The sequence below is a fragment of the Lytechinus variegatus genome, chromosome 7 (assembly GCF_018143015.1).
Source record: "Lytechinus variegatus isolate NC3 chromosome 7, Lvar_3.0, whole genome shotgun sequence".
In the NCBI taxonomy this organism is placed as follows: Eukaryota; Metazoa; Echinodermata; class Echinoidea; order Temnopleuroida; family Toxopneustidae; genus Lytechinus; species Lytechinus variegatus.
Window position 1 is genome coordinate 26,842,295 of NC_054746.1, and position 70,901 is coordinate 26,913,195.

Genomic DNA, 70,901 nt, shown 5'->3' on the forward strand with positions numbered 1-70,901 from the left:
CGATATATATTTCAACGATCAAATAATGCGAAGCGCAAGCTGAAATTTTTGACATTTCGCCTTAAGAACTGGACTTTCTAAACACTTTTTGTAACCATGAACGTGATAAGTATATAATTATACAATTGATGCGAAGCGCAAGCGAAAAGAAAATTGAGATTTCAGACCTAAAAACGGGACATTCTAAGCACTTTTCTAATCATGAACAGGATAGGTATCTATACAATTATTGATGCGAGCGCGAAGCGTTAGCGAAAAGAAAATTTCAGACCTAAAAATGAAACATTCTTTTCATGTTTTGTAAAACGGGAAAAGGATGGGCACTTGGGTATCTTCCTTATAATGTGTGCGCGAAGCGTGAGCATATTTTTTGTTTATATTTTGATCTGAAACTTAAAGCACGTTTCAAAGGAGTATTCCGACTGGAGTTATTATTTGAAATAAATTAATCAGACGAACAAAACAATGAAGGAATAACACAGTTATTGCATGTTAAAAATTTGCATTATTCCGGTGAATTATTTATAAGCATGTCTTTGTGAAAGATTGAATGAGCAAACCGATGATGTCCTATCCCCACTTGTTCTTTTGCATCTTATAAAATGACGCTGGGTTTATTCAATTGTCCCTTCAAGAACCAAAACAATTGAACTGACAACTGATTTAATGCATTAGATACCCATTGCTGCCACTTATTTCATTACAAGGGAGATGTAACATTTACACTTGAATGAAAAAAATGGAACAATTTTGATTCAATGTAGATTTAGATGTAGATTAGATTTTGATTTATTTATTTCCGTTCAACAAAATTTTCGAAATATAAACAAAGTAACAAAACATATTCAATAATAAAAAATTGAATGTAATAACATTAAAAATAAAGGGATAGTGGGGATGGGACAACATCAACTCACCAATTAGATATTCATGACGACGTATACATATCACTGTTCTTACAAAATATAGCTTAACATTAAATTTAAATAACTTCACTATTTGTATCAATTTTTGATAAAATTTTCAGCATTTTGCTCTGTGAATTTACTCTATTTATGTAGGTATAAATATTTTAGCCCTAAAAATTGAACAATTTTACAAAATCTCCAATATCCGGCCAAAAGGTAAAATAGAATTCTGAAGAAAGACCGTCATTCAAGTGATGAGTTATCTTCCAATTCTTTTTAGGATTTCAAGATATTCTTTACAACAAATTAGATTTTTTTAATTTGTTATTAAGTTATTTTTTTGATGGATGACATGCAATTATCATGGGGGGGTTAGGGGGTCTAACTAAACGATCGAGCGCAAAACTGAAATTTGTAATATACTGGCCAGCAAAAAAAGACCTTTTAAACATTGTTCGCAGTGCATGATCCATAAAAGAATACATTTCTCCCAAATTAAAAAAAAAACTTTTTCTTTCTTTCTTTCTTTCTTTCGGACCTGCGAAAACAATAATTGATGCGAGCTGCCAAAATTATGTTTTACTAAAAAATGGTATTTCATTTTGAGAAAGAACACATTTCATTTTGAAAAAAGGGCATTTTCCATGTTGCCAAAGGGATTTTTTGGGGGCACTCCCCCCCCCCCCCCACCCGTTCGGTCGCCCTTGAACCCATCTGGTCCCGGGCCTGATCCCCCAATGATTTCATTCTAAATTTACTTTATTCGCTTTGCCAAATTTGCTTGTGAGAATTTTATAATCCACGTTCAGGAGGGATGTAAGTATAATTTTTCAATAAAGAGTCATACATAATGTTTCCCATAGCGATTAACGTAAAATCGTAGCTTAGATGCTTTTTTGCGACGATGTTATAGCTTAGTTTAACTCCCGATCCCCGGACTAATAATTTAAGACATCTTTAACAAAATCTCCAATATCCGGCCAAAAGATAATTTCGAAGAAAAACCGTCATTCAAGTGATTTGTTATCTTCCAATAGATTTCTAGACATTATTTATTACGTATTAAATCTTGTTTTGATGGATGCCGCGCGCTGCCAGTAACTGTTGACGTTAGACTAGACCAAAAGCTTCAGTCCCTGTAATTTGTTGTTCCGCTGAACCAAAACTGCGATGTCTCCACTCACTATTGTAAAATATCAGAAATTTTTAAATAAACCCCCAACAACCCCAGAAAAGACCGTTATTCCCGTCTAATATATACAAGATAATATAGAACTACTAGTATACTCTACAACTAAAAACTTAAAGGGCTCCAAAGATACCGTCCAAGTTCACATCACACAGCCACGGCCACAGGTTTACTACTGATATCATCAGACAGATCGACTTGAGAAGTTTTGACGAGCATTAATATAGCTGCATCAGGACTAGGCCTACCGGTACACTTAAGTTTAGGTAAGCAAAAGTGAATTTAATCAATCCATGATATGTACCGGTACTGTATCAATATTTTGTCATTAATGTAACCTTACCTTGGTGCAAAATTGTGATTAACGCAACGTTAAAATCATTAAATTAGTAACACACGGTACAGTAGCGTACCGGTACTGCGGTATGCCTAGTAGACCGTTTGTATTTTCGGCGTGTGCTATTTCTAATGCATGCAAGTGAATGGGGGAAACCACTTTTCCGTGAAACGTCTGTTGGAATATTACGTGAGCCAAATCTCAGGAACAGCACATTGGTTGTGCAATAATATGTTACAAGGGTGACAAGGTGTGAATGGCTGAACCGAGGCCGAGCATTACAGCTGGTGTTGATGATCTACGTGCAATTTTCCTATATACCAACCCCCAGCCCAGGGATTGGGAAAATCGTGATTTCAAGTTCGGTGTTGGTGTTTGTGTTGATGAATTGTAGTTTCAACTTCACGAACAAGAGGCAAACACCATGAAACGCCCCCGTAGTTAAGATGAGCGCAAATCATTAGATTAGAGTTTTACATTGTGGCCCAGTGGATTAGTCTCCGGACTTTGAAACAGAAGGTCGTGGGTTCGAATCCCAACCATGGCGTAATTTCCTTCAGCAAGAAATTGATCCACAATGTGCTGCACTCAACCCAGGTGAGTTGTGGCCCAGTGGATTAGTCTCCGGACTTTGAAACAGAAGGTCGTGGGTTCGAATCCTAACCATGGCGTAATTTCCTTCAGCAAGAAATTGATCCACAATGTGCTGCACTCAACCCAGTTGAGTTGTGGATTAGTCTCCGGACTTTGAAACAGAAGGTCGTGGGTTCGAATCCCAACCATGGCGTAATTTCCTTCAGCAAGAAATTGATCCACAATGTGCTGCACTCAACCCAGGTGAGGTAAATGGGTACCTGGCAGGAATTCCTTGAAACGCAGCGCGCGTAACAGCTGCACTGCTAAAGCCAGGGTTATTATGCTGCATATACTGTAGAGCGCTTAGAGACTTCTCACAAAGTATTAAGCGCTATATAAGCAAGTATAATTATTACACATTTTAATGAAATATAATATGCTTTCTGATTATTGCAGCAATTTTAACCTGTGCATTCTGTACGATAGGATTTTACTGCAATTTCTTCCAGATTTCACTTTCTTCGTCGATAATTTCTCGCGTAAAGTTGAGATGATCAGCAGTGCAGCGCAGTTGCATGACGTCATAGAATATCAATAACGTGATCAGTATCGCTCCTCGGGGCAATTCCACATGGGAGAGGGTAAAAACAGTAAAATTCAAAATTAATAATATGCATCTGAATGTGAATGTCCTTTGTACACAAAACCTTATATTTTAAGGAACTGAAAACCTTTTTCAAATATCTGTTACGGTTTTTGCTGAGCGATCTTTTGAATTTGATGACCATTTTCAATTAGAGAACATGTATTTTACATTATTTTGGATAAATTTGATAACTAAAAAAGTGTTTTACAATTTTGGTTCAAAATCATCTAATGTTGTGTGTGAAGGTGTCATAACTACCAGTAGTAAATGTCTTTATCATGGGTATTTTCAAATTTCTCAGAGAAAACTTTGCAATCTACTACAAAAACGGATGTAATTCCGTTACCATGAAACTGAAAAGTTTTCCCTATGAACTAAATACTTACTTAAATTTTATATAATTCTGAATTCTCTGATTTCATGTGACTTACTAAAGACTTAGGAACATTTTTTTGAAATATCATTTCTAATCCTGCTGTAACTGTGGTAACGGAATTACATGGTAACGGAATTACCATTATCATATCTTTAAAGGGGTGTGCGTTAGCCCATTTTGTTCCATTGACATGTTGATATCTTAGCTGAAGATCATAGTTATAAACATTAAAAGCCTTATGATTACTAATTACACTCCAAATCAGGATGAAATTATACAATTACTTGACAGCAAGTCCCATTCAGTATGGCCTGAGTATAATATTCAGAAAAAGGCAAGATAATGAACATTAGCAATAATAAAGTATATTGATGGAGCATACAATGTAGGTGAATGCCTTACAAAGGATTAATGGGCAATCACTTCTTGGGGAGGAGTAGAAGAATGATTATGCAGGATGAGCTTAACAAAATTTTTATCCAGATTGATTTTGAAAAAAATGTCATTGCCAATTACCAGTTCTAATGAGATCCAAAATACTAGACGCACAATCACGAAGTGACCATTTTCACTGTGTGTGCCTTGGAAAAGAATGGCATTCATTTTTTTGGTAATTGCCTTTGATCAACTCATCCTCAACAGTCTGTAGTGAACTTTTCAGTAAAAAAATTCGGGGATAGCTGGGAGTAGTTCTATGCTTCAAAGAAGTGGTTATATTTTTCAGAAGGTACTGCCTATAAATTTAAGCAATATCTTCTGTGTAACTCTCCTTACATCAGAAGATTGGAAATTCTTTGCAACAAGCCATGGTGAGGGACCAGACTCTGGCATTGGCAAACAGTGTAGTGAGCAGTAAAAAGTAATGAGTGGAAAAGGTTGAAGTGAGATCCATAATTTGCAGATGTTGCAAGAGTCACATGTCAAAAAAATCATACTAAATCTTGATACAGATGACGTTTCCAAAAGTATGGTGGATTTGACAAAGATATTCAAGATGTCTTAAATTAATTAGCTAGCACCAAACCAATACTGTTCTCCACCCCTATGCAATGGATGCTCAGAAACATGCAAAGTCAGCATCATCCAATAATCACTGCTTCAGGGATAAAGTGAGTAACAACGATGACCCTTCAAGTGAGGATGATACACAAAATGAACACTCCTCTACGGAGAGGATGGTGATAATGTTGAGACCAACTGTCATCAATAACAAAACATCTGAGAACAGCAACATAACTCAGTTGGAAATGGGTAGAAATGTACAGCATTCTGCTGTGAGAGAAATGCAAAGAGACAGTGGTAGTATTGTCAGATACATTCTGATATAAAATGAAATATTTTATCTCTATTAAAAGTAGTGATATAAAATCATCTAAAATTCTTTCCGAAATGTTATTCTAATAACAATTTTGTATTCGTTTTATCTCTGTGACATGTACCTATTTATGAAGCAATTTCCAATGAAAAAGGCAGTTTTTTATAGCACTCATCTCATTCAACCAATGAAAAGCCTTTCTGCCATGAGTTTCGGCAAATGAGTGAGATTGCATCAAATCAAATTCTGTGCTTACAGGGATTTAATTGAAAAAAAATGAACATTACTTTATTTTAGAAGTCAATATTACACCATTTCCTACCCTCATTTCATTTCATAGACAATATTGGTCAACAAAATTATTTGAAATATTTCTTTAATCTGCAAGAAAAATATTAGAGTAGTACTCTCATGATTAAGTAATTCATTTTTTCCCTTTATTTTCATTTCAAAATTTTGAGCGAATTGACCCCTGAAATTGAAAATGGATAGAGAGAATAGCCTCCACCCAATTTGAGGTTCTTTTTTTTTTCTTCAGAGGAATATTGGTGCAGGCACATCATCTGTGATGCAATGGTTGGATACGTGATGATCATGTCTATATCCTAGGCACTGCTTTGTCACATATCTTTAGATATGGAAGATAAAAATTCATCCCGGATAAATTTTCATATTTTGTATGAAAGATGAAAATTTTTAATAGAAATACAATAAAAAATCATGGCCTAAGAAAACCAACTCAGGTCATGAATATGACATATGACCATCAAATCACTGCAGTTTCTTAGGGTCACATTTGGGAAATACATCTGTCAGGAAGATGTCTGATATTGACTTAATACTCAGATCTGCTAATTGCAGTCCTCAGTGAGCCACATACATGTATTGACAGAAAATGAATCCTTACCTTTTTAAAGAGAATTAGATTATTTGGTGCACTAATTAAGAACCAATTTATTGCTTAGTTGTCTACAACATTCCTTTCAAAATGTAAATGTCAACACTATTTTCATTTGGTTTCAGCATTGATTCTCATTTTCAGTACATTTATAGAACAACCGAATAGAAAGATTTCAGTTTAACTGTTTTAAGATGCCAATTTTATATGAAACTATGTTTCTTTTGAGTATTCACTGACTTTAGAATATCTTAAATTATCATCTACACAAATTTTTGACTAAATATGCAGATCTGATCAAATGCTGTCCTCAGTTTTTGTAAAATTCCTGATATGTATACGGATGGCTGTAGTCCATGTAATTCCGTTACCATGAGTATTAGTGATGATTTTTGGCCTTTGCATAATTCTTTTTATCAGTACAGGAGGCAAAAAGTGACTAGTAAGTCCCAATACCCCTGAAGTTGAAAATGAACTAAAATTTGATTACCAATGATCCCTAATATTTTGTAAAATTATGTTTATTCATGGTGGAGCCACTTATCACATACTATATACTTGTATTTTATTTGATATTATAGACGTGAAGTACTTAGTTTGTGTTAAGTATTAGAGAAAAATATATGAACAAGCTTTATTGAGGCATTTCTTCAGTCATAAATGCCTAAAAATACTAATTTCCTTCACAAAAGTCAGAGGCGTAATTCCGTTACCATTATGTGTAATTCCGTTACCATGTACTTCCCCTAAAGAACGACCAATCATGAAAATTTGTTGATGATATTTGTGAATAAATTACTTTCAAAATAAAGTTGACATTATAATGAATTGAATCAGACATTCACTTGGAGCTAGTGTGTTGTAGATTTCAGAGAAACTTTTACTAAACTTTGTGTTAAAAAGTTACTCATTTCTCTGGTAATTCCGTTACCATAGCACATATCCATCATTCACATCTGAATGTGTGAGGGGTTTTCTAAAAATCTTGGTTCAGAATATAGCACAAGTGGCTATGCATGGTATTAAGTTCAGAAAATTTGAAAATACTGAGATATCTGGATGCTGTGAGCAAAAATAACAGCCAAATTTCTCTGATTTGTAATTCCGTTACCATGGAATTGCCCCTCTGAACTCAGCTCGGTGTTGGGGCCCGGTTCAGCAGCCTTTTCACGCTCTCAATACCAACACTGAACACCGTACTTGAAATCACCCATTGTGTGGATCTGTATGTGTATGCATGGTATACGATGCAGGGCCCTCCTGGGCACAAATGCATCAGGTGACTTGACATGAATTATAGCAGGGTGAATACCCTACTCTTTGACAAATGCTGTGGCAATTTGGTTTTAACAACATGCCACACAACCTTCTCACCTAGTTCACTCTGACGCCTGGTGGCGCGCCCTCACAATCACATGTATTGCTAGGTTAGTAGGCCTACGCCAGGGGTTCTCAAACTTTTTTCTTGAAGGGCCAGATCCGGGGGCCAGATGAGACTCCAAGAAAACCTGAAAGGGCCAGGGTGAAGTGGATACTTAGAAAAAAATGTGTGCAAAGCGCAAAGACCCTTGTGGTCGGGGTCCTAGATGCTCTCTTGTGCAATTTGGCGCTTATTTTGGGAGCATTTAATCCAACATTAATAAACTTTATAACTTTTTCATATGGAACGCAGGCAAAATAAGAAAAGATTTTAGAAATACAGTGAGAGTCAATATTAATGATAACAAAATTGTAGTACTTTGTTAAAAGGAATCTAGATTGTACCTATAGGCTACACACCTGGTATTGGGGAGACAGATAATGTCTTGATGTATCAATATTTTTTTGTAGTCAAAGTAGAATGAGTAATAGAGCATGTATGTTGTAGACTCTAACAAGGATGTCAGTCTCCTAGTCACTTTCAATATGGAAAACATGACAGTCTATTAGCAACAAGTTGCTTGAACCTTGGCACAAAAGGTGTAATTGCCAAATGTTCACCGGTCAAGCAGGCCTCCCCCCACTTTTTTTTCCAAAACCATGTACAAAAACATAAAAATGATTGTGATTTTTTTTTTGCATGGCCAGCCCCCCCCCCCACTTTGAAAACCGTTCCAAGGCCCATGTCAAGGTACTTTGGTATGAGTTACAAATGTAGTTCTTTAAAATGTTCATTGTGGAAAATGCACTGTCGCACCTGTGTGCAGATCCAAACAAGGTGAGAACAGCACTGGTCATCTAATAAGGAAGTAGATTGAACAGACAGAAAAGACTCCACTAAACTTTGTTTAAAAGTCAAATTAATTTGACTGCCATTACTTTTATTACGGTTAGGTCTACATGGATACACATTGTAATCACATTCAGCTATGTTTCATATTGTGACTTAAAAGTGATTTTAAAAAAGAAACCCAGCAGTCTTGCCCGAATGAGAAGCTCCATGGGTCGGATCCGGCCCGAAGGCCGTAGTTTGAGAACCGCAGGCCTACGCTATTCAAACCTTGCACCATGTACGTGTTTACAGTATGGATTTTAGAGTTGTCAGTTAACATCGATTCATAATGCGAATAATGTTGGCCGAAACTCGTTCCGCTACTTACCAGAGCTTTTTCTGGTGAAAAGCGTTCCATTTTCAATTTTAAAAATAAAAGAGCAAAATTGCTTACCTTAACCTTCTCTTCGACGGTAATAAAAGGATCTTCGTTGGTGGCGCTAATACAATACGATTCACAACCTTAATCCAGCTTGTTTGTATTTTTTTAACAAGATTTTTTATTCATTGCAGCGTCGGAATTACACGGGGGCGACTGGCGATTTTGCCCCCATGACAGCCCAAATCGCTCCTAGAAATTCTCAAAACCCAATGCTTTGGGGCAACTATTTATTTTAGAATCGCCCCAATAAAATACCATCAACAATGTAAATAATAACTTCACGTAATTACGCTCTCCGGCGGCTGAGCAAGCGCATCTTTTATATTGTCCTTGCCAGCTTTAAGTGAACGGTCGATGCAATATCCGAGCCTTCCGTATTAAACATTGGAAGCTTTGCGATTGTAAATAAACGCGCAATGCAATATGGGATGTGGAGTATGCATAGTCTTTAGCACAGGTTTTTAGAATTGTTAACGCACTTGCCGCATGGTTTATGTACATGTACGCATGCACGATTAGACTGTACAGCTGGTAACGGGACCACATGCATCGTACAAAACATCTAGAAATACAAGAAATAATGTCCTGAGCTTTTAGGCGTTACAGTGAGTCTCGGAATGTCAAAAGGTAATTGCTGATATGTGATAAAAAAAAGTAGCCGCATGAATTAGAAAATAGCCCTTTTACATTCAGTGGTATCTTCAATGTAAAAAAAAAGTAGCCCCTAAAAATATAATTAATTCTTACCCTGAATTTCATTGTACACGCAATTCCAATGATTGTTTGATAAAATAGAGACACCAATAAATGCAATAACTTAAAGAACATTTAATATTATTTTTGCTAACGATAATACTTTTTGGGAAATATTCAAAGCGATCACAAATTAAACAAAAAATATTGAAAATTACATACCTTGAACGAAGTCTGTAAGTGCTACCGTTCATTTGTCAATTAATGTTCCACCAAAGTCTTAACAGTAAAAAGATTGGACACTTTGCTGACTTCGCGAGGGGAGGGTTCGGGAGAGTGGTGTCCCCCCTCCTGCATGAAGGGCGGTAGCTATTGAAAATATCAACGAGCTTAGATTGCTGCTAAATGCACCACAGTTTATGTCTATGTAATGCTTCTCCGGCCACACAGCCGTAACTGTTACACGAATTGGGATTGAAGCAGAAAGGCAATTACTGATGACTTTAATTTCAAAAAGGTCAAAGGAAAGGACGATCTCATTTATTACTTACAGTTTATAGATTTATTCACATCAATGACATCGGGAAATATACTCCATACTTTCCAATGTCTAGATCATTACATCTTTAGAAAGTGCTATTAATTTTGTGAATGCGTGTTACTTTTTATGTCAATGACTGAGTACATCTACGGGCCGCATGCGTCGTCCTTTGAGCTTGATGCTATGTGCAAATTGTATTTGCAAGTGGTGTCATTTGCAAATTACAAATGTAGGTCAGGATTGAACGTCCCATACCAAAATTTTGAGGATGTTTTTAAAGTTATTTCTCAGAATACAATACATATTTGCATGATGCATCTCTGGGAAGTTTTAGTTTGATTATTAAAATGTTATACCACAAAAGTTTTTAAAAAATTTACTTTTTAAGTAAAAGTTACTGAAAAAATTGTTATGTCCGGGACAACATGTTATGTATGGGACATTTACACACAATGTCAATGGGGAGCTTTGTATATAAAGTGAATAAAGAAAAACAAATTTCAAGAGTGCTCTTAATAGTATTTTATTTACGTTTTCTTTAGTTTCAGAGACTGATTTGTTATAAATATTGATTTATGAAAGATTCAAGTAAAATGATTGTGAGAATGGAAAATATGAAAAAATAAAAACAATAGAAATATGTAAGAAATTCATAAAACCATGGAAAACAAGAAAAAAAAATGTTGAAATGGCTAATTTCCCTCTCAGTCAGATCAAATATATCTCAATAGAACATTTTAAAAGAAAACAATCTTTTTATTTCCATACTTGAAATTATTCTAATTTTCAAAATTATGGGAAACATTGTGTACGTTCGCTATTGGGACAAAATGTCCCATGTGTAACATGTCATTAATTTGTTTAATTAGAGTCTGTAATTAGAAGATTTGGTTTAGGCCTACATGTACATGTATGTCATGAAACTTGCCTTAGATGTATACTAGAGTGTTGTGACGTTTATCACACTAAGTTGCAAGTTGTCAAATGAACTTCTTTCAGAGAATTTTCAACTTGAAAAAAATATTTGAAAATTGTCATCTTTCTGCATTCCATAGGTAACGGCACATCTTTTCTCTAGAAAAGGTCAAGGTCATATGTCACTATTCTTTGCATGATTAGTCATCTCCTACATATCCACGATGATGAAGGTATTTGATCTATTGGAGTGTGTTTTTCGATATTGTCCAGATTTCTTATCGCTGTCGAAACTTGAGTTGAAGAAGATTTGATGTGTGGCCATAAAAAGTCAGCACAGGGCAGCACTTCAGGCATATTGTAGTCACAGATATAGGCATGCACAATCGGCCTATAACAATTTGTGTTTAACCATGTACGTATCCAATGTTTGTTTTGTTTTCCAAATCTCTATTAAAATGATCTGAGGATGAATCAAAACTTAAAACAAAAGAGCTTCCAGAATAAGTTTTCTTTGCTTTTCATAGTAGTGTTGCTCGTCAATATTGAATAATTAAGTCTGCTGAATCAAATTCATTTTCCAGTAGAGCTGGTAAAAAAAGTTAATATTCAAATTGTATAATATATGTTTTGAAATTCATAAAAACTTATATTGTATTGTGTGCAAAAATCAATATTATGCTTTTTAAACTGGGAACTAGAAAACAAATATATCAGGCTTTGAGAAAGTATAGTGGAATTATTCAACCGAGGTTGGTCTGGCAATTACTATTTTAGTAGTAGTTTTGCCAGTGCAACCAAGAATTAATAATTTCCACTATGCTTTCGAATGAAATGCCTGATACATTTGTTTTATATCCTACTTTTAATAATTTATAACCAAAATATATGCGCTGAGCTTGCAAAGTCTGGTTACTTGCCTTGAATCACCTACTTTTCTCTGAGTCACTGCGCTCAGCGGAACGCAGATGAGTGCCTGCGGTGACGCATTGTGGAACTTGTCCGGGAGAGAGGGCTTGCTGGCTGGTGCGCCCGAGAGTTTAGCTAAATATCCAGTTTTCTGAAATAAAGACGTCAGAATATTGGTATAGCAAAAAATTTATCAAGGTCTGACGTCACGTAAGATTGTAGTTGAAATATATTCGGTCACATGATGCTATCTGAACTAGGCCCGTTTTGAAAGTCCATTTTTGATGCACGTGTACACGCCGTGTTTTTCGGTCGTGTACACGTTGTAAACACTGAGAGCGAGTTATGTTTTCATGTCGACATGGAACCGCATCAACATGTCATAAAAAGGGGTCTATATAGCCCAAGTCACGGTTTTAAAGCTTACCTGAGAAGTTTGAAGTATCAATCCACATAAATTGGCGCAAATTAAAAGTTTATCGCTGTCGCAATTGGTGATTCTCAAATTGGCTCTGAGTGTGATTGAGCAACACTTTCGAGCTTTCGAGACCGGAGCAGACCCATGTCGTGATACAAAAACTTGAGTCTCCAGAATGAATGTGGATTAAATCTGCGATTTTGGAAGTGAACTCACTCTAGATTAAGTGAAATTTATTGACATATTAGTAATTAAGAGTTTTTGTGCTACTATTATAGGCTGAATGGCTAAGTAACTTTTCTTGCAGAGTCTGTATCTCACAAATACAACATGGCTATTAAAGAATTTTGCCCTAACTAAGACAGTTTTGAGTTGGAGTAATTGATGCTTTAAAGATTTGATCTTAACTGTTCACAGATAGCATGTCGGAGTCAGTGGGCAAACCTGCAAAATGTTGAATTAATCAAGAACCAGGAACAACACATACATGTAGTGGTCTTCTAGCTGCCGAGATTACTCTCTGATCCACCATGCATGATGCTTATGAGGCACGTCCTATCTTGGAGAAGCTTCCTCTACCTATAGAATCAATAGCCTGCCATGGTAAGTCTATGTTTTGCACAAGTTTTGCAGACAACAAGTTAGAGTAGGTCTGCATCCTAGTATTTATTTCCCATCATTCATTTTTTAATGGGTCGAGGTTAATGACCTGATGCCTCTGATCACCTCTGGTGAATAATAAGGAATTTTTTCATGCAGAACTAAATGGGCTATTCCACGGTTACGTTACATTTGGAGACACCTTGACTCATACTTGGAGCTTTAACTCCATTATTATTGATAGGAACCAAACATCTCCTTATCACAACAAAGTACACAGTCTGACTATCCTTTGTATAGAAACAAAACTTGGGAAATTCTATTATGCTCCTGGCAAATCTTTGGAATGTGTCGGTTACTCACGTTACATGATTTGGACATGCATAAAATGAAAAGTCGAGATAAGTGAAAAGTCTCCTCATACAAGGCTTTTATGAAAGTTGATTATATCCATTTCCAAGAATTATATTAGGGAGACAAATTTTGTATATAATTAAAAAAATAAAGAACACATTGTTTTTACTTGGGGTGCAGATAATATGGTTACTCACGTTACGGTTACTCACGTTACATTTTGTCCATGTATGGTTAACAACACACATGTCATTAAAAATTCAATAATGTGTGTAAAATTCATTGCTAGGAACATCAAAAAGAGATTTTATACCAAAAATTTGGACAATTGGAGCTTTATTAGGGAGTAGGAGGGAAAAGTATGATTTCGCTTACTAATTATGCATAAATTAGCATAATCGCTTAATACCAATTTGCATGAAATAAATTACTGTATAATATTCTAGATTATGTCCAAGACAACCTGCATGCAAATTTTCGGCGTGATCTTGCGGCCAATGGCCGAGATCTCAAGGGGGGCCTGGGAGCGTACAGGTAAGAGCATTCAATGTGTTGTTCCAACACTTTTTAAAGTTTGGTTAATCAAAACCAAGTCTTACTAATGCACTCTCGCATTGTGAATACTATATTCAATTTTGTGTGTGATTGTATGACCACTGATATTTTGATGAACAAAGAGTCGCATCAAAGAGATGTACCCTCATTTTGCTTTTAATTAATCAAAAATAACTTCTCAACACACCATGACACTTAAAACTTGACTCCCACAGAAAATGTTACCGAACTGAATAATTTTTACTGGTTACTCACATTACATGATGGTTACTCACGTTACAAAGTTACTCACGTTACAGTTTTTCTTCATCATTCTTATAAAAAAATTGTACTTTTTAATGATTTTGATAGTCATCACTGTGTCAAAGATTGTTTGAAGGAAGAGAATTTAAAATCCCACCAATTAACTGTGAAGAATTTTTCTCTCAGAAAACAAAGTCAGTTTTTTCGGTTACTCACTTTACATCACCTGAGCAGGTTGCAATATTCATTTTTGAATGAGTACTACAAATTTACTTGAAAAGCGGTTGTGTATTTTAAGTAATTTGACTCTTCTAAACTTCAGAAATATATAAAGTGGTATGTTGTTGCAATAACAAAATGGTAATAAGGCATATTTCATTTTTCACTATTTTTCTTATATTTTGGTACACAATGGAAGACACAACTTTTGACCATTTTTTTCCAAAGTATACATATGAAAATAAACTTTTTATTTCTAGTTCCTGAAACTATCATGTATGAAGGACTTAAAGTATTAAAAAATTCAAGAAAATATTGAATTTGAATTTTTAAGCTCATGTCCACCAACCTGTGGAATTGCCCAAATGCCCTTTATGATGAGGTTTTTGTCAAGGGTGTGTGAATCGAAACAGTAGTTTCATCATGGGCTAAGGACATATTTGCAATTTTTCGTGAGCTCCAAAATTCTAAGATAAAACTACTGTTCCGATCAATGTATTTGATGCGTTCTATGATTCAAAGTGTAAAAACTACCTAATGAGCACTACAAACCTCTCTCCAAAGGCTTGGTCCCAGCAGCCGTACTTTCAAGTGCGTGCTAACTTCTTGCAAAAATGTGGGCAAATTTTGGGGATCTGTTCATGGTGAGTACTGCCTCCATATGTATCATGGAGCACACACACACACGACGTAGCACTTTTACTGCATGAAGAACTTTTGCGGTCTGCTTGTGGGCTATGGATTCACCCCCACTACAGTTGATACTCGTGCCCTCTACTGTTCATATCACTTCCATGCACTTACAACTTGTGAGTAAGCAAGGACACTGTATGTTAGTAGCAAGTATAAGTACATCCTCCAAACAAAAATGTGGCAGTTGCACAGAGATCTTACGTTGTAAGCATGTTGCAAGCGCATCCAACTCACCACATGCATAATGTACAATGCACGAAACTGCTCATAGATGTGCGAGTGACGTACTGGTATGCTGACATATTCCCTCCCTACTTTTACCACTATCTCCTCACTTTTTTCAGAAAAATGTGGCAGCCGTTGCCTTAAAAAAAACGGACTAAAACATTTTCACCCAGTGAGCCAAATAAAGAGGTATTCCTTTGACCTTGTAGTAATTAATATTAAAGTTATTTACATGTACTTGCAATCCAGTGTGCATTGAATATTTCAACATGATTTGAAAATCAGCTGAAAAAAAATTACAACTTTCAGATATCAAGATTTACATGTAGCAGTAAAATTATCAGCATTTGGTTTTGATTTATGATTATCTTTCATTTGCAGGAGATCAATTGCTTGTGGGAACAAAACCAGGACACCTGCTGGTATACAGCATCACGGGAGGACAACGTAAGTAGTCCATCATTAGACTTTGTGAATAATATTGTATATTATCAATACATTTTGGAACAATTGCATTTTGCCTTTTTTCTGAAAAAGTGAATAAAAGGTATATTTTTATTTAAGGTACATAACTGCAATATAATTTTGGATGATTGTAGGCCTGTATTTTGGAGTAAAGGCCGAATTGGTTCAAAATATTAGCCAGTCGTATAAACTTTGCTATGACGTATTTCTAATATTAGGGATGGTAGCATATTTTAAACAGCAAGATGTTCCGTGTGTTAATATTCGGATCAAGCTTTACTTTGTTTATTCCAAAGTTGGGTTCCAGACCAACCGCAAGGTGTGTGACGGCCATTAAAAAAAAAGAAATCAGAAATGTGGTGGTTGTTTTTATTAAGATAAGACATTGGTCTTATTCAGTATTTAACTCCTTTTCCTTTTTAATGACCTCAATATTTCCTCTTGAATGTAGCTGAATTATTTATTCAAACTGGTTTTGTGGTTTTTTTCGTGGCTTGGAAATAACTAACAAAAACTAAAGGCCTGATCACACCGCCCGAGCATCATTGGAGCGGTAGGGAGAGAGGGTCAAATTTCGCTCACAAAATTGCGGGTAAAAAATCGAAAACAGAAAAAAAAACAATCGAAATCAAAAATGGTGAACGGTAGCGAGCAGTGATGATTTTTTCTCTCCGCTCCACGACTGCTCCAACAACGCTCGGGCGGTGTGACCAGGCCTTAAAATCACCAGAAATACACTTTGTTACAGCTAGGGTACATCTTATGCAGGGCAATACCTTGATAAGATGTTTAATATGTTTTATTTTTAATTTGTTTAATTAATTTGTTATACATGTACATCTTTTCCTTTCATTCTTTTGATTGCTAAATCAAATCATTACTTGCATCATTTGCATAATTTTATACTTTTGTTAGGTCATTCAAAATAATTTTATGGGTCATCTATCTATAGTAATGTTTTTTTCAAAATTTGACAAGTTTAAACATAGGTTAATGTACTGAAAGTCACATGGTTGTACTGTAAGTTTATCCCAATTGAAATACTTGTAGAAATTATGTTCCGTATGTGTGTGCTATCACAAATTATATTGCACTTGTTTGTATCAAGAGTATTTATGGTCTAGAGCAGACATGTACATGATATAGTCCTCACGTTGTGTGTTGTTCAGAGTATGACACTTCGTAGGCAGTGAAAGTAATCTCCCCAGTGTTCGATGTAAGTCATATTCATGTGACTGATTCAGGATTTAGGTGTCAGCTGTGCAGCTACCCAGCTGACTACATGTAGGTACATGTGTATGTGTTCACACTAGGCCTAGTTTCGAAAAAAGTAAGGGACATGTGCAGGCAGTCTTTAAGGTGATATTCACTGTGTTTACACATGTATTAGCTTTCGGTTCAGAACTAAAAGCCGATGCAGAATCGCTTTTGGTTTATCTTGCACCGCGTTACACGCTTCACAGCTCGCAGTGCGAGCTTTGACAGCATGACAGCGAGCTTTCGCGTACGCAAAAACTTGAAATGATCCGTGTACCAACAATATACGTCATGATAAAGACAACGCTGGATCCATGCGCTCATACAAGTACGTCATAATGGTAAAGTACATGTAAGTGAAATGCGCGCCATTGCTTATGCAGAATTGGCTTTCTGTTTACATGTAGAAAAAAAGCAGATTCTGCATCGACCCGCTGTTCTGAACCTACCTGTACTACTTTGGTGGTGCAAAATTGCTGATTCTGCACCGAGAGCCAATGCGAGTTAATTGTGTTTACACGCAACAAAAAAAATTAGATTCTGCATCGGCTCGCTGTTCTGAACTGCTAGCCGATGCAGCGTGGAAATATGGTAATTATTGGATACCTGTGTCTGGGAAGCTATGATAGCTTATAAATTGTGCAGGTGCTTCCGCATAATTCACTTTATGAAACAGATATGATTTTAATGATATTTAACATTTGTAAGTAATGCGGCATTATCCATCATAAATAGACGATGTGATAAAGCATACTGTAGGCCTACAGTAGAAGTGGCGTTACATGTACATTATATTTCGAAACACAAGTTTCTAAGTGCGTGAGGCAGGCTTAATTGTAGACATTGTTCACTATTATTGTTTGCAATGAAGCCTGCCTTAACACTACAATTTGCTGCAATCCAATTTTGGCAATAAACTGAAAAATTGGTGAGAGTTTTAAACCATGAACCTCATCTACCCGATTTTGATTTTGGGGGGTAAAAATATGGATATAAACTACATGGTATATGAATTTGTTGCAAGGTTAGTCACATATTTGAAGATAAGGGCTAATCGGGGTCCTGTAACATAACGATTAGCGATCAATCATACACATGATTTTTATGATTGATTGCACATTGTAAATGCAATCGATTGTAAAAAAATGTTCTGTGATGATTGCTATTAAAGCTTTGTGACACAGGCCCTTGTCTCACAACTGATATGTTCTGAAGAAATTTGTAAATAAATTATTCTTTTTCTGAAGCAAAAAAGGCTCTTGTCTCAAAATTATGATCAGTTACCTTCTATCATGGACCTATTACGGATGGACATTCAACGAATCGCCTCCTTTGGGCCAAAGACCGTCACAACTAATCCTTTGATAAACATAGCGCTGGCAGCTGACGCCCATCAAGCCGGTCGTAAAACACGCTATCACTGATGGACAGCAGAAATCAATTGTGCGCTGCTCCTACCCATTGTGATGTTGTTTGTTCACATTATCAAAAGCAATGCACAGCAGCGAACGTTAGCGCTATGAAAATGATTGCAGAAACAAGAAAACAGGCGTGCATAAACATATTTTTTACGTACATCGCAAATAACCGCACATAGAATGCATTGACATCACCTTGCAGATCAGTATATTTACGGCAAAGATGCAGTTGAAATTTGACAGAGAAATGTGCGAAATTTTTTTTTAAATGCATCTATTTTGGACAATATCGATGTCGATAGTAGCGCTTACCTTCGGTCAGAAGTTGACTTTCATTTGGGCGTAAAATTCCACAGGATTGATGAAATTTAGTGGGATTTTTTTTGATGGTCAGACGACAATCGCACATTATAGACAGTCTAAAATCATGCACTGAAAAACCAAATATGAATTGCGCATTGCATTTTAGGTAATGTAGGGACTTTCCGTTTTGGCAATCCGTTTGGTAATAGGTCCATGCTTCTATGTATGGCATGTAGTCAGGGTGAGGAAAGTCTATTTTCTGAATAAGGGGGTTGGTCTTTGTCGTACTTCTCTTCATGAAAAATTACACTTTGTCCTGGACCAAATAATTTTGGCTAAGGACTATTCAGCAATTTGGAGGCAATTTGCCCCCCCCCCCCCCCATTTAATTATTGGATACCTGTGTCTGGGAAGCTATGATAGCTTATAAATTGTGCAGGTGCTTCCGCATAATTCACTTTATGAAACAGATATGATTTTAATGATATTTAACATTTGTAAGTAATGCGGCATTATCCATCATAAATAGACGATGTGATAAAGCATACTGTAGGCCTACAGTAGAAGTGGCGTTACATGTACATTATATTTCGAAACACAAGTTTCTAAGTGCGTGAGGCAGGCTTAATTGTAGACATTGTTCACTATTATTGTTTGCAATGAAGCCTGCCTTAACACTACAATTTGCTGCAATCCAATTTTGGCAATAAACTGAAAAATTGGTGAGAGTTTTAAACCATGAACCTCATCTACCCGATTTTGATTTTGGGGGGTAAAAATATGGATATAAACTACATGGTATATGAATTTGTTGCAAGGTTAGTCACATATTTGAAGATAAGGGCTAATCGGGGTCCTGTAACATAACGATTAGCGATCAATCATACACATGATTTTTATGATTGATTGCACATTGTAAATGCAATCGATTGTAAAAAAATGTTCTGTGATGATTGCTATTAAAGCTTTGTGACACAGGCCCTTGTCTCACAACTGATATGTTCTGAAGAAATTTGTAAATAAATTATTCTTTTTCTGAAGCAAAAAAGGCTCTTGTCTCAAAATTATGATCAGTTACCTTCTATCATGGACCTATTACGGATGGACATTCAACGAATCGCCTCCTTTGGGCCAAAGACCGTCACAACTAATCCTTTGATAAACATAGCGCTGGCAGCTGACGCCCATCAAGCCGGTCGTAAAACACGCTATCACTGATGGACAGCAGAAATCAATTGTGCGCTGCTCCTACCCATTGTGATGTTGTTTGTTCACATTATCAAAAGCAATGCACAGCAGCGAACGTTAGCGCTATGAAAATGATTGCAGAAACAAGAAAACAGGCGTGCATAAACATATTTTTTACGTACATCGCAAATAACCGCACATAGAATGCATTGACATCACCTTGCAGATCAGTATATTTACGGCAAAGATGCAGTTGAAATTTGACAGAGAAATGTGCGAAATTTTTTTTTAAATGCATCTATTTTGGACAATATCGATGTCGATAGTAGCGCTTACCTTCGGTCAGAAGTTGACTTTCATTTGGGCGTAAAATTCCACAGGATTGATGAAATTTAGTGGGATTTTTTTTGATGGTCAGACGACAATCGCACATTATAGACAGTCTAAAATCATGCACTGAAAAACCAAATATGAATTGCGCATTGCATTTTAGGTAATGTAGGGACTTTCCGTTTTGGCAATCCGTTTGGTAATAGGTCCATGCTTCTATGTATGGCATGTAGTCAGGGTGAGGAAAGTCTATTTTCTGAATAAGGGGGTTGGTCTTTGTCGTACTTCTCTTCATGAAAAATTACACTTTGTCCTGGACCAAATAATTTTGGCTAAGGACTATTCAGCAATTTGGAGGCAATTTGCCCCCCCCCCCCCATTTTATTATTTTTTTTTGCCCAATGATGGTGATCTTTTGCAACATACTATGTACATGTATCATGTGTAGTAATACGCAGGTTGTACATGTACATGTAAGTAAAGCTGACAGATGATTTTCTGACAATGGACTTTAAACTGAACGTTGTAGCTGAATCTATTTCAACAGTTTTTCTCTCATAGCTTTTACACATGTTTTTTCTTTTTATTATAATTTCTAATTGTTTGTCAGTGGGTACATTTAAAGTGGATCTCCTCAAGTCTTTCAAGTCATTTTCTAAGAAGCCAATTCAACAACTAGAATGCATTCCGGAGATGCAGATTGTCATTAGTCTTTCAGGTAAGAAAATCACATTAATAAATTTGCTCAATCCATTCACTGTGTTGATGACAACACATACAAAATCAATAGTTAGGCCTATATTTATATACATGTGTGTTGTCACTGTTTTCATAAAAAAAGGGTAGCAGCATTTATTGTATTGTCAGAATTGTTATAGAAAGTTTTACTTTTTTAGATTATGTTTTTGTCATCTTTTAAATCATTTGAAAGAAATGGTGCTGCTAGCCTTAAAGGGAAAATGAATAGCAATATAAATGAACTCTACATCTTCAGTAGACAATTCGTATCTAAAATGTAAAATTTGATTTGAAACTTACATGAATTTTGACTCAGCGATTGACTCGTTTAACCCCAGGTTCAATGTAGTGATCTCGTTGGTGCTCTCGTGCCAGTACTAAAGTGAATGCATGCATGCCTTTATTCAACACTGGCCGATGTGGCTCAACCGCATATGCCGTTTACTGGGGTTTAGGAGAGAAATTTACCCGCATATTTCTCTGCAAAATTTAGACCGTTTTTGGTGAATTTTTGCCGTATGTTTTTCATTTTTGAAGCACTAGCACAGTGCGCTGCCTGAGCATGGAGTAGACCCCAAAGTTAGAAATTTGGCCTGTTCGCTGCAACCGATAGATGGCGCGCCATATTGTGAATCAACCAAATTGGGTGAACTTCAAAGCTCAATAGCAAAAAATTGATCACATGAACTCTAGTTATTTTTTGCGTATGGGGATTCGACATATTCAGGTGCAAAAGAAGCTGCAAAATGTGATGAAAATGACATGGATTTCATTTGAACTATGGAACGTCGTTAATTCATTTTGGCTTTATTGAAAATCTAAATGAAACCGTTAATTCATGTCAATAGCTCTTTATGCATCTAGAGGACTTTAGAGAGTGGATTCTGCACATTACAAGTCACTTACAGTATTATATTTTATTTTTGAGGTCTTTAATAAGGTATGTGATTTTGATTTTATCAAAACATTGTTTATAGTACAATATCTAGGGATATACATGTAAGTGAGACCATCAGAGATTGAATTGTTGTGAAATTGTACGCTCTCAGCCTATATGTAGTCTAGTTTAAGTATGAAAACTTTAAGTTTAAAAAATGTCTTTTTATTGATTTTTTCCCTGAAAATGTTGATGATAAACTGTTTATTTTGCATGGGGTATAGTGTTGCTAAAAACATGAAGGCAAGATACACTTATGAACACTTATCACAAGGTTTGTAAACTAACCTTTAACTAACCTCTCACTTTACTGGCATTTTTTTTTACATTCTAGCTGAGCTTTGATGATTCATCTTTATTCATAGTTTAGTAATAAACTGTGTCTGTGTGTGAAACATACATGTACAAGTTATAGTAAGATTTTTTTTAAGTAGCATGACTAATACTGTATCTACAATTTGGAGATTCCTTGGTTGTAAATTACAAGCCAAATTGTTGAACCCTTTGCAGAGCTTGTTTGACACAACCTGGAACATGTAATATTAAGCTTATACATACATGTAGTTCAATTAATGATCGATCACACATAATGATCAATGGATCATCCAATCATGTATATCAGTCCAATGATCAATCCAGAAAGTTTGTGTAACTGGTCCCTTGTCACAGGCTTCTTGAAAGTATAGGTCTATGTTATGATTCATATAACTTTGGTGTGTTGGGTCGTATTCAGGTGAATTCAATCAAAACATTTGATTAGGGAGGCAAGCTGTCCTGATTAAAGCCACATTTTATCAAATAATCTCATCATGATCATCGGCGGATCCAGGGGGGGTGCGCAGGGTGCGCGCGCCCCCCCTAATATTTGAGCGGCGCCTTTGGCGCCGCTCAAAATAAAAAAATAAAAAAAAGTAAAAGAAAGAAAAGGCGCCGCTTGAAAAATTAAAAATAAAGGAAAGAAAGGGAAAAGGCGCTGCTTAAAAAAAAATATACACTGATATAACATTAGCAACAGTAAAGGAAAGACTATCCCCAGCAAAGCGTAATCATATCATCTTCCTTATTTTTTCTTTTAACTACCCTTTTCCCAACAACTTCGCCGGTAGCAGTGCGCTGCCTGCATATAACTGGCGCCAATCAAGAATAATCAGCGCCACCTTAATCTAAATCGGCGCCGGACAAGAATATTCGGCGCTATTTAGTTATAAATCGGCGCCAGTCAAGAAAAATCGGCACTGCCAGAGTCTTAACCGGCGCCGATCAAGGATAATTAGCGCCACCTAAATCTAAATCGACGCTGGACAAGAACAATCGGCGTCATCTGGTTATAAATCGGCGCCGGTAAAGAAAAATTGGCGCTGCCTGAGTTTAACCGGCGCCGATCAAGGATAATCAGCGTCACCTATATCTAAATCATGGCTGGTCAAGAATAATCAGCACCACCTGGTTAAAAAATCGGCGCCAGTCAAAAATAATCGGCGCCTCCTGGTTCTAGATCGGCGCCAGTCGATTATGGATTGCCGCTGCCTGAATCTTACGTAACGTCGGTAAAAATAATCAGTACTACTTGTTTAAATCGGCGCTGGTCAAGCCAAATCGGCGCTGCCTTTGTCTTAACCGGCGCCACCTAAATTTAAATCGGCGTCGGTCAAGAATGATCAGCGTCCCCTGATTTCAATAAATAAGCGCCGGTAGAATAATGAAGAAGGGCCTATTGCTAACCAAATCTAGATCGGCGCCGCGGTCAAGAATGATCGTTTTGCCCTCCCCAATAATTCCGCATGTGCAAAAACAATAAGATGGTAATGTTACACAGAAATCAGCAAACGAGATTGAGCTACACAACTCGTTCTTTATCAAAAATCGTGCTCAAATTATCCGCTTTTCAGATTGGAACATAAAAATTTTCAGCTCGCGCTTCGCGCTCGCATCATTTCTGTAGCAAAACCCCATACTTTTCATGATTAAATAGGTGAATAGAATGTCCCGTTTTTAGTTCTGAACCTCAAAAGAACTCCCGCTTCGATTTGCAATAATCTTTTGTTGGATATAATCTTGTTCTTTATTAAAACGTACATTAAACTGTAATGTTTTCAGATCGAAATATCAAAATTTTAAGCTCGCGCTTCGCGCTCGCGCTTCGCGCTCGCATTTTTTTTAGTTACCCATCTTAATCATTGGTACCAAGAATGCTTAGAATATCAAGCTTTCTGGTCAGAATATAAGTAAATTTCAGCTCGCCCTCGGCACTCGCATTATCTGTGTAGTGAGATATGTATCCTCCTCATGAGTTACTACAAACAGTCCTAAACAGGCACCTTTTTCCTGTTTTCAGGTCAGTATACTTTAAAAATTTCAGCTCGCGCTTCGTGCTCGCATTTATTTGTCGGTGAAATATGTGTCTCTATCTCATGAGTCATATATATATATATATATATATATATATATATATGCATGTGTGTGTGTGTGCGTGTTTTGACAGGGTCAGGCATTACCCCTTTTTCTTTTTCAACATTTTCTTTTATGGCGCCGGTGAAGTGCAAAAATATGTGCGCCGCTCGGCAGTGCGCCCCCCCTTTCGCCAAAAGCTGGATCCGCCTATGATGATACCTTTCAATAGCAATTTACCATATCTATGAAAAGTGTCATTTTAAAATGCTCATTGTGTTAATCTGCTCTGCCTTTTTATTCATTGTAAAATAAAGTTATTTGTTGGGAACCCCAATGTGTTGCCAGTCATGGTAACCTGAAAACCATACAATATTCCACATGAGCTACATGTATATGATATAGGTTATAATATAAACACATTATTACACAAGTCATGATTGATATTTGTGTTTCGGTCAAAATTAACTTTTAAATGTAATCTCCGAATGTAGAAACTTCACAAACTCTCTGTCTCTCCATAGTCAAATAAAATGATTATGTGATGTGAATGTACCAATACTAGTGTTATTCTAGATAATTTAAGCAACAGACTCGGGGCTGTCTGTATACATGTAGATTTTGACATTAATACTGACAGAATACTACTCTGATGAGTGGTATGAGTCATTCAATTCTCCAGTTCAAGTGGATAATCCCAGTGGTCTCTCACATGACTTTTTTTCAACTGGTTGTAGTTTTGATACGCTGTGTTTTTACTTGGTAAATTTAACGCCATTGATGAAAGTTCTCCAAGGTCTTGTTTTGCTATCACCTGGGATAATACTCCCCCCCCCCTTCACAATATCATTGTTTCCTGCAGAAAGCTGTATCTCTGTGAAATTCTAGCAATCATACTTCCTATAAAGTGAGTTTATCAGTGATTGTTGCCTACGACAGATATCCACACATATTATTTTCAAATTCTTCCTATTCAAATCACACTCTGACTATTCTTACTTTTGTCATGTTGACACTGAAGTGTAATAGTTCATTGACAATTTTGGTTGTCATTTTACTTACATCTATTCTTTGAAAAATATGTTATTACCGAGGGCTATTTATGTAGTTGTGATTTTGCCAAAAATGTTAGCATAATTACCATTGATATAGAAACCATTTACTGGACTATACATGTACATGTAGCTTGAACATCTTGAAAGGAATAGAACATACAAGCATTATGAATTTGATATGGATATCATTATGTCTCTATAGATGCTGTTATTAACGTGCATGAGCTGAATCATTTCACATCAATCACAAGCATTGCCAAAACCAAGGGAGCTACCCTATTCTCTACATACATGCAGGTAAGATTAATGATGTAGTCATTAGAAAACAGAATTCAGAGAATATGTTAATCTTATGACTGATCAATTGGCTGTCTTTATATTACAGAATATCAATCAAGGTTTGACATTGATACAGTGTAGGAAATAATTTTTCAGGGGCTATCTTTTTTCCACACTGGGGTAATTGCGGAATTTGGGGGGCTATTTCTATCATTTTAAGGGATCCTTTTTGGGGATAACAAGCAATTATGCAGTGAAAGCAAATATCATTCTGCTATAGTTAGAATTTTTTATTTTCTAAATAGTCTCAGAGCTCTGTTGCAAGTTTAATTTTGAGTCAGCATCATAACTATATTATATTTCATTCATTCAAGATTTCAATTATGGTAAACAAAATGATAATGCACAGATATACGTGTAAATGTAAAGTGAATGTAAGTAACCGGTACTTTGTACTGCTATCACAGGATGTGGTCCGTTCACGTACTGGCTGTAGCCAGGGTAATAACAGAGATGCCAACCCTCCCGATTTCATCGGGAGGCTCCCGAAAATTCATCCCAACTCCCGCCCTTACGATTACCATCCTTATCCTCCCAAAATTACGATTTTTTTGCATTGATCAAATTGGATTGGAAGGACATGTAACGTCTGCTAACTTTAGCATGTAGTAACTCCATTACATTCGCTGCTACTAAATTCTGTGTGAAAAGTAGACAAATAAGGAGCAGCGAAAAGCTGGTGCATGTGATGTGCCAGATGGGAATCCACTGTGCACCAGGCCGGTAGGCCCGGCTAGCTTCGCGAGGCGTGTGCGCTCGCGGCCACTGGATTTGTCGAGTCGTGCGGTGGAATATCGGTGTGTGATTTCGGCGTATTGATGGGTTGATATTGACACGAAATGGCGGAAAATCAACAAAAGAAGACCAAGAAATGGTCTCAGAGGTATAAGACTGAATACATTCTCCAGTACATGTGTGTTCGGAAGTCGGAAAGAGGAATTTACCATGCATTTTGCGCAATTTGCAGCGTGGACATTTCAGTTTAGCAGGGAGGTCGTGATGATAAATTCGGAAGCACTTTTGTTCGGGAGCAAACGGCATAGGCCTACGGACATTGCGATGACAAGATCTTCGAGCTCCACTAGTACCCTGTTGTCTTTATTTCACCAAGCAAGGGACCAGCGCTGAGCTTTTCTTTACTGGATTTATAGTGGAACATAACCTGCCTATAGCCGATAGTGAATATTGTTGTTGAACAGGTACTTCTTTTGTCCCCTCATTTTTTATTTACAATGTGAAAATGCATATGATATTTTTAATGTTAAAAAAGTGAGAACAATGTTTATTTCAAAACATGTGAAATGCCCCAAAATAAGGGTCAGATTGCACCAGAGAGCATCTAGAAACCCCGGCCGCAAGGGTCGAGCGCTATGCGCTCGAGATGTGCGCTACGCGCACATAATTTGGTGGCGGTTGCAAATCCTCCCTAATTCTGATTTCCAAAAGTTGGCATCTCCGTAATAATGACAATTAATACCTGAGAACTCGGCAGAATGGGTATTATTATTTTGTCATTTTTTATCAACAGAAAGTGAATAGTGGAGGAGGTGTCCAGTTTACTCTGAAGCTATGTGTAGCTGTCAAAAGAAAACTTCAACTATTCATCTGGAAAAATAGAACATTTGAAGAACTCAAGGTAAGGGGTTATGTTCCATTATTTCAGTCAAATGACAATGTTCTTCTCTCCTCTTGCATAGAAGTATTTCAACAGATTTGATTTCTCTTTTCAATACTCTTTGAAATTTCAGAGATGTTCATTGAAAGAAAGACATCATGTTCACTAAATTCATAGATTTGAGATTAATTTTAAAATTATAACTGTTCAATATAGATTACTCACAACATGAATCATCTTTTATTGGTGCACAAAGTGGAAGCTGAATATAGTTGTGTGTTTTATTATTTATGAGAATAACCAGTGGTTACTTGTATCATACTTCAAAGTTCAAATATTTTAAAGCCACTCTGGAGAAGTTCACAGTTGGCAATAATTTTGAGAGTCTTTATAATTTAAGTCTTTATAACAAGGTGGATTTTTTGTCATTAGAGATAGTTATGAGCAATATCCTAGAAAATAATGAAGATTCATCTATTAAAATACCTTGGAGAATGTAGAGAAATAAGCAAAGAAATGTGAAATGATTATTAGTAGCGCAATCCAGGGCCCTGTCTTACAAAGAGTTGCGATTGATCTGATCAGTGACAACTATGGACGGCCAGTGACGTCAACATCTATAATGCAAATTTTCTTCAAAATATTTTCTAGATATGATGTCTTGCATTCATCATTCTCTTGAAGATTCAGTGTGATTTTCTTTGATTTACTATTAAAAAGGATAATGTGTCAATTTCCTGTAGAAGAAATTATGGTATGGATGGATTTCCATACAGTTGTGATTGATTGGATCAATCATATCTCTTTGTAAAATGGAGCTTGTAATATTGAATGTGGGAAAGCACAGGTGGGCATACATTGCATATGTATGGATTTGTAAAATCTTGGAAATAGACCGGAATAATAAAATAATAACGTGCTTATTTTCTTCCAGAATCATTGACAAGTACATTTCGTTGGTATAAGTACTTCAACTCATTCTGAAATTGTATTAAACTACCAATGAAATTTATATTTTGTATGTTGTTTCATGATCATTTCCTGTTTGAAAATGATTTCAGCCTGATCTAGGAGTTCCTGATGTTCCAAAAGCTATGTCATGGTGTGAAAACTCCCTCTGTGTTGGCTTCAAAAGAGACTACTTTCTCATCAATGTAAGCAGTTTTCTTCTTTTAATATTGTAAAAAAATTTTAGGGTCTTGTGAATTTGATGAAGTAGAATGTAGTATATCAAAGTTTCCATTGAATATGTAATAAGCTTTCAGAGGGAAATGAACAGGAAATATGCAAAAAAAAAACAGGAAATATGGTAAGTATTTACAAAATAGGTATTCAGGAAAATCTTTTATGTTTTATCATTCTGTATCTAAAGTAATCGTACATTAATATCCATACCCATGTGATAATAAAAACCACATTCTTAAATAAAAGCAATCACCCTATCAACATTTATCAAAATATTATTGATGGTGGCAAAACATTTGCTTCTGTGACATTTGCTCTGGTGTGTATTTGAGTTTTGTCAGACGTGTATCAATCAGATATGATTATTTACGTCTGGGACCGACCTTTAACGTCACCATCCGAAAGACGTGACCAGGGCTCGAACCTCTGCATCAATTTGTAACTTCCCCACAGCTTGGATTACAGGCGCACGCCACAACGCCTGGTCTTGATATCTCAGAGGGCATATGGTTAGAGTTACGATTGTAAAAAAGTTTTTGGTTCAGGATGATGTTAAGATGAGGATTAGGGTTTATTTAGTTTTGGAGGTTAGATTTCATGTTTGGCTTAACATGTAGATTTTCCATCGGAGTAATTGTCGCCAGAGCAAATGTTATGGAACCATTATTGATAGATACTTTGATTATACATGTAAGTTAAATAATACTTGTACTTCTTTCTCCTTGTGTGCAATTTCTATTCACTAAAGTTTGTTGTCAATCACTGGTAAGTGGGGGGAAAATTGGGGTTATGCAGCTTGATCAGATATGCCCATTCTCAGAGTCATGGAATCACTGTGTTGAAACTAAAAAAAAACAAAAATAGAGTACAGATGATATATTCTACCATGAATAACTCATAACATACTTCTTTAGCTTCTTGTCTTACCAGTGATTTGGTGGAAAAGTAAATCGAATAAATTATATGAAGTAATAAGAAATTTCTGGTGATGAAGTATAGTCTCCAGACTTATAGTCACAATTCTAGAGACTGAACTTCATCACCAGAAAGAAATCTTCTACATGTATTAAATCATTCAAAGAAGCATGAAAATTATTATTGTGAAATTGGCATCTTTCCAAACTTCCAACTGTTTGAACTGAGCAGGTTCATTATTTTATTTACTACGGTATTCAATCTGATTTATCAATATTGCTTTGAAAGAAGTCCCTACAGTATCAAACTCGGAAAAATGCCAGTCGGAAATTTTGTCATACTGAATTCAGAAATTTCCATAGGCTTTTTCCAGTAGGCAATGGGTTAAAGGACAAGTCCACCCCAACAAAAACTTGATTTGAATAAAAAGATAAAAATTCAACAAGCATAACACTAAAAATTTCATCAAAATCGGATGTAAAATAAGAAAGTTATGACATTTTAAAGTTTCGCTTATTTTTAACAAAACAGTTATATGAACGAGCCAGTTACATCCAAATGAGAGAGTCGATGATGTCACTCACTCACTATTTCTTTTGTTTTTTATTGTTTGAAATATGAAATATTTTGATTTTCTCGTCATTGTCATGTGAAATGAAGTTTCATTCCTCCCTGAACACATGGACTTCCATTATTCTAACATTTTGTGCTTCAGGCAAGGAGGTCCTAATCATCAAATTCATAAAAATTGAAATATTTTATAATTCAAACAATAAAAAAACAAAAGAAATAGTGAGTGAGTGACATCATTGACTCTCTCATTTGGATGTAACTGGCTCGTTCATATAACTATTTTGTTAAAAATAAGCGAAACTTTGAAATGTCATAACTTTCTTATTTTACATCCGATTTTGATGAAATCTTCAGCATTGTGCTTGTCTGATTTTTCTCTATTGATTCAAATCAAATTTTTCTGAGGTGGACTTGACCTTTAATATACATGTATGTGATTCTTTATATTACAGATTGACAATGGTCAGCCCAAGGATCTGTTCACAACAGGCAATGCCTCTCAAGCTGAACCTACCGTCACCAAACTTTCTGAGGACATGCTTGCCCTGGGCAGGGATAACATGAGTATTATCATCGATTCAGAGGGACAACCAGCCAAAAAATATGCCCTTACTTGGTCAGACATTCCATTAGTATTAGGTAAGACTACCCACTCTTAAAAAAAAATGAAATTTGAATGATGATGATTCCAATGAAAAATAAAGCCAAACCAAACTAGAACATGCTTACAATCACAAACTCTAAATTTCAGTCATGATTACAATAGCAATCATCATTACAATGATGATTCAAGATTCATGTGTGAAAAGGCCCTAGGTACCATACATAGTCAAATCATGATTATTTATTGGTTGTGGTATAGTTTTAATGAGCTAGGTATTTCTATTTGTTTATCTGTTCATATGTCTATTTTTATTATGGAAATGAATAAATTCAATAAATAAATTAACTGATTAATTATAAATGAATGAATAGATAAAATGAGTAGACAGACAGACAGATAGGATAGATAGATAGATATAGATTAAAAAAAAGTCCATTTCTGTGGGGATTTGTGCATTGGGAAGAATTCCCTCTGAACTGTTTGTTAAGGGTTTCCTAAAATAAGACAGTTACTTTAATAATGTACGTTGAAACTGTTGGCAGAATATATCATCAAGAGTAATGTATTTTCCATCTCGTGATATATTTCTTATTCAGTAGCATCTTGGTAAAGATAGTGTTTTTTTAAGTTAATGAAAACTATTTTGCTGTCTACTTGATTTTCATGTCATGATATTTGTATATACAAATGCCATTTTTTCTTGATATATATTCAGAACACGACCAGCCATATATCATCGCTGTGCTTCCAAAGTATGTAGAAGTGAGAACGGTTGATCCAAGGTTACTAGTACAGAGTATAGAAGTAGACAAACCAAAATACATTACACAAGGAAGGTAAGTGAACTCTCCATAGGCTGCAATATATATATCATTATATCATGCAGCTACAATCAGGGGTGGTATTCTTAAAATTGTCTAAACTTTTCTTGTAAGTCAGCAAGATAACAGCTTGCTAAAATTCTCTTAAACTGGTATTCTGAAAATTGCCTTATCTCTGTAAGAATGTCCCCTATTTTATCTCTGACACACCATTATTTCATCATCAACCAATCATTAAGCTTGTTCCATGCTTAGGTCAACCAGTAGAAGCATCTCTTCTGAAAAATAATGAATCGCATTGTTGATATGAGGCGTAATTTCCTTGCGCCCCGACGCTTATGCTTGTGCGCTTCTGTGCTAAAAATACACGTGGCTCTTTTCAAAGACATATGTTCTCTGAAAAGATTCATCGTTTCGAGCACCAATTTTTTTAATTGCTGAAAAGTCTACCAATCCGTTGTTGTAATGTCTTTGGAATGTCTCCTTTTGTAAAACATGATGTTCTTGCGGGATGCAGCAAGAAATAATTATTTCAGACAGACAAATATTGCATGCAACAATAAGTTACAATAGCCCTTACCTCTTTTAAAATTTCTTGTATTTTCCAAGGAAGTTAACAGAAGGCAAAGAAAAGAGAACTTTTAGTATACCTTTTATCTCAATATGTTATCTTGCGCAAAGGGATACTTATGCGCCATTTTTACTTAACGCATAATTCTAGCTCTGATATCATACACGCTCAGCAAAAGTTACAAGAAAATTTGCAAGAAAAGATACAAGAATTTTGGGAATATGGATTTATTGTAACTCTAAAGGTACAAGAATATTTCTCTTAAGAGAATTTTCAGAATACGGTCCCTGGTCATTAGATTTGAGAGAAATATGATGAGGAAATGTTTTTTTTTTAATTATGGAGTTTATTACATTTCTCTTTTGTTATACATCAAAGCTTGGAATCAGTACATGTATGTAATAGTTCATTAAATTGATGACATATTTTAGTTTATTTGGTTTTGTATTTCCTCCACATTTATTATTTTGCTAGCCACAGATGGTTTGTCTCCTGTCACTTCCACTATTTTACTCTATTTATTTTGTGTTATTTATTAGTCCAAGACTGGTCCCTTTATCTCTCTTATACAGCTTATTTTTTTTATCCACAAGCAAACATAATTCATGCATGTATATAATTATTTTCTCTGTTTTTCTGAATTTTGTATTTTGTCATGTGTTTTACTAAAAAAGATGCATTCGTGATGAAATTCATGAAGTAAAGTCAAATGAAAATCAAAATGAAATCAAATATTTTTTTCAGACTAAGAACTTAAAATGAAGGTACACATGCTGTTGTTGACTATAATGTTTATTTAGGATTATCAAATCATCAGATACATTCTCTCTTGAACTCTAATTACACTAATCTGTTACTTTCCATTTGAACATTTTTATTTTCTATTTTGCAGTGGTCATGTTTATGTAGCATCTAATAACTTCATCTGGAGGTTAGAGCCTGTTCCATTGCCAAGACAGATTCAACAACTTGTAGATGACAAACAGTTTGAATTAGCCCTCCATCTTGCTGTGAGTATATCTGATGAAGTATACACTCAATCTTCTTGATCAAATTTGAGTTGAGGGAGAGTGAAAATACTCTCATTTATTTCTTTCAATAATATATACTTGTAAAAACATACAAATATCATACATTTGAACATTAATATACAAATATAATCATGAAACATTCAGATGAGATATTAAAAAAAATGATGAAAGAAAAAGGTGTCCCAGAAAGACTCAAAGGCTTGAAAAAAGGGATACCAAGAATGACTATAGAATATGATTCACAAGTACTGGGGTCTTTTGCATAAAACTTTTTACCTGAGAAAACTCTGGTAAAACTGAAAACTAAGGTTAGTCTGATTTCTGCCATTGACTTTAACACAGGGCAAAAACTCCGTTAAAAACAACCTGAGTTTTCTCAGGTAAAAAGTTTTATGCAACAGGCCCCAGGAATGCATCGCCACAACAGTAACATTAATCATCATAACTATCATACACAGAGCTGGATACATGTATAAAGAAAAGTAAAAGACTAGAGTTTGATTATGATGATCGGCGGGCACGTCGTCAGTACTTTTTTCAAACCAAAACACTGACGACATGCCAGCCGGTCACTAAGGGAACCATTAAGAAAAAAATATTGAGTATGATGAACATATTATTCATGACAGTAATTTAATACTTATGTTATATATACTATCAGTATTTAAAGCTTTACCAAAAAAATCTCAAAGCACTTTATTGTATTGCAGCATACTTTATCATAGCTTCCCTTTGTTGTCATTGTAATGTTGGAGAATTAAGGGACCAAGGGAGTTTTGCAAGAACCTATTTCCATTGATTGTCAATTTTGATTTGCAGCTTTCCCATTGAAAGATCAATTTTAACTATACATTCTCTGCAGCTGAAATTGATCTATCAATTGTATATTTGTACTTGATTGCAAATACTGCAGCTAATTTGAAAGAATGCGATTGATGTTGGGATCTAAACTTGACTTTAAATTGATAACAAGTTCATGGCAACTTCCCCTTTTATTGGTCGGGTCAGAACAAGGAAATCTGTCACAGCTTATATTTTATAGAAGGCGATGAAAATCTATTTGGTTTTTGTTTCTTGTGTATTCAGTACATGACAGATGAGGTAGAGGCTGATCGACAGAGGAGAATACAGCACATTCAGAACCTATATGCCTTTGAGCTGTTTCAGCAACACCGCTTTGAAGAGTCTATGAAAATGTTTGCCAAACTAGGAACAGGTAAGCAGCTCATTGTGTAATCTTGTGAAGAAGATCAGCAGGTTTTAGAAAAAGTGTAATGTCATGGATTTCATTCCTGTTAGTTCCATTAGTACAAACCAACCATTCTGTGAATGTTATTACTGCAAACACGTGGTTGATTAATGGTATAACTGTTTTCTTTTGTCAAATAATTGGTATATACCTAAAGCTATGAAAATTTAATGTAAATTGAAAATATGAAATTAGTGCTGTTAATTGTGGAGTGATCTTGATATGTTCCACTCTTGGTGGGTTGAATACAGGTATTTTGCTTTTTCAGACCTTTGCCCCGTGGAGTTATGACAATTTGTGTGTCCCAGCATAAGTACCAAGCGGGGGGGGGGGGGGGGGGGGGGGGGGGGGGTGAGGTGAAGTAAGATGTTTTTGCTTAAAATTGAAGGAATAGTTTCATTTGAAAATGCACTATGCAACTAATGTGATAGGATTGATGTGTTTGTCTTCTTTATAGATCCAGCACAGGTGATCAGTCTGTTTCTATATTTGCTACCCAAGGATAAGACCGGTGTTACAGTACCGAGTAAACAAGACTGAAGAAAAGAGTATGGACTGAAGCAAAATTATTTTCTTCCTTCTAAATCATATGCCTTGTATTACTAGAGTGATATTAATTACTGGTACTTGTCTTGTTGTTTTGATAGATCCAGTGCAGGTGATTGGTCTGTAACCAACTTTCTACCAAGTAGTAAAGACATGAATTACAGTTCCTCAGCACACCTACAGAACTCTGTAAAACTTGGCTGAAGAAAAGTGTTGTTTCTTGTTTTTGATAGATCCAGCATAGGTGATTGGTCTCTTCCCAGACATGTAACCCATGGAGTTTAGATGGGTGTTACAGCACTTCAGCACATCAACAGACCTATGTAAAACTAAATTACATGTCACTTATTTCGATAGATCCAGCACAGGTGATTGGTCTCCTCCCGGACCTGCTACCAAGCAGTCTAGGCAGGTATGACAGTACCCCAGCACACCTACGGGAATATGTTAAACTTGGCTGAGCTGACGGAAAGTGTGATAACTGAATTACTTGTATCTTGATCTTGATAGATCCAGCACACGTGGTTGGTCTCTTCCCAGACCTACTACCCAAAGAGTGCAGACAGGTGTTACAGTACCCCAGCACACCCAAAGGACTCTGTAAAAGTAGGCTTAAGAATAGTGTGATAACTGAGTTGTATCTTGTTCTTGATAGATCCAGCGCAGGTGATTGGTCTTTTCCCAGACCTACTACCCAAAGAGAATGGACGGGTGTTACAGTACCCCAGCACACCTAAAGGACTCTGTAAAACTAGGCTGAAAAATAGTGTGATATTTGTGTTGTATCTTGTTCTTGATAGATCCAGCACAAGTGATTGGTCTCTTCCCAGACCTACTGCCCAAGGAGTATAGACAGGTGTTACAGTACCCCAGCACACCTACAGAGCTTGGTGGAGCTGAACTAGAGAAGGGTCTGACTGCCTTGGTAGAGTATCTGACCCAGAAGAGACAAGATCTGGCCAAGGAATCCTCTCAACAGGTAATCAGCAGGTGTAGATTTGTGATTCTTGATGTACTTATCTGCTAATATCTCATAATATTTATGAATAATTTGAAGGAAATGTTGTATGGAACTTTAATACATTTTATTGACCGAAACCTGACATCCTCAGAAATCTATATTTGCAGAGATGCAAGTTTTTATATAAGATTGCTTTTGTTGGATGGTTTAGCTCAATCATAAATTTAGTAATAAAAAAGGAACGTATATTTCAGGTTGTATTTTCTTCTTGTGGAAGATACCTAGAATGTAGGAAATATGGATAATGTTCTTATATCAGCCTTTCAAAGCAACTTTAGATTCCAAAATTATCTGATTATAACGTAATAGAAATCAGATTTGTTGTGTGAAATCTTGCATGTCTTCTTTAAGCCTAATATTCAACTCTTTCAATTATACATGTATGCATACAGACTGCAGCCACGCCTTCAACTATCTGCGAGGGATCAAAGATAGTAACTTCAAGAAGACAAAGAAGTCTAATTATCGACACAACTCTACTCAAATGCTATCTACAGGTAAGATTATACTAGATATCAGTTGGGAAGTTCACACAGACATCATGTTGGATTTTATAAAAGATAGAACAAGAGAAATATATTATCAAAGGTTTGGTGAAAATTTATTAAAGAAGCACAGATTTGTGAATCTTAACATTTTCAATTTTGTGATATCCATGCAAACAGCTCCCCCTCCCCCTTGATATAATCTCTACATTGTTCAATTTATTTTGTAATCCTGAAATTATTAGGAACAATATAAATTCACTGACATATTAGGTGAAACCTTGTGAAACCTTGAAAAATGTTGCTATTGGTTGTATATTATACCCATGGGATTTCTTCACATTGTTTTATTTATCTATATGTTGATTATGTTTTTATGCAATAACATACTTATGTATATGAATAGTCTCTCAGGAAGCTGTGACTTCAAAGTTGACTAGGTTTACCTTTCTCTTTAAGGGAAGAATATTTGAATCTGAAGTGTTTAAAGGTAAAAGACAGTAATTGCAGCAAAATGTATTTCATGAGAAAGTCTTTTAAATCAAGGTTTACTGTCAAAATATTATCACACATCTAGATCTGGTACATTAATGTAAACTTATCTTTGTAAAATCATGTTCAAAATCGATAATTCTGATGATCACAAGCACAGAAAAGCATATGTGGGACAGTGTATTAATATCGCTTCAGAAAATAACTGACATTTGATGGAATTCCGTGCTTGTTTTGCTCATGTCTTAGCAATTTCTTCTAGAGCTATTTGGAACATATTTTTATTCATACGTACAAACACTTGTGGTAATTTCATTAGATTCTGCTCGAACTAAGTTTGAGATCATTACCACAACTGGTATTTATCTTTAAATTTATTTTTATGACAGAGTAATTCTAATGTTAACCTGTTTTTCATGTACTTTTCATATATGTTATTTTTTAAATACCAAGTATTTTCTGTCCTCAGTCATTTATTCATTTCTAATCTTACACTCAGACCAACGATGCCCTAGTAGCTCCACTACTTAGATTGAAAGATAACAACTGCCATCTAGATGAGAGTGAGAGGGTATTGAAAAAATACCAAAAGTACAGTGAACTTATTATTCTCTATGAGAAGAAAGGCCTTCATAAGAAAGGTGAGGCTCCAAGGATAGTTTCATTAAGCTATTTGTAAGTTGCGCATGTAGATCCTATGAACGTTTGAAACATGCTCTCAGTAGCAAAATCAACAAGAGCTGCATCCTTCGGCTTTGCCATGTGCAAGCTATCAAAGCAGCTTTGCTCATTTTCCAATGTTTTACTTTATGTATAGAAAGGAAAAGATGCTGAGTAGGATTTGTGTAAAGAGCTGGTACTGAAAATGACCTAGATCCCTTTTTTTAATAACTGTGTTATATCAACAAGGAAAATTCCCATTATTTGAAATATTTGTTGTTGATAAGAAAAATATCCTTATTTTTAGTTAAGTGCGGCAGATTTTGACATTGATTTTACTTCTTTGCCTAAGCTGAAACCAATTTGATTATCAAAAAGAGAAGAATGGTTTTATAAGAGTATTTTATTTCCCATGTGCAACATCATTATTTGAATAATTTTCTGTAGATTGTCATCTTCACCTTCATATCACATTCACATCACCAAACAGACTCCATATTATTATTATTTTATTTGGCATTCAAAAGACAAAGAATACAAACAGATCAAACACAAGATCGATCAAACTTGTACATGATAGAGAAAATAAGACCTGGATGAGAGTTGGAGAGGCTGCCTGGGTATGGAAAAGGCTAACTTAATAGCCATAACCCACAGGTCTTCCTCCCCAAACCTCCCAACCCTATCCAGGTCAGAAGACTAATGGTAAAAATAAAATGAAGATATTTAGAATTGGCAAAATACAATGGTCGTACATGTGACTTGGTCACTTCAAGCCAACCCCACAATACCTCCCCCAATCACATCATTATGTATCTACAAGCATTGGAATGATAAGCATCAAACATTACAGCAATCGTAAGTTTGAAATTAAAGATATATAATACTGCATCTACTATAAATAATGGGATATAAGGCAATAAGAATATATAAAACCATGTAAGAGTGATCAAATGACATAATGTCGAGGTTGAAATAGGCTGGATTAGATTTAGTGTATAAATTATGAATAAACTTGCTCTTTAGTTGAAATTGGTCAATGGGGAAAATAATAAATATCACCAAGCTTTATCATTTTTCTGAGTAGCACAATATCAGTCAGTCAGCTTGGGGTTGGAGTCTTTACTGTTACATTGCAACATATTTATTTTACCACATAAATCTAGTGGTAATGATGCATGTTGTCTTTCCTTTGTAATAGGTAATATAAATGTGTAACTATGTATGAAAGTATAAACTATTTTATCAATCATTGCAGCCTTGGACCTGTTACTGCGTCAATCACAAAAACCAAACAGTTCCCTCAAGGGTCATGAAAGGACAGTATCCTACCTTCAAAGGCTAGGCAAAGAACACTTCAATCTCATCTGTGAATATGCTCAATGGGTGCTCAAAACATATCCTGAAGATGGGCTAAAGGTGAGATGCATGTATGGTACCATTCTCTATGTTGATTTTATGTGATAATTTTAAATGGAATGGAGTGATTTAGATGGTTTATAAATTATTTACACAGTCATAGAGAATGAATTTGTCATTACTTCCAGAATCATGGTATTAGGATATTTAGAATGTTTTAACCCATGGAGTACTGAAATCTGTAATTTCTGATGACTGTGTACACTTATTATCAGATTCCAGTAGGCATTGTGTTTAGAATGCATGAATAGATAAGCATAATAGAACAGTATAATCAACAACCCCTAGATCTACATAAGAACAGGCAATTGTTGATTTCATTATTACAACACAAATGCAGTACCAAATAATATGATGTATGATGGTGGCATTGATGCCCACCGATACAAAAAAATGCTATGATAGATTATTTCTTGTGCACTTTGCCCTGGATTTCGTTTGCCCCGAAATTGTGAAAATATTATTATGAAGCGAGTCATGCTAATGCACAAATAGAGCACTGTACAGAAGCTGATCTGACCAATCACCCTATTTCAAGTATCTATCTTTTATTTCTAGTTCCAGTGATCCACTCCTTACAAGCCTATGTAGCTTTTTGTTTTGCACATGCTTTTCTGTCCATTATTTGTACTTCTTTGTAAATGTATTTTGATTTTCTTTTGTTAATCTATATATCTTTTTAATTGTAAATATTCTTCAAATGAATTACAGTTCAATGCTCTCTCCCAATCAATATAATCAGATATTCACCGAGGATATCCCTGAAGTAGAAGGGTTACCGAGGGATCAAGTCCTGGACTACCTAACCACAGTAGCCAGTAACCTATCTGTACCATACCTAGAGCACATCATCCTTAACTGTTTAGACGAGACTCCAGAATTCCACAACAGGCTTGTCAATCTCTACAAAGACAAGATACAGGTTCTTATGGAAGACTACAGACAGACACTTCCAGAAGGTAGGATGTTGTGTCTTGTACTTGGTAAATCAGGATGGAGTACTCCATTGACCATCCATCCGTTTTCAAACTTCATTGTTGTTTTAAATTCAACTCGATGGAAAATTCAAGTTGCTAGAAAAATCAAATATATTGAGCTTTTGATTTTTTATTCATGTAATTTAATGAGAATGTTAAAGTAAAAAGATCCAATGCAAAGCATTACTCCTCCAGTGCTTACCTATCAACAATGAAGGGAGGGGGTACAGCTGAAATGTTCAGGCTTAACATATCTACTGTATGTGCGGTGTCTTTGACTCTGAGCAATAAAGATCTAATTTCTGGGAATGTTTCCTCAACACTTGTAGTCCTCCATGTTGTCAGAGCTGATCACTTCCATGTTTTTTTTTTTCTGAAAAGCACTGGTGCCTGACTGTTGACTTTGTAGGATAAAACATCTAACAAGTATTTTTGTGAAATGGTCCCATGTTCATTATGTTGGATATCTTATTGGAGTGGGACGTTCCTCTTCAATGCAATCTCACCACAACTTGTCATTTTCTTTCAAGTTTAACTTTGTCAAACAATATTAGGACCAGGACCAGTTTTTGTTTTTGTCAGATGGGGTTGGACTAAACTTTATTAAAACTGAATGTTAATATTGTCATGAATACTGCATCAGAAAATATTTTAAGAATCGCATGTAATATGTTTTATTTATGTATTCAAATTTCTCAGAAAAGGTGTTATGATGTTTCCCAGTTCTGAATTTTGACATTGTTTAACCCTTTTCCTTACTCTCTAGGTCAGTTATTTGTCAGAGCTGGTTCCGAGCCAGGTGAACTAGGTGCAATGAGAAAGAAGCTTCTCTTCTTCCTTGAGACGTCACAATATTACAGACCAGAGAGACTCCTAACTAGGTTCCCTTTTGACAGTAAGTTATTTCTTTCATGAGAATGCTGATCCAGGTAATCTCTGTCTAATGTTGATTTTCCTAATCCATTATCCAAATAGCTTAGACTGACCAAACAATATTCCAAGTTAATTTTTCATATTTCTAAGGCACTTCATGAATTGTAGAAAGTTGACTTGTAATTGTTAGTGGTGGAATGGTGATTTTTTTTACAAACTTTGGTGGGTTGATTTATTGGTGATGTACCAGAGATCTGATTTATTGTCCTTTGATTGCTTACATTGGGACCATTAGTCTTTTGTATCTGAAATTCTGCTGTGCCATAGTGTACCACTGATTTTCTACATTGAACCGAAGATGCTCCTTGATGTAACATTGATTTTCTATAATGTAAGACTCATGTTTTTATTTCATACCATCTATTTTTTACACAACACATCAGATATACCATGTACAATAGATTTACAGTGTACCACTGATGTGCCATGGTGTGATATTGATTTTCTTCACTGCACTTGACATGCACCGTGGTGCACCATTGATAGTGTACCACCTATGATTTGTTATGTACCATAGATTTCCCTTGCAACACCTCAGATATATGATGTTGTACCATAGAAATGTCATGGTGTACCATTTGCAGGTTTCTTTGAGGAGAGAGCTCTCTTGCTTGGTAGATTAGGAAGACATGAGCAGGCTTTAGCTGTCTACGCACATATACTCAAGGACACAAGACAAGCTGAAGAGTACTGTCGAAGAACGGCCATGATCAGTCGAGAAAGTGAAACAGATGTGAGTTTGAAGTTGCTCTATTCTTTCATGATTTCAACGATTTTCTACTTCTTTACAGCCTTGTCACAATATACTATATTTAATGTACAGACATCTAGCATGTTCTGTACATCTGTAATTTGGATTATATAAGAGTACTTTATGTTACGGGTCAATTTTTAAAAAAGTCTATTCATCAGCACTTTCCCATGACTTTGTAATATGCATTCTTAATTTTTTTTATTAATTGTTTAATATTGTTCATCATTTCTACCATTATTCCCTGTATTCCAGGTTTATCTTAGTCTTTTCCAAACGTACATCAGACCGCCAGACCCAGAGTCCATGCGATTGATGATGCAGAATACACCAGCTCCAGAACCAAACATAAAGGCTGCCCTCAATGTCCTCGAAATTCATCATGACAAGATTGATACTGCCAGGGTGAGTCTCAAGACCGCTTCTGCAGCTTTCAATAAACAAAAAAAATTAATGAAAGTGGTTCTGTGTATAGTTTTATTTTGTAATGTGTGATGTCAGAAATATGCTTTGAATAGTAAAAGAGAGCTTAAAAACTATTGTTTTTAGCTCAATAAGTCATTGTTTTTGTCTCACCTGCGAAGCAAAGTGAGACTATAGGCGCCGCTTTTCCGACGGCGGTGGCGGCGTCAACATCAAATCTTAACCTGAGGTTAAGTTTTTGAAATGACGTCATAACTTAGAAAGTATATGGACCTAGTTAATAAAACTTGGCCATAAGGTTAATCAAGTATTACTGAACATCCTATTAGAGTTTCATGTCACATGACCAAGGTCAAAGGTCATTTAGGGTCAATGAACTTAGACCATGTTGGAGGAATCAACATCGAAATCTTAACCTGAGGTTAAGTTTTTGAAATGTCATCATAACTTAGAAAATATTTGGACCTAGTTCATGAAACTTGGACATAAGGTTAATCAAGTATCACTGAACATCCTGCATGAGTTTCACGTCACATGACCAAGGTCAAAGGTCATTTAGGGTCAATGAACTTTGGCCGAATTGGAGATATCTGTTGAATTCCCATCATAACTTTGAAAGTTTATGGATCTGATTCATGAAACTTGGACATAATAGTAATCAAGCATCACTGAAAATTTTGTGCAAGTTTCAGGTCTCATGATTAAGGTCAAAGGTCATTTAGGGTCAATGAACTTTGGCCGAATCAGGGGTATCTGTTGAATTACCATCATAACTTTGAAAGTTTATTGGTCTAGTTCATTAAACTTGGACATTAAAGTGATCAAGTATCACTGAACATCCTGTGCGCGTTTCAGGTCACATGACCAAGGTCAAAGGTCAATGAACTATGGCCTAATTTGGTGTATCTGTTGAATTACCATCATAACTTTGAAAGTTTATGGATCTGATTCATGAAACTTGTACATAAGAGTAATCAAGTATCACTGAACATCCTGTTTGAGTTTCAGGTCACATGATCAAGGTCAAAGGTCATGTAAGGTCAATGAACTTTGGCCATGTTGGGTTTTTTTGTTGAATAACCATCATATCTCTGTAAGTTTATTGGTCTAGTTCATAAAAAAGGGAAATAAGAGTAACCATGTATCACTGAACATCTTGTGCGAGTTAGAGTAGTATTCAAAGTGAGCACTGCTGCTATATTGAACCGCGTGATGCAGGTGAGACGGCCAGAGGCATTCCACTTGTTGTAATTAGATCTTGATAACCCTTGATTACTTACCTTGTCTCTAAGAAAGCACAAAACAATAGTATCAATGAGTATGTGGTCATTTCATTAAAAAATGTGCATTATTTGAAATATTCCTTTGTGTCAGAACAAAGAGCAGAGTCTTCAGTTTATACATATATAATATTTGATATTGATTTGATTGTACTGTAGGCTCTTGAGATGTTACCTGATACCATCCAAGTGAGAGATATATGTGGTTTCCTAGAGAAGGTGATGGAAGGAAAGGCCATTCAGAAGAGAGATAGTCAAGTCCTTAAGAGTCTCTTCTACTCAGAAAACTTACAGGTAAGACCCTCTTATTAAAAAGATGAAGTGGTCAGATGTGGCTAAAGCAGATCAAAAATCCATTGGAAATTGGAAATTTATTGTTAAGTCTTTATGATTGCTCTTTGGCCCTAAAACTGACTTGCAGTTGATTGATTGCAAGTCAAAGTCCTCTATATTATGTTTTTCCGCAGGGAGACATTATCCTTTGAACACAGTATGAACAAAGAATTACTTAGGGAATCTGAAAGATATTATTGTTAAATCATTTCTTGAAACAGTAAAAAAATCTTGGATGAATCCTTGAAATATTTTGGCTATGGAATTAACCTGTAAACTGCAGATGTCTTCATACCCATATTGCTTCAATAATTTTTTTTTTACTCCTGGTTAATACGAAGAAAGCCTGCAATGAGAAATAGCATAACATTCTTTTTTAATAACCTCTTTAATAAGTCATTCCTGAAATGGAGCAAATGATGTGGTATTTCTACTAACCCACATCATTACCATTATCACTGGTATATCTGCATTTGACTTAAAAAATGAATATTGTGACAATGTTGTATTTTGTCTGATCAATGGCTTGTGGTGATGGATGTTGGAGGTGAAGTACTGTACAACAAACAAATGTGTACATGGTGATGTGATGTGTGAGGGATTGAGCGGGGGATAAGGGGGAATCTAGAAGTTAGTCAGAAGAAAAAACACCACTCTGGAATTGAAGTGAAAGAAAACAATATTCATAGCATGTGCATCTTGCAGGCATGTGAGACTTTTCCATGAATTTCCGCGTTTTTAGAAATTCATTTCCGTGCTTCTTTGCTCTTTTCTGCATTTTCTATTTTTTTCCTTTTTTTCTCCTATTTTTTTTGTTTTATTGTCAGCCTTGCAAAACAGACATTAAAATATACATGCGTAATTTTATTGTAGAAATGTACGTAATTGAGGCTATATTACTTGTATAACAACTGTTGAAATAGTCTAGCAAAGGTATGAGCTGGTTTTTATCGCATGTGCAATGGGACAGCGCCGTAGTAGTACCGGCACCCTAGCCTGCTAGTGTTTGCTGATGGCCCGCTCATTTTGCCAAAGTCCTGCTGCTTCAATTATTCTGTTGAGTGCTCGCATGCTGATCTCATCGTTTCAGAATTTTATTGGATTCAAATTTTACTTTCTCAGCTCAGGATACAAATTATTTTTACAGTCGTGAAGTATTGATCTGTTCATAGTGGCGCACCAAATTCGAACTTATTTTTTAAAGTGTAGTGATTCGCTAATCAATGACTTTGTCACGGAAAGAAGCAAACATGACTAGATCTAGAGCTGAAATTGTACAGGACAGTAGCCGCAGAGTTGTTTGCTGAGGCCCGCTATATGGGTGCAGATCGCTTTTTGTCTCACTTGCTAAGCAAAGTGAGACTATAGGCGCCGCTTTTCCGACGGCGACGGCGGCGGTGGCGGCGGCGGCGGCGGCGGCGTCAACATCAAATCTTAACCTGAGGTTAAGTTTTTGAAATGACGTCATAACTTAGAAAGTATATGGACCTAGTTAATAAAACTTGGCCATAAGGTTAATCAAGTATCACTGAACATCCTGCATGAGTTTAATGTCACATGACCAAGGTCATTTAGGGTCAATGAACTTTGGCCGAATTGGGGATGTCTGTTGAATTCCCATCATAACTTTGAAAGTTTATGGATCTGATTCATGAAACTTGGACATAATAGTAATCAAGCATCACTGAAAATTTTGTGCGAGTTTCAGGTCTCATGATTAAGGTCAAAGGTCATTTAGGGTCAATGAACTTTGGCCGAATCGGGGGTATCTGTTGAATTACCATCATAACTTTGAAAGTTTATTGGTCTAGTTCATTAAACTTGGACATTAGAGTAATCAAGTATCACTGAACATCCTGTGCGCGTTTCAGGTCACATGACCAAGGTCAAAGGTCAATGAACTTTGGCCGAATTGGGTGTATCTGTTGAATTACCATCCTAACTTTGAAAGTTTATGGATCTGATTCATGAAACTTGTACATAAGAGTAATCAAGTATCACTGAACATCCTGTTCGAGTTTCAGGTCACATGATCAAGGTCAAAGGTCATGTAAGGTCAATGAACTTTGGCCATGTTGGTGTTTTTTGTTGAATAACCATCATATCTCTGTAAGTTTATTGGTCTAGTTCATAAAAAGTGGACCATGTATCACTGAACATCTTGTGCGAGTTAGAGTAGTATTCAAAATCAGCACTGCTGCTATATTGAACCGCGTGATGCAGGTGACACGGCCAGAGGCATTCCACTTGTTTAATTATTTAAACTATGAGACTGTACATAATATCAAACATAGTTGGAACTGATTTTGGAAGAGAACTGATCAGGTGTTGGTTACCGAATTACTTCTGTAAATTTTTGACTTTATCTTGACTTTCAGACTTTGTAAGTAGATCTAGGCCTAGGAATAACTACAGGAGTAGAACTTAATTATTTTTTTGTAGGGTTTGCCAACTCAAAAAGTACCTTGAAATGTCATCAAAAGTATGCTTCAAATTGCACCATTTGACATACAATTCAAAAAGCATCACGCCAGGCCGTGGGAGGGGAGACACCCCCCTCCCACACTGACCCGCCGCTCTGTTGCTCTGCTCCCTCGATAGTTGCAACAAAATATTTTCCTCTTTTTTTTTTACCCCAGTCACATGCCAGATCTTGTAAGTGATGAAGTGTATTCAATATAGGCCCAAATTCACAAAGGTGGTTTTGAAAACTGTTGGTTGAACCCATGGTTTATGCAGATTTCCTATATAAATTACGCTTAAATACTGCACATAATAAAAATGTGTATGTTGATGTGCGCTTTTATCACAGTGCACCAAATTTAAAGCTGTTGCTATGGTTAAGTACGCTATTTTATTTATGAGTTCTCTGTTTTGAATTAATGAGTCCACTCTTCAAACAGTGGACTCATGAATAAGATAGTGTACTTAACCATGACAACAGGCGTAAATATGGCGCACTATGACAAAAGCCGGAATCAGCATTGGAATGTTTTAATATACACAGTATTTAAGCGTAGTTTATGCAAGAAATCTGCAGAAATCATGGGTTCAACCGATGGTTTTCAAAACCACCTTTGTGAATTCGGGCTATAAAGATTTATGCATGGATGTACATCTGTATACCTCCATTTTGCTATTGTTAGATTAGGTTTAAAGGGGCACTGACTACACTTGCTTGAAAGGAAATTAATCAGTTTGCTTTGGAATTTATGTGATGGAGCATATCATTGAACAGTTAGACAGATTGAGAAGTAATTTGGAATATTGGAGAGGGACAATAAATGTTTAAAATGTATAGTTCCCAATAAGAAAACTGACTTGCATGCTCTTTGGGAATGTCATATTAAACATTGCAATTATGAGCAGTGTTATGCCTTTTTTTTGGTATCTTTAATATATTTTTGAAATACTAGCTAAATCTGTCTAGATATGTAGAAGTACATGTAGAAAAACTTTGTCAGATGTCTACATGTAATGACTAACCTTTCTTTTTGTACATGCATGTATGGACTAAGAGTGCAGTATTGGAGAAATGTACAATTTAAAAAGAAAGTCGTTCCCTTAGAGTGAGAAGACAATCAACTTCAGTAAAAAAAAAAAAAAAGAATAAGAAATATACCTAGCTCAGTAACCTTAGGTCAACAGTAATTAGAATTTTTGCATGCCCTATCTTCAAGCCAGGCAATGAAAACATAGTGGCCTGTATTCTTAAGTCGGGTTTAATTTCAAACTCAGGCTTAAAGTTATGGTTTAAGTATGGACAGCCAATTGTGACATAAATCATGAACAGTAGAGGTATGATATTTCAGCTCATTTGACTCTCATACCATTCTCAATTGTCAAGGAAGTATAAAATAAGATAATAGTATACATGTAATTGTCTTCACCATCAAAGAATCAGGAAAGAGCACAGTAAACATATAAAACATACATGTACATTGAAATAAAATTTTGACACCCTTGGCTTCCCATAATTTTAGCACAGAGTTAGACCATGGTCTAAGTTAAACCTGACTTCCAAATACGGGCCAGTGAGTTTAAGTAACGTGATGGAATGGATTGGGGAACTAAAAGGAGATTTTAGAGTTTAGCTTATTTTTCTTCCTGATGGGCAAGTGCAATCAACTAGCTTATTATCATGTCACTTAATACTTTAAGGAGAGTCTAAATTGTTGCAGTAGTGTATTTTTTTTATTTCTTTCTTTTTATGATGGTACCAAATAATTAATGCAAATAAACAGTGCTGCTGTTAAGGTGGAGCTGTGTACACTTTATTAGATAGTGAAGAAACCGATGATGCAGAATTTTTTTTATTCCAGTTTCACCAACTGAATCAATGTACGCCTGGTTCACATATGACATAAAAACAAATTTGGACAGCGGTGATGGGATTCATGTGTGTATTTGTTTAAAAAAGAAGTTCAGAATAAAAGTCAGAATGGTGGATCAGCATTTGTGAATGAATCTATAATTTGCCTACATTTTATGATGAGATGATGTTTTACCTGCATGTAATAACAGAAGTAGGTTATCCCACTATAAGTGGCTTACAGTAAATACATTTCAATTTATGATACTAAAGTGCTAAATACATTGCAGTTATGTTAAAGAGGGCAATCTACATTTTTTCACCTCTTAGTATGTGTTGATACGACAAATTCTTTGAGTCTTCATTCATTGTTCTTTATATTGGAGAAAATTAGAAAAAATATATTAAATTTATGATATTAGCGATGGTACTGTAAATGCAAGACAAGCAATTCTTGAGCAAATGTTGTGATGTTATTAGTTAAATTTTGTAGAGAGAAAAATAAATTTTCATGCACAGCTTTGTTCTGTAATCTTTATTTTTTAATTATTTTTCTATTTTTTTATACTTGTTTGTAATATTAAGTTTACTATTTCTTTTTTTTTTAATAGAGTGAATCAAACAAGTATATTAGTATTGAAAGAAATGAAAGCTCTAGAGATTTTTTTTTTTAATTCAGGAACTTAAATCAAATAACAAAAAATAAATAAAAAGTCTTGGTTGGTGATAAGATATGTACGTAGGTCTGCTAAACCATACACGAATAACAAATGTGCAGAATAAATAAATTGTTATGAAAGTATAAACATAAGTGAAAGTGATATATCAAACACAATTCGATCTTCATTAATGAAATATATAATTAAATTTTACTTACAGATGTATTGAGATGGCATTGGGAAAAAATAAAGCTGTTTCAGTATCATATACAATTTTGTGAAATATTATTTCCCAAGATGAATACTGCCATACTATGAATAATGCCTACAGCTTGACATGAGCAATCCAGCGTACTCTAAATTCAAAATGTATGAATAATAAAATGGATTATTAGATATTTGGTAGATTTTCTTCTTGTGTTGGCTGCTATAATTCTAATGAATTTTATTCAATTGATCCAGTGTTTTATATAACGTACATGTACATGTATGATTGAATATTATCTAGGGGAGTATCATTTAATGAAATTTACATAGTCTATGTGTACATAAACATTGTGTGGCAAATACTTTAGGAAGATTGACTATACTTTAAATGCATCTGGGATCCACCTCGATACAAAGAGTTGCGATAGTAATCAATTCATGCTCAAAATTACAATTAATCACAATATCTCATATTACCTAGTTAAGAGATATCAAATGTACATCCATCACAATTTGAGTTTTATTTGAGTCTATTGCAACTCTTGTAAAGACGGGTCCCAGGGCAATTAATAATCATATCCATGCCAATTATGCCATTACTTACATCCCATGGATCCCGGGTCCGGGTCCTTTGTTGAATGTCTATATTGGGATTCCCCCATGCATGTTCATAATTATTGTATTTTGCAAGTAGAATGTTTAATGTCCATGCTCTGTATAGGGATGAGTCACCTTGACCGCAATACTTCATCACCAGACATTACATTGCTTCAATCAATCAATGCACCCAAAATGAGTCATGTTCTACATTCAATGCTACCTCAAGTGGCTGCTCATTAACATAAATGTAGGGGATCTTCACATTCAGCATCCATTTGTTGAATTGACCATTTAAATTAAATACTTTTATTGAATCTTGCTAGTACTATTCTTGAATCAAGTTATTTCCAACTCATTTTTTACTGGTGTATAGTTTACATTTTTTTTTTTTACATTTCTATTTAGTTGAAAAATTTTGAAAGTTATTTTGCATGGATTGAAATTTTCTATATCATATTTATATGCTTTTTGTAAATAAATATATATATATAAATGTTATGAATTGAAGACTATATTCTATGTCACCTTTAATTAGCATTCTGACTTGAATGTCAGCTGAGCCTGCTTGTTATCCCATAATCCTGGTTCTATTTCTGAACTTGTTCAGTCCGCACTTCCCAAACCAATAACTTGCATTAATCCTATTGAGCTGATCAGAGGCAGTAAACAGGAGGCACTCTCGCCCCCTGCAAATTATAGAGAAGAGAGAAATTATTCATTAGCCGCCAGCAGGGCTAACCTCTACCTGAGCTAATGCCCCGTGGCTTCGGCTGATTCACGCATGGCATGATGTGCTTGCATCTCTTAATTATTCCTAAATTGGATCGTGGATATAGACATAATGTCTAGGTTTTGCTAGCGGCATCATAGTACACACTCATACCGTGTTACATTACCACACCACATGCAATTGATAAACATGAATTTAGCACCTTATTTTACAATTGAACATGATTTCTCACCTATTGCTTGAACACGTAATAATTTCCTTATTAATGGGAATAAATGAGCATCGGTTGTATTCAACAATATGGGATAATTTGATTTTTGATTGAATTCCCTTTTGTGTTTGTGATACACAGACTCTCACACATTTTTTTTCTAATGTGCATGCTTTATAAACAAGAACTTTAGTACTAATTCCCTCTAAATGAAAGGGAATAAAAAAGGATTGGTTTTGTTGTGCAAGGAAGAGAAAAAGATATGTTCAATTGATATTTATTTCACTTTTAAAAAGTGATGTTTATTAAACATAAATGGCTTGAAATGATAAAGGTTACAAAGTGTCGGTTCTGACTTTTACAGTTTTACTATTAAGGTGTGAATTTCGTCCCCTCTGTATATATTTTGTATTTCTCTTATTTTGTATAATGTATATGTAGGCCTATGGTACAGTGTAATTGTATGTGCTTGATCAATAATTGTGAAATAACAATGGAAAACTTTAGATATACAGGGCTAACTTAATATTTTTTTCTTTCATTGATTTGAATCAGAAAAATGTCAGTCCATTCTATCTGTCAGAAGTGCTTTTATATTTTAAAGACAAAAAACATTGCGGATATTCCTATTTTAATCAGGCACCCATGACAGAGATTTTATGACAAATAATAGTAATGAAGCATTAATGAATTAGTACTTTGAGATGAAACATGGTACCGCTCAGTTTAATTCATCGATTCACAAAAGGTCATGTGATCCGAACGAAGGGGCTGTCATTGCCCACCAACACCATGGCGACTCACCTACCCGCCTGACGCTTGCAATGTCATTGGAATTAGTCAGTAAATTGCAGGAGTGAAGCTGTACTTCCATTCAACCTCCCAGGTCTTAATGGAGACAATACATAATTAATGGAACATAGTTACCATGGTGATATCATGCCCCTGTATCCCCCCATGTGTTTTCCAATGTCATAACGATGACTAGGTGACCTTGTCAACCCTTTACTGGAGAGTAGTCTGAAATTTCCTGGGGACTGCTCTGCAACCCACCCTGCTCTAGTTAGGATGGTGGAGCGAAGTACTACTTTCATGTGTTGATAAAAAAAATGTCTGTAATTTTCAAGAATATATTTGTTTGATATTTTGAGCATACACACCATCATGTGTTAGACCCATATAGGGATCATAAAGTGTTCATACCCGTATTTTCTGTATTGGGAAGCATGTGCATTTTCATGCTTCAGTGGATGGATGGAATTGAAATTCTCGATACTTTAGTTTTCAATTTCACACTATAACCGTTCTTGTTTTAAAAGAAGTTGAAAAATGAAAGCAAAGTACCTGCAATGCAAATGCAAAGCAAGCACATTCAAATTAATCTTTTATTTAGAAAAGTCTTTTATATACAGACTTAAAATCATAATTAATTTTTGAAAAAAAATACCCTGAGAATTCCACTCCTAATCACTAGTAGATATGCTTGGGTTTTGGAAGGGTATTCTTCTTAACCTATTCAGATTCTATCATGGTTAACATTAAACTGCTGTTCATAGTGCTTTGCTGCCCTCTCTGGCAGAATGGTGTAAATGGGTGGATGGGCACATTGTGTGTACGTCACAAGGATTATCACTGTAGTATTATGATAATGAGCCAAACCCATATTAAACCTGAATACAAGGTGTGATGTGTGAGCTGACAAAACCCTAGTGAAATATCATGTGTCCCCCGATAAACGCTCCATTTTTGCTTCAATTGATTGAGTATCAGAGAATACGGTACTCGAGTATGACCATGACATAGGATATGTACAAAGTTGAAGCAACCATTTTTGAATGGAGATGGTACATTGAACTGCTTGCTGTTGGTTTAGAGATATTGGCCTGTATTCTGAAGTCAGGTTTAACTTAGACCAAGGTCTAACTCTGTGCTAAAATTGTAGGAAGCCAAAAGTGTAAAAAATTTTATTAAGTTTTATGTTTCTTATGTTTACTGTGCTCTTTCCTGATTCATCGATGGTGAAGACAATCATTTATTTACACACCCAAGACAATTATGAATGATTTGAGAGCCAAATGAGCTAAAATATGATATCTCTACCGTTAGTGAATTATGTAACAATTGGCTATCCATACTTAAACCACAACTTTAAAACTAAGTTTAAGTTAAACCTGATTCAGAATACGGGCCATATTCTTTAAGTGTTTGGAGACGGGTAGCTTCCCAAACTAATATTATTGATTGTGGTGTATTTGAAACTAAGTATTATAATACATTATTGATTGCAACCAGTACAGTTATAAGATTTTCTCTTTGCTTTGCGTAAATAGTACAGATACGGTACAGATTTCCTTTGATAATTATGTGGATTTGTTTTATCCATTGTACTACTCTTCACATTTTTAAGGGATATGGTGTAGACTGTACAGTCTGTGTTTGGTTCTTGTTAGATTTCAATGGAGAAAAATCAATAATTCAACAAAAGATTAAAAGCTCAGCCAGACAGATCAAACAAAACCTGTGGAAATGAAGATATAGATGGAGGGAGAGACAGAGAGGAAATGAGACGGGAAGACGGAGAAAGACAAAATAAAGAGAGTAGAGACAGACAGAAAAGGAGAAGGGGTCCATGTAAAACATTGAAAATTGCAAACGTTTTGCAAGATTGAAAAAGACTACTAGGCCTTCAACAAACGCAGACAGAAATACAAACATGCATTTTTGTGAGATAAGTCATAAATTTAAAACCAAGCATTTTACTCAAGAAATAGAAACATATTGCTCAAAAAGAGTTATGGACATGATTTTGGGATGGGGGTCTCTGTGTAATACATGTATTATTTAAAACATCTCTATACTACTCCCCTGCTATTAGGTTGGGGGTGTTTGCTTTGAAATAGAGCAGTAAATGTACCCCTAGTAAGAAGGCGTGGCTGTGTCAACAGTCAAATATTGTTTTGAGTGGGAACGGATTGAACCTATATTACATGCACAAGTACATTCTCAGGATGTGTGTAAAGGTAAACCTCAAATCCCCTATGTAAACTTTGCAAACATGTTTGCCATTGTTTACTTACGTCTGGAAAAATAGTTGTAGTGATATGTGCTATACAAAAACTGTGTGTTACTTTCTTTTTCTTTTGTTTTTACTGTAAGTGCATTTTTTATTTCCAAAATTATTCTGTTCTAAAACTTTACATCATTACCCTTTAAATTACAGGGATTCAATCTAAATCCAGATAGGCTGTGGTCTGTAACCAGCCAAACTCTGTATTTGATTACAATTCTTACTTGTTTGCAGTTCCGATTTGTTTTTAATAATTTGAAATCATATCTCTAAGAATTGAAACTTTGAATCTAAATTCAGCATCAGGATGGGTACTCAATACTCACCAAAGTCACTCTGGAGATACCTTGTATGTATACATGAAATTTAGAGGGTATAAAGAAATTTTCTTTTAAAAAAGTGCATGCAGCAAAGAGTCTTGGTCAGTTGTGTGAAATCGTAAGCTAATCAAATCTAGAAAAATATGAAGAAACTATGGATTTTTTTTTGCATGAAAATCAATGTATGATGCGATCACCCTGCAGTAGCCTGTCCTATATAACTAGAGCATTATTGCTCTGTTTCTAAGTGAGTTTTTGTCTCACCTGCGAAGCAAAGTGAGACTATAGGCGCCGCTTTTCCGACGGCGGCGGCGGCGGCGACGGCGGCGGCGGCGGCGGCGTCAACATCAAATCTTAACCTGAGGTTAAGTTTTTGAAATGACATCATAACTTAGAAAGTATATGGACCTAGTTCATGAAACTTGGCCATAAGGTTAATCAAGTATTACTGAACATCCTATTAGAGTTTCATGTCACATGACCAAGGTCAAAGGTCATTTAGGGTCAATGAACTTAGACCATGTTGGAGGAATCAACATCGAAATCTTAACCTGTGGTTAAGTTTTTGAAATGTCATCATAACTTAGAAAATATATGGACCTAGTTCATGAAACTTGGACATAAGGTTAATCAAGTATCACTGAACATCCTGCATGAGTTTCACGTCACATGACCAAGGTCAAAGGTCATTTAGGGTCAATGAACTTTGGCCGAATTGGAGATATCTGTTGAATTCCCATCATAACTTTGAAAATTTATGGATCTGATTCATGAAACTTGGACATAATAGTAATCAAGCATCACTGAAAATTTTGTGCAAGTTTCAGGTCTCATGATTAAGGTCAAAGGTCATTAGGGTCAATGAACTTTGGCCGAATCGGGGGTATCTGTTGAATTACCATCATAACTTTGGAAGTTTATTGGGCTAGTTCATTAAACTTGGACATTAGAGTAATCAAGTATCACTGAACATCCTGTGCACATTTCAGGTCACATGACCAAGGTCAAAGGTCAATGAACTTTGGCCGAATTGGGTGTATCTGTTGAATTACCATCATAACTTTGAAAGTTTATGGATCTGATTCATGAAACTTGTACATAAGAGTAATCAAGTATCACTGAATATCCTGTTTGAGTTTCACGTCACATGATCATGGTCAAAGGTCATGTAAGGTCAATGAACTTTGGCCATGTTGGGGTTTTTTGGTGAATAACCATCATATCTCTGTAAGTTTATTGGTCTAGTTCATAAAAAGTGGACATAAGAGTAACCATGTATCACTGAACATCTTGTGCGAGTTAGAGTAGTATTCAAAGTCAGCACTGCTGCTATATTGAACCGCGTGATGCAGGTGAGACGGCCAGAGGCATTCCACTTGTTAAATATACATGTTCCTTTTTTTCAGGCTAGACATAGGAACCTGCCAGTATCTATATCGAATAATGAAAAACGGTACCAAATTAAACAAAATAGGACAAATTTGAACGCTGCTTCTGAATGCTCAAATATAAGCCCATATTGTAATTTCCCATATCTGTTTGGTGCCAAAATTCATAGATCCCGGGCTTTAAGAAAAAAATGAATTGCACTCTGTTTCAATTCATAAGGGAAACTCTTTTCTGGTTGATGGGAGCAAAATATCCTTCATCTGCTGGGAGGAGACACTGCGCTTAGCTCCTTATAGTACATTTGAGGCATTTATTATTCTGCCCTGACAATTTAAGAATGGAATTTAAAGGCTCTATTGAAAGGCCATTGGAAGAACACAAAGGCAAAGAATAGTTATTTCCCTTTTTTTATACATTTTTGACAAGGTGCCCTAGATTTTCTTTACTCCCTGCTTGTTACCCCGTGGCTTGCCTTTATAATTTTCACCATTCATTATTTTTTTCCCACTGGATTAATATAAAGCACTAGTGTGCATCTTAGGAAAAGCTGGATTCTCGGTTTTTGCAGGGTAGAGAAATGATGTATCATATCTTTTTTTTACAGTTTACACCTGGGCACCGTCTTACAAAGAGTTACAATTGATCCGATCCCTCGTAACTCTTTGTAATGTAATTTTTTTTCTTTTGGAGATTTGTTTGATGTCCTTTGAAAACAAAAAAGAAGCATACTGAATTGTCACGAAAACAGATAATGTATGAATATACCTCATTTCTAGATGTTGATGTTTCTTGCTTTCCATAGTTGTGATAGATAAGATCAATCGCAACTCTTTGTAAGACGGGCCCCTGATTTATAACTAGATGGCTTATTGTCATTTTTTTAATGTTCTTTGTTATGCTTCTTCAAAAATCTAGACAAGAATGAATACAGATCCACACATTATTGTTGTACTAGAGTAGGCATCGTTTTTTGTGTGTGATCTATGATGCATCAACTGTAAACAAAAAAAATCATCTCAAACCGAAGAAGAGAATTTGCTCTTACCATGAGTATCATATTGAAGTCAAAACATATTTGATGAGTTTGATGCCTAGCTGCCATTTGTCTCTGAAATCGTGTTTCTTTTTGTGAGATGTATTTATGAGTACTAAACGTTTGAAAAATATTAACAAGTACATGTAGTTATACTTGTACTTGTCCTGTTGGAATATGTCCCTTTGGAACATTTCAATCCCTTGCTAGTTATAATTAATTTGTTTCTTTTGAACTTTAGAAAAATATTGACATGTGGATACTTCTATCTGTCCCCTTGGGATATGTCCTTTTGGAATACGTCAGGTCCTTGTTATTCATACATGTAATTAATTTGTTTCAATTTAATATTCTCTCATTCTTTTCATTCACAAAATTGAGAAACTAGGGCACATTTCATCAAGAGTTTTGTCCGTAATTTTCACTGAGTAACTTGCTCTCAGCCAATCAGATGCAAGGAATTTCCAGTAGCTCATTACATCTGTAAATGAAAACAGTGACAAGACTCTTCATAAAATGTACTACAGAAGGCATTTTATTTCCTACATGTATTGTGATGGATTTTTTTTAAAGGAATGTGCCACAATCTTGATTCAACAAATCTAATAGTTTTGTTTTTTTAATACCTACATGTAGTGACTAAGCTTGTAACTTGAGACTAGTTCTAATTTTGTCTTTCATTAAATTGTGGAAAGATGCAAATTTATTTTCATCTAACTTTAAATCAAATTGTAATAAAACCATACATCAGTAATCAACTGATTGTTTAAATGAAAAACAAAAAGACCCATTATTTCTTGTCAGATATTGTCTTATTTCATGGCTTCAGGCCAAGTATCAATTCCCCAGTTATGATTTCAAATTGTCAATGGCAATGAAGCCTCTTGTGTCCTAATCACCCAGCAACATTGGCTTGGGCGCATTGTAATGAACAATCCGTTAGGAAGTCCAGATAATACGCTGTGGGTCACATCGGTAATTGCCTTGTACTAGGTCAATTTCAGGTCATCCGTCCAGGTTGTTTCAGGAAAAATCAATAAAGGATACCTTAAGCGTTGTTTATCTCTTGCCATAACCTCAAGGTATTTGTACATGTACAACTCCTAAATCATATGCAAGTTGCCATGTTTAATGGATCATGTGGTGACTTTTATGATTTTGACTTTTCCCTTAATATCATGGGGGGGGGGGCAGTGAGGGTAGAATGTAATTTATCCCACTGGTTTCAGCATCTATCATATAATTAGTTATTGTTTGTAAAGTTTCCTTTTTGAAATTTTATTTTACTTGTCTATCAATTATTTTTTTGTTAATATTCCTTCATTGATTTATTTGTAATTTTGTTTAAAATAGTTGTCCACAGGGAAGCAATTTGTGTCTCTTTGTATTTTACTGCTAAATGGTATGAGCATCATATTTCTTCCCCATCAAGATAATTTTTTAATGGATTACTGTAGTTTATTGTCAAGTCTTTTTCAAATAAAACAAAAATTACTGCCCTGTATACATTCACTGAATGATCCAATCCCATACTTCAATGTCTAGTATTTTCACTGCAACTAATTAATCATCCTCTTACTGTTATAGAGACAATAATTTATCACCATGACCAATGCAGCACTACAGGAATTATTGATGATACATTTTCTGAGGTGATCCCTGAGAAAAGGTCATATGCATCCAGTGGTGCCTGTATGTCTCCAATGCACAGCTTCTGAGGTGACTAGTCGTATGTAATAGACCTAACTCGGCTCCCTCATATCAATTGCTACATGACTTGCAGTAATGAGTAAGAAAGTTATGTGTCCAAATTGTTTTTGTTTGTTTTTAGAGTCTATACTAAACAAACCAATTGTAAGACACATTTTCACCCAATATGTACCAATGTCACAAAATGAAATACCAATGAGTATGCTAGTCATACAAGAGTTTTGTAGTAAGTGCAATTTATCATCTTAGTATGTAATTGAAAAAAATAATTAATGATTCTTCATTTGTTTTTATACCCGTTTTTTTTTAATTATTCCATATTTTTACTTTATTTTTAGCTAAACCCGATTCAGTATTTAAAGAAAGAAAATTATTTTTACTATTATACACAGGTGGTTTAAGTTTGGATAACCTCATGTCTCTGGCACTAATTCATTTAGTTATTTTATTTCCATCTGTTGCTGAAAAGCTAAATATTTCTAATGAAATTGCTTGTTTTTTTTTGGATCTCCAAGCCTACCAGCTCTGACATACTATTTAGGACTTTGCATCTCTCATAAAGGAAAAAGGGTGGGAAGTCAAGTCTACGTAACACAAGGACTGGATGCGCAATTGGTTAGATCTCTTTCAAGAGCAAACGACAGGGATGGGCAGGGAGAGAGAAAGAGAGGGAAAGAACTTACTCTGATGATAGAAAATAAAACAGAAAATCATGAAAGCGAGAAAAAGGGGGGCTTTTAGGTGTATTGAAAGGGAGTCGTCGTGATGAAATGAGAAACATATAGCAGATTTTGAGAGGAGTGATGAGAGAGAGAGAAGGAGAGAGACCATAATGAGTCTGGGGCTCTCTATTTTTATTGGGATGGATGTGTTCTGTTTACATCATATCACACAACTGGGATTATTCAGCTCTTGACTGCGTAATGTGAAATATATCGACACCAACAAATTGAGCTCAAACAGAAAAAGGAGTGACGATTGCTAGACATACTACAAACTTGTGACAGGTGAACTTTATAAGAGAATGCTCAGAATCAATGCCTTAATTTCTGTTTGATTATCAATATTTGAGATAAAAAATAGATTCCAAGCTTCTACTTTTCTTCAACCAAGAAGGGGAAAAACATTTTGATAAATTATTTATAAGTTTTGTACAAGGTTCTTAAAAATGGGGGAAATACATTTTATAAGAATAAAAAAATAACCATTGAAAAGTGAAAGCTCCAAATCTGATTTCAGCGAAAAAAAGTCATGACAGGAAGTGTGTAAAATATTTACAAAAACTGTGTTTGTAAGACAAGTGTTTTTTGCCAAGTAAAATCATGAGAAGGGGGAGGGGGTGGTGATGAAGAGTGGTAGGGGTAGGCGGGTGTATGCTGTTCCAATATGTGAATAAATGAGGTAGGGATTCCAATGCAATATCCACAGCACTACATCACAGGGAGAAAATAGAAATGAACTTGAGTGATACCATTTGGAAACGTGAGAGGAATGCATTTTCGTGAGATGGCAACCAGTACTTCAATTTCTATGGAATCCTTTTTCTTTCCTGATTTCTTTCTAGATACATTCCCCAGGGTTCTCCTGTCAGTGGTATAGATTTCCTGAATAACAAAAGTATAATTTAGACTTCTGTTGATTCATTGGGGTGGTTGTCAATAAATATTCTTTTTAAAAGCTGAAACTTTCATGGTGGTTTAATTTTGCTAATTTTGCATGTGTAACGTCTCCAAATTTTCACTTTATATTTTCCCTTCCATATATTTTCATTGCACCCCAAAATCCCAAACTCCCATTGAAATAATCTGTGAACATGCTGCATGAGTAAACAATCATGAGAATAGTGGCTTATTCACTACTATAATTCTCCACGGTTGAGCTGTTGTAAGTTTTAAAAATGTCCTTATTTATTTGATCATATTGTATTAGCACTAGTATTTTCTCAGTAGTTGCATTTCTATGTAGGTATAATTCTCTTGCATTATGCTTGTCGGAAGCATTTATTGCATTTGAACAACATTTGCTCAGTCAGTACTTATGAATAACGTGATGCATTGTGCCATGTCTGAGACATATAAATTCATCCTACAATTGTACATTTAACCTTCTTTTTGTACCGATAGGCTTTAAGGGTTTGGTGAAACATGGCTTGCCAGACAGATAATTGATAACATAATTATAATTGTGTATCCATGCATGCTAGAAACATGTGGTGTGTGACCTTCTCTCTATAACAGATGGGCATGGAGTCTCAGGCATTTATATTTTCATATTGATATGCTTTCTTTTGCTCTCCTTTTCCAATGATATTCTATTAACTGCACAATGTAACCATGAAATTTAGGAGACTTTGGGATGAGAAATATGTAGATATCAAGATGTGTGGGCCAATTTACTCAAGGTGATGTTGGAATTTGTTACTTCAGCTTGTTTGAGTAATAAAAAGATAAAATGCAAGGTGGGTATCCATTTAATGATAATAAGCCTTGTAGCCTACACATATGATTATCTCATTTTCTTTTTCCAACATGAACATGAAATTGTTTGATCACCGATTTCAAATTTTCAAAAGAAATAAAAAGAGAGAAAATAATTTGGTTGCTCTAATAGTTGTTTCAGAGATGTTTTTTCAAATATGTATCATTTTCTAATGAATATCTTTAGATAAGATAGGGGACAAAACATTTAATGAATATAGGCCTAGATGAATTATGCGATCATGTTCCCAAGAAAGAAAACACATTAAAATGGAAGTGATAATGAAACACAATTCAGAATTTAATTAGAAACCCTCATATGCTTCATCTAGAAGGATAAATATTGAGGCATGAATATAAAAGCTTTCGGCATCACAAAGCAGTGTTTGGTTAGGAAGATTTGCACAATATCATGTAACCTTGGGAATTTTATTTTGATTCAATCACGATTGATAGTTTAGCCTCGCTTCCAGCTAGCCAATGTGCAGATAATATCTTCCATGTGGCAGATCCAAGATTTTTTTTTAGTATTATTGCATAGATATGTCATCCCTTTGTGTTCACTTCCAAAAAATAGAACTCTAGTGTTTTTGGTTGTAAGATTTACATCTTTTTTGTTATGTTATCCTCTTAATTATGAAATTTTGAATTTCTATACTGGTTTTGTACAGAGACTACTTGGTTCCAGCAGGAAAAGGGTTAAATCAAAAACATATAAAACCCTAAAGTAGCATTACTGAAGCATGCTTATATTACACTTCTATACACTTCACTTTATTAGCAGTATATTGCATAGCTGAAAGAAATTTGAATGGACCAATGATTTTGAATGTACTTTAATTACCAACATACAATTGCTTTTCAGTCTATTAACATTCAATTAAAATATGTGATGTTTTTTTTTTTTCTCTTTGCAGATTAAATATTTACAAAGATTAACAATTCACTTGTTGACGATCAATGTTATGAATTTTGATTAAAAAGGGGGGTAACCCATTTCCTGATGGATTCATGCAGTCCTTTTAGATAGCCTATGGATATTACAGAATCCAGTGGTCAATGGGTTAATATAGCCATTCTATCCATAATGAAGAAACCTGTTTCCCCACACTCCCACACAGACTTGGTGATTACATCAGATTACATTACAGCTGTTATCTTAGGAATTACTAAGTGTAATTTTTACACCTCTGCGTTTTATCAGTTTGATTACCTGTTGTGTCATCAGTGTTCTTTTCATCCACCTTAAATGCAATGCGTCAGATGTGTACGCGTAGGCCTATGCATGCATCTTGGATGTTAAAACATTACATTTTTTCCAGCAAGATCTTATCTGTTTTGATGTTACAACCAAGTTCTGTACTTTTTGTTGAATAAGTTCTTCATGATATGTTGAGCAATTTACCCTCAGACATCCCAGGGACCTGATTTACCAAAAGTGATTGATTAATGCGCATATCTTATTTTGACGATATCAGAGAATACAGGGATAAATGGCATACATTGCACTTTATTTTGGTGTCAGACACTCCTAGTCTATCCAGGCATTCAGATTTAGGGAATAATCAGTGGATAATAGTACCGCCCTGCTGGAGCTATAGTTGCAGTACAGACTCTTCTTTCCTTTATGCATTACATTAAATAGGTGGAAATACATGTACCTTAGTGAATATTTTTTTAAGCCTGTATCCAAAGACTACTAGTCATCCTCTTCTACATCTTACCCCCTGCATCATTGAAGAGAGGCCTCCTCCATTAATATTCCCAGTAGACACTTGGCTAGCTTCATCAGCGGGAGATCTTAGGGAGAGACTCCAGGGATTTATATGCAGCGGAGATGGGGCTGCCTTGGCAGCTGCATCACCCTTATGCTTGGATGCGCATCTCGACAGAAGGGGTAGAATGGGACAAACATCCCCCATCCTTCTTGTATAAGTTTCCAGTAATAAACAGTGTAGGCCTATGCCATGGATGATTTATGTTGTGCATAGGGGAAGGGATATCAAAAGAACATATCAATTATGCAATAAAATGCAAATGGCAGACATAATGTCCACTCAGTTAAGTGATTTGGGGTGAATTGATTTTGATTAAATAGTTGAGGTTTACCAAGTACAGTTAAAATAGCAATCTATATGCATGTTGTAGGACTTTCCATAATAATTAACTATTCAGGCCAATTCAATTCAAGTTATCCTGTTGAGGACATGTATCTATATACAAATTATATAGATAAATTGATATCTAATTATGATTTATTCCAATTAAAGCATGATATTTTATTTTCATGTGACCTACACATTTGCTGTTGCCCTTATCTGCCCATGTAAATATAGTTGGGTGCAGTTTACAAAGGAGGCATTACCCCAAGTAATGGAGATACTGGGATGATTTTACATATCAGATGTCAAATATACTCCAGTAAAATTATTTTGCTGTCTTCAACCCGATTCAAAACTTATGTTTTCCAGCCAAGGTGATGGTGCTTTATCTTTTTTTGTAAGGTCTAAAATGCTAATGTATCACTGTTCTCAGAATGCATCTTTTGTTAAATTTTTGATAAATCAACTATCAAATAACTATTAGATATTTGCAGAAATGTATGTATAAAGCAAACACGAAGACTTTAGAGTATATTTTTTATGTTTTTAAGATGAACAATTATAGTACACATGTCATTTGTTATTGGCCCAGGATATACAGCAAATTCAAGCATTCCATATTTCAAAATAAACTGAAACAGAGCATGGTTAATTTGTATAATGCCATTTATTCCAAGATAAATGACATCCCTTTATGTCCTTTTCTTCTTTCCATGCCACTCGACTGCTTAATTACCCATGCATAAACCAACACCATACAAATTTGTTTGTGACAGCGTATGATAATTGCTTCTATACTAGGCTCATCTTCCTAATGAACACACTGTTTTCTCTCCTGCTTTCATCCAATCCTCCATGTTTTATCCGCATATTGGCAGAAAGGATTTTCCACATAGCAAGATCTGCTAGTCAGCACCATGGCGGGTTATGAAACATGTTCTTTGCATGAGTTGATGTAATGTGATATATAGAAACCGAGTGAACTTGCCCTGTTCTGATTGTGATTCACTAAAAACATAACACATTTTGACACAGAATGATAACAACAAGATTAAACTTTTGAGTGATGTCTTGACAAATAAAACCGAGGAGAAAACAATTTGAATGTACAGAATTCTAGATTTCTTTGTGAATATATCACTGCTTTGATAAGAGTTGCATCATGGGAAAGTTATTAGTCAATTTTCCACTTCTTTTGCATACCATTTTATTTTTTTCAGTGTAGTAGACTTTGTATGCCCCCTTCAGTGTCTTATTAATGTGGATACTACAGGTTATCCTAATGTCTGCTAACAATTGAGAATATTATAAATCAAAATATGAATCAAATTCAACTAATTGGTGAGGGATTACTAATATTCTGAGAGAAGGCTTCTGTGAATCCACCCATGCATTATTTCTGAGTACTATCATCAATCATTTCTTCATCTGAAGTTCAAAATCCTGTCGGGCAGGATGCAAACAACTAATAATTCCTAAATCAAATGCAAACAGTGTTTTCTACCTTCCCCTTTCCCTATCCCCAATTCATTTGCATGTGTATTTCATCACCGACTGGCTGATTCTATTTTTGTCTGTTTGCTCCTATCTTGTATATCGACGAATATTATCTTGCTTCACCCCATGCACTAAACACATATATGATTTTGTTCAGATGAACAAATGTACCGAAACTTTATCGCTCCAAGATTAATATATTAATATCCTAATTTTCCCCGAATATTTTAGTGCTAAATTTGTACAGTTGATCCAGATTGCAAACTATAAAGAGTCACATTTTATTGAAATGAATTTTGATTTGATTATTTATTGGTCTCTCAAACAGATTAAAATCTTGTTGGGTTTTTATTTCACTTGCTATCGTCACTTTATGCCAATAGGCAATTGGTAAAATTTCATATACAGACCTTTTTAGGGTAACATGGTTTATGAACCTCATCAGCATTTTAAATGCAACCATTCTGTCCACTACTTCATAAATTCATGTGTACTATAGCTTGCTATTACATTTATTTACTGCCGCTGCATATATATATCTCTGCACTACAAACCTTCCATTAGTTTTATCAGAATTCAGATTGTATATTTTTCTTCTTTGCTCTTATTATGAGATCAATGATGTAGAGAAGAAGATCCTCCAGTAATTGGTAAACAAGATGAGGCATTTCAACAACAGTGGTGTTCACATGAACTTCTTAAGCTCGAATCACAAATCTGAATCATATTAAAACAGCAACACCAAACAGAGGAGAGAGAGGGGAGGGGGTGTTAACATGAATTTTGTTAGTGCTGATTTTCTCTCATAGCACCAAGACATTGCAGTGCGCATTGTACTGCACAATTTAGCCTTGGAATTATTGATCAACTTAGAGTGTACACAATACATGTCTGAACCCAAAGAATGCCATTTGAATAATGTTTTCAAATCACATTTGAGATTTCTATTGCATTCAACAAATTTTGTAGCTATAGTGCTGCAGAATCATGTTTCAAAATTCTTACCAATCAGTTATTAAAACAGCAGCTGAAGGGTTAGAAAATGTTTGTGTGAACATGGCCTGGGAGGAAATAAGTTTCAGTGGCAAGGTTGCTCCGTGGTGGAACTAGTAATGCAGAATAATGCAAAATGTCAAGTATATTTCACTTGCATTAATTCAGCCAACCATTTTCATCTTGAATGTGCTTACCATTTATACATCTTCGGTAGCCATTTTGATAGAAACTGCTTTCAACTACAAAAATGTTCACCTGGCCACGTTTATCTCTCCTGGGGCCCGTAATAAAAAGCTTAGCAATGATCGTAGAACAATTTTCTATGACTGATTTCATTGACTACAGTTTACAATCAATCCTGAAAATCAAGCCTACGATTAATCGCTAACCTTTGTGTTTGGGACCCTGTTTTTTCTGTCTTGTTCTCAATCTCACATATTCATTAAACTTTTTCTATTTTAATTCACGTTTCCTCTATACCCAGTCTGTTTGCATTTGTATGTCCTCCATCAAGTACTAATAATACATTTAATTTCCTCAAAATGAATAAACCTTTTTTTTTATTCAATGCCATCTCTTCTTCCCATATGCCATCTCTTCTTCCCATATCCTCAAAGTTTTTAATCTCTTCAAATATAGGTCTTTGTCATCTTGTATTCTAAAGAGGTGGATAAGGATGGGTAAATGCTCATTCATGTGTATATTATTGGATTCGTGTAGGCATACATCCTGAGGAGCTTGCTTAGTTTAAGTGAATAGACTAAATGAAAGTGGGTCAGGCCATTTAAAAGCTTGCAGGTAATAGACCTAACCTACATGTCAAATTCATTGAATCAAAATGATATTAAGAGGTTACCAAAGCAGATTATCTGTAAAATATTGATAGTTTATCAATATATTCAATCATTTTTTTATTATAGTCAGGAATTTATACAAATGAATTCTATGTTTACTCATTATTCTCCATCAGACATAAAAGCATCAATAACCCCTACTCACACACCCCCTAAAAAATTGTATTGTTTTTTTTTTCATAATTTAACAATAGATAGATGTAAAGGTATCTGCACTAAATTTCAAATTATAAAATTAATTTGTTTAAAAAGATGGGAAGTTCGATGTGATATGTAATTAAATTTGGGTTCATTTACCATCTCTGCTATATATTTCATATAAGATATCAATTTATCATTGATTTACTTTGGTTTCATGGCCCCATTCATGAAATGGCTTAATGGTGGTCTTCAAGCCTTATTCTTAATTTATTCATCATTATATTACCTGCATGTAAATCTATAGGCACACATACTTCGAGGGGGGGGCACAAGGCTTAGAAAAAAAAAATACATGTACCCAGCCCAAAATTAAGTCAGTGGATAGTGTGGAGCTTAGCATGTGGATCATATATTATATTTAAATCATGAGAGAGGGAGAAACAGAAATTCAATAATGTTACAAATGATATATATATACAGTAGAAACATACTGTCATAGCTGTAGCATAAAATTTGATTTTCTCTGAGGTAAAGAAATTAGCTGTGGGAGTGGGCGAGAAGCCATGCCTTAATGCCACAAGCCGCTATGTGGTTAAAGCTGTTTATTGTTGTGATGGGGTTGTTTTTGCCCTGGCTAATGTACCTGTACATCCCTGGATCAATTTTAATTAGCCTTGTGTATGCATGTTGCATGCTAATGTATTAGCAGGACCTCGGGAACATAGTTACTCGAATCCTATGCCACAAACCCTCACAACATCAGAAAGTAATACAGTTTAGGTATTAAGGTAGAACATGGAATATATTTCTGAATCTGATTGTATCTGTAGTCCAGAAAGTTACCTCAATGATCATAATAGAGCAATTTTTAATTTATGATTGACATAGATGTCTATTGGATTTGAAATATATGTCCTTTTTAGAGTAGAACTTAAATGTAAAAGAAAATATTGAAATGTAGGCATAATGTGATAACATCATTTCCTACAATGATATCATTCACATCACATTCCTTGTAAGTCACATGTGTATCTCATCACATGACATACCACCACATGGCTTGTTCTTGACGTTGAATGCATTGTCACCTGATGCCATCTAATGGTATTTTCCGGTAAAAGGAAAACTGTTGTCCCCAAAACTATACATGCAATCTTGTCCGTGGGACTAAGTGGTATGTTCCTGTTTTAGCTTAGTCACTATACCAGCTGGGAAAGTTCACCGTAAGGTCTAGGCTAGAACTCAATAGGCTACCTTAGTCCACAATAAGGCCTGGGATACTCTTATTCTCGCAATGAATATTTTTGTGACCGTTTTCATCTCTTTTTATGAAAAAAAGATATGATTTGCATGAATTTTAGAGAAAAGATTGAGTTTTTACTTTACATGATATTCATATCTTCTTTAGATTTCATTTTTCTGTTGTAGTATAAGTGGATTTTGTATAACACTTTAAATTATTTAATAGTAACATTCTTTTTGTAAACTTGCATCCAGGTTGCATCCTCATTCATCTGAATCAGTTCTTTTGATCTTCATGATCATCTTAGTATTATGTTATCACCAGTATGACAGGATCTCATCATCTCAAATTTTGAAGAAACCCTTTTTCAACAACTAGATGTCTGTATCAAGTGATATGTTTAAAAATCTTAGCTCTATTATTTGAAAATGAAGCAGCTATACCACATGGAAGGGAATACTATTTATTTGAAACAATTTTTATGGTAGCCACATTATCTTTTAGTTATTTATTTTTTTTGGGGGAGGGGTTCTACATACATGGTTTTGTCACCCCAAAACACAATGTAAATCAGTGAATAAATATCTAGTCTCTGAACCACTAGGTCTGGATCATCATCATCATCATTTTTCCCATCGTCGTCATCACCAACATCATCATCATCTTCATCATCATATTCATTTTAATTATGAATATTTGGATATACTAAAAACAAGAAATATCATCTCAATTATTACACCCATTGTCATTGTTTTCGCTCTTGTATGTCAGACAGTAGGAGCTCAGATTATGTATGAATTACATATATCTGGTTGAGTTGAGATAGGTCCCTGGAACCCAAGCATAAGAAAAAATCAATGTCACCATCGGTACAGCGAAACAGATTTTTAATTAATAGAGAAGCGACTGGAAATCAGAGGGATTTTTTTTTTATGAGTTGAAGAATCACGTCTGTCGTCAGGTGTCACTTTCTCACATCCAGCCTTTATACAGCCAGTGAAAGGATTTAATAAAGGTCATTTGCTATATAGTGAGACAGACATCAAAGACGGGATTAGTTATTAATTGTGAACTGGAGGACTAGACATTTGGTTTTGTGCCAAATGAGATTTGAATTCCATATGACTGACTCGATGAATGAATGAAAGTCTAGAATTCCTAGGTCAATACCAGGACACTGCTAACAAGAATAGCAGTCATGTTAACTCTTATACATATACCCACTGGGACTATTTAGCAAACACATGACAGGCACATTTCCAAGCTGTATGATGACTTTTGCACATTCAGGGAGATCGAGTTAACCTATATATCAAAGTATTTGTCGTCAAAAGATAATAATAGACAGTTCTTGTATAGTGCATAACACATTATAAATAACGTCTCTATGCGCTTCCAAAGGACTTGGATATTATTACCCTGGCTTTAGCCCCGCAGCCTTTTTACAGCGCGGTGGCATTTCAAGGAATAAATTCCTGCCATGTACCCATACACCTCACCTGGGTTGAGTGCAGCACAATGTGGATAAATTTCTTGCTGAAGGAAACTACGCCATGGCTGGGATTTGAACCCACGACCCTCTGTTTCAAAGTCCGGAGACTAATCCACTGGGCCACAACGCTTGGAGATGGATGGTTCATAGAAAAAAAGTTTTGATTTTCTTCTTTGCAATATTCAGATTTTACACAGCATTCCCATGCTTTACAGTATGATTTTAGCTGGTAGGTCTCTATGTACTTAAATATTTACCAACAGGATCTGATTCTAATTGAATTTTTTATCAAATCTCTTCTGCCAACCACAATATTTCCTTTGAGAGCAAGGAGGTATTACTTTATATATGTCAACACAGGAGATACCACCTTTCTGTTTCTGAATAGATAATATATTGGTGTTCATGCCAGAATGATTCTATCTCTCCAATGATGCATGTAATTCCTATAGCTGAGATATGGTGGTTATTCATCAGTTGTGGTTATTCAGGTAAATAGTAAAAAGACAGGTAACTTGTTTGAAGGTTAGAAAAAATAAAAGATAAACAGTGTCCACCCACACTTTTTCATAGTTGTTTTTTATTCAACAAATCACACTTTATAATAGTAGAAAATTAAATGCATATTTTGTTTTGTAATAGCATTAACCTCAGAATGTCAATACCCATTGCTCCAGAGCCAAAAACTGAAGAAAGCAAATTCTGATATCACAAAGTCCCCAGTTTTACACAATACAGAAATACTACTGGAATTAACATAATTTCCCAGAAAATCTTTTTTTTTTTGGGGGGGGGGGTCTGGATTCCGAAATATTAAATGTATATCATGAAAATCAAAGCAAAACCCTGCCTCAACTGAAAATCTGCCCACCAAAACTGTGAGCAATTTTACACATGTGATGGAAACTTTTTCTAAAATGTTTGCTATTTATAATAGCTTTTTCATATAATTTGCACATTTTATTAAAGAATTTGCATTTTTTAGGGAAAACTGGATTTTACAATACCGCCATGATTTCCCCAAAGTTCAAGCATGGATGTAGTACCTCCATGGCTCAAGGGTTTATGCAGTACATTGATTTGCGTGCATTATTAGATCAGTCTCCTTAATTGAAGAGAAAATATAATATATGCAAAACTATGAAGGCAAATATTTTTAGAACATAAAAATTGTAATGTTACAATTCTATTGGAACTTATAGATATCAAGCAGGATGTTTCTTTTGTTCTGCAAAACAAATTGCTGTATTGTAGGAAATAATGATCTCTGGAAATTCTTGCCATTGCTAATTGATCTGTCATCACCATAGGCAATATGTCAAATTGATCTGGGGATTGAGGATGAATTGTCTACTGGAGTTTCATTTCAAGGAGTGCTTTCAGCCCAACATTCATGCAACAAAGACTGTTTTCACACAAGAGCAGATATCATTTTCTGTTGTGTAAAAACCCTTGGATTGTTTTCAAGCTTGCATGTTGACTGTGCCATAATTTTGATGAGACAAGTCAAAGATATTATTTTTCACATGAATTGTGTTGGTCATACAGTGTACAAATTGTACTATTTTCCACATTCATTTTATTCAGATTTTAGTTGATTCAGAAGAGGCAAGTTTATATTCTTGAATCTTAAAATTTGTTGCAATCTTTTTATCCTATATAGTGTAGTCCTTGATACAAGACACCATTGCTTGCTATCAATTGCTCTGCTTTTTTTTTAAATTTTGTTCAGAGATACCACTTAAATGTCCTTCATTGAAATTAAGTTCATACATGTGGTAATACACCCTCCAGACTGTAATTGAGATGAACACTGTTGCTGTTTTTGTAACGGGAGCCAGACAGAGAATGAGAAAAGGGCTTGGTTAGATGGCGTGGCTTTGGCATTCATGTTGCTTGAATGTGAATGAGTGCTTCTGTCACATGACTCAGACATTCAATGTCACTGAAGCATAATGAAATATGCCTCAATTACAGCTGGCATTATAATTTTCTTCATTGATCTAAAAGATTAATTAAACATGTCGGTCATGTATATTTCTTCGATCAAATGAGAGAATATTTACCTTTATATTTGAAATGTAACACAATATTTTAGGTTAATTAGTATACAGTTAGCTTAAATGCTGGTACAATATGTTATTTCATTTGATCCAAACAAAATAGTGCTTGATGCCTTGATCATGATAAAACTAACAGGAAAACATTAATATATAGATTCATTTTTATATGTCCTAAAGGTTATGGGTCCTCTGATTATCTTTTGAGATATATAGTGAGGGTTTGTAATATTGAGATTTTTGTGCTTAATTTTAA

General features: G+C 35.2%; 1 protein-coding gene across 1 annotated transcript; it reads left to right on the top strand.

Annotated features, from left to right (window-relative positions):
* The first annotated feature begins 2,265 nt into the window (after positions 1–2,265).
* LOC121418881 (vam6/Vps39-like protein) lies at positions 2,266–43,909 on the top strand. Its single transcript, XM_041613071.1, has 20 exons — positions 2,266–2,363; positions 12,772–12,957; positions 15,625–15,690; positions 20,815–20,922; positions 25,525–25,619; positions 27,190–27,297; positions 28,338–28,430; positions 30,402–30,588; positions 31,269–31,389; positions 32,838–32,955; positions 34,063–34,192; positions 35,572–35,750; positions 36,185–36,289; positions 37,269–37,410; positions 38,688–38,848; positions 39,591–39,807; positions 40,592–40,720; positions 41,343–41,491; positions 41,765–41,914; positions 43,372–43,909. The coding sequence occupies exons 2-20, from the start codon at positions 12,885–12,887 to the stop codon at positions 43,522–43,524; spliced, it is 2,484 nt and encodes an 827-aa protein (XP_041469005.1). The 5' UTR covers positions 2,266–2,363; positions 12,772–12,884; the 3' UTR covers positions 43,525–43,909.
* The last annotated feature ends 26,992 nt before the right edge of the window (positions 43,910–70,901 follow it).

Excerpts from the sequence above, each read along its gene's own strand:
- LOC121418881 (XM_041613071.1), top strand. The coding sequence starts at position 12,885 with ATGCATGATGCTTATGAGGCACGTCCTATCTTGGAGAAGCTTCCTCTA. Across the intron at positions 28,431-30,401 it reads GAGACTACTTTCTCATCAAT|ATTGACAATGGTCAGCCCAA; the intron begins GTAAGCAGTTTT and ends TTTATATTACAG. Across the intron at positions 36,290-37,268 it reads TACTCAAATGCTATCTACAG|ACCAACGATGCCCTAGTAGC; the intron begins GTAAGATTATAC and ends TCTTACACTCAG.